Raw genomic sequence first — 72,089 nt, 5'->3', positions numbered from 1 at the left:
ACAAAAATTGTATGGCAATAATTCAATCTGTTAAAAACACATACAAAACATAAGCTTAAAATAAATTGAATTAAAATAAATGCATATTAAACATTTAAAATTGCATTCGATATTAAAATCAGGCCATCCAGAAATCGTAGTTTAAGGCCGTTCCGTAGTCATTGCACATATTCCAAATCTATTATTGCACTGTGCTACTAAAGGAGTGCAATGCAGCTGAAATCCTATTAGTAATTCGTTTTGAAGATTTGGATGGCCCTTGCATCATTTCCTAAAGATTCAAAGGGATTCCAATTAGTAAGCTGAATCTCTGAAGCTTAGTAATTGTTTTGTTAAGATTTCTTCTATTAGCAGCAATGGGGAATTTTTTGAGGCTTGTTTCTCCACCATTTTATGGCTGTCAGGATAAAACCTGGCACACTTGTAGGCAACATTTATGACTTTAAGCCTGCCAAGTTTCAGAATGTTTAGGTCATCCACTGATTTTAAAGATTTTTTTTTTACAAATAATTAAAAAAAATTACAAGAGGTATTCCTTTGAATTTCAGCACAATGAGACAACATGAGCAGGGCAGCAAGCCTGCTGAGTTTCAGAACAATTAGTCTATCCACTGATATATATATATATATATTTAAAAAAATCAATTTAAGCACATGTGATTAACCTAACCCCCTTATCACACTGGGGCGTTAACACGGGCAGCCCCATTTTTCTGGCATGAGCAGAATTCTGGTTAATTTCATTTATGGTGGGGTCTTTTGAATCCTCTGCTACAGAGGTTTTCACATTCCCAAACAACATTTCTCAGAATTTTGCTTACGCCATAAGAACGGGGTTGCCCACATTATGGCCCCAGTGTAAATCACTTTCATTGTGATGCCTCATGGGCCTTGTAGTCCTGTTCCTAGTGCTATCGTGGCAGATGAAGATGAAAACATGGGGTTTTCGCCGGTTCAACAAGAACCGGAGTCCTTTCACCTGCCGGATGTTGATGTTTGTCCTCAAGAATTCAGTAAAACAGACCTTGGGCATTCCTCGCCTCCATTTCCCAGGAGGGAATCTTACTCTAGAGACAGAGGAGTCAGAGAAGCAAATCGCAGGAGTTTACGGATCGCTGCCAAACAACAGGCTGATTAGGCCTGCTTCCCTTGGGAAATTCTAAGGAGTCTTGCATCTGGACAGAGTTGGGTTTCGCTTCTCGTTCTCTAGGGGAAGAGATTGTTGGCGGGAAAACGAGACCCAATATAGGTGTTTGACGCGGGAGATTCTTTGCGGAGTCAACAGAGCTGCTTCAGGAGTGAGATCGTGTGTGGACTTCGTAACCCCAGTTCCTTGCTTCCCGGATCAAGAATTCAAGTACTGCCTTGCTTTGCTGTTATCCACGGACCTTGTTCCAAGATTCACTGTTTGCCTTGTTTCTAGTCACGGACCTTGTCAAAGAACCAAGTCTATTTCCAGCCTTGTTGTCAAGCTTCCTTGGACTTCTAAGACTCTGACATTTCCCCACACTATTGCTTGGCAATAGTGTGTGTTTCGGTATTGGATAAAGAACTTTGAACTCTAATATCATTTATTGGACAATACATTTTTGGACTATATTTGACCTCATTTGAAAGGTCTGCTTCTGAACTATATTCTTCACTTGATTTTATTGCTTTTATATATTTCCTTAATAAAGATATTAGATAGAGATTGGCCTCCGTGTATGGTTCTTGGTGCCCAGCTGCCAGGGGTCTGACATTCATATCAATGAGATTTATAAGCAATAAGCACATACAGTAAACTGATAAACAAGGATTTAAGAACTTAGGGAAACTAAGGGTTGTAAAGTTTGGGAAGGGAGTATGGGAATTTGGAAAATATAATTTTGGGGTTGGATAATTTCAACAGAGGAAGGTTATAGATTGGATATGAAATGACAGAAACTAACAGAATTATCAAAAAAGTTAAGTTTAAGTTAAGCAGCACATGACTTTCTCTCCCTACTACTACTCCACCAAGAATAAGAAACACAGATGCCAAGAGGAGGAGACCTCCAGTTTTGCAGAAAGCCTTGTGATTGGCTTTTTCCTTGGCTCGTCTTCTGATTGGTTGACAAGGAAAAAGAAATGCATACAGCTGCCATTGTCAGTCACATTACCCCTTCACCCTCTCCCACCCCAGACAATTTAAAAAATGCTCCAAAACAACAAATCTTTACTAATCTCTCCAAAATGTTTCAGAGACTTCTGTTTCAATTCTTAATGCTTCAGAGGGGTCCCTTTGCAATTAGTAATTCGGAGATTCATATCAACAAATTGTAAAAATCTCTGAATTATGAAACAGAGCTCCGAAACCTTGCCCTAATACTCACTACACTAATGGAGCACTGATGTTGTGTGTCTAATAAAAGTGACTAATGCCAAAGAATAGAAATATAGAAATATAATAGGGTGTCTGCCTCTTCGGGTACTAGCTGTACTTCATGTTGCTTTAGTTCAAATGAATAGCTTTTTCAAGGAAAAGGCAACTCCTTTAGACTGCAGCTCTCTAAATTCTCTAACCAGCATGGTTAGTATTCATGCCAGGGGCTGGAGTCTGGCATTTGTAGTCCTCAAAAATAGCTTTCTAAGCCCTAGCATAGCCCAAACTCTTACCACAGAAATGTTGCACATCATAGTCAAGTTTTAGCCGTAGTTTAAAGTTTCTTCTGAAGCAAACTCCTTTCCTTTTCTTGACACATCTTCTGTGACTTTCTTCTATACTTTCTTCTGAGGAAACATTGATTCTTAATCATTACACATAGGAGCGATTTAATGGGACATTCTGGGCAAGGATCCAAGGATACTGAAAATAATGGAATACTTCAGCCAACTCAATGAGGAGTTAAGGACCAGATACTTTTATAGCAACTAAGCAGTGGTCAGCATATTAAGAGAAATTTGTGATTTTGGTCATGGCCTCAATACGTATATAACCTTGGTAAGCTTTCCTTCTCTCCCCCTTCTATTTAATATACTTAGTCTTTCTAAAAACTGATGCTTTATTCATTTGTTCATTGCAACGACTAATAAATTTTAAACAATAATAAGATGAAGTGTTTTTTCTTCTTCTCTGACACAGGGTTACAATGCATAGCCATTGCAGTAGCCCATGCATACAGATTACATAAAAATGAAACAGAGTGGGTTTATTCACCCTGATACTTAAGAAACCAAATAGTATACTGCAGTTAACAAAACCTCCAACAAATAAATTTCTTTTTAAATGAAGTATCTGGGCAGTCAACAACACACACACACACACACCTCCAATTTGTGGGGGTTGGGGGCCCTGTAAAAGTGAAAATCTGTGAATAAAACTGCATGTTTAAACCTGAGAGAACATCCTCTAGGAATTTCTAGGTTTCCCAGCATGGCTATATGGTCACTAGGGCTGTGCGCGGATTTTGATTCTCCCATTTCATATCTTTCCTTCAGTACCTTTGGTACTTTGGGAACACGTAACATTAAGGGCCCTCCCAGTATGAAAACCCACCTGACATGAAAGCAAGTGGGAGCAAATCTCTCCCAATTTTGAATCTTTTTGATTTTCCTGATTCTTTTTATTTGGTGGGACTGACTGAGAGTTAGGGACCTGAAGGATCATGGGTCGAGGGCATGTGCCTGTGTTTGGGGGCTTTGAGATGGAGAATCACTCTTTTACCTTCTTTTTCTCATTTCCTTCCTCTCCTTTAGAAAATATTTCTAAAAGATAGTAATAATTAGTAATAATAATTATAGTAATCCCAGCAAACAAAAAAGAGAAGCCTACCTCTCCTCTAGAGTAGAAGTAGAAACAGCATTAAGGAAGCAAACCCAACAAACAGAAAAGACATTGCAGGCACTGAAAACAGGATTTTTAAGGTAGTCCAGGGAGCTCTATAGAGCTACAGGCCATAGCTCTTTCTTCCCTGAGCCTCCTTAAAATGCCTATTGGAAAGCTGCTTGGTGTGCTATTGAGAGAAAGTATGGGCACCTGTCTCTCCTGCAGCTGAGCGCCTTTTTCTAGAATAGAAACAAGCTGCTTAAATGCCTAAAGTGATGGGAAGGGGAGCCTGGGAATCCCTCCCATAATGGGCTGATAGAAAATTGATCTTTTGACACCCCCAGAATGAAAGCAGATATCTGCTCCCCTGTATTCGGGAGGTTCCCAAAAAATAGATCGGGGCTCCCACCGAAAGCCAGGACACAAAGCGGCTTACGGTTTACCCGGATTACACAACTCTAATGGTCACCTTCTACTGAAAGCTCACCATAGATTCACTTTGGTGGACCTAGAGATTCTTAGAGACATGTTTTCTCATAAAATTTCAAGGTAATCCTGCGTGACTGGAGCAACTTGACTATAGAATCACACTGAAAGATGTAGAGAGAAAACATGTTTCATCAAATCCATGAATGATCAAATCTGTAAAAGTCAAAATCTCAAATGTGAAGGCACGATCATATATCTATCCAGTTGTCTTTTCTCCTCTCTCTAGCTGCAAGGTGTGGGTCTTTTTAGGTGCAAGAAAGCTTTTAACTATTCTTTTATGTTGCTCTTTTATTTCTTTTCAAATAAGTGATGGTTCTTGTACTGCAGTGTACCTATGTATACCTTGGTTACTGGGAGGGGGACTGTTAGCTGGGCATGAGCACTTGGAATAGCTCCACTGTGTGCTGGGCTTTTTCAAAAAGCTTATAACCTGTAAGGCCCCATACAGTGTGGGTTCAAGGTGTTTGAATTTAAAGCTCCAAGGCACTGGTTTTGGTCTTCAACTCCCAGAAATCTTAACAGTTGGTAAACTGGCTGGGATTTCTGGGAGCTGTAGGTCAAAACACCTGGGGACCCATAGGTTGAGAACCACTGCTCTAAGGTATTTTAGAAGGATCCCTTCTTTTTGTCTCACCTTCTTCTTAGGCTCCTTTTGTGGGAGCTAAGGAGAGGGTCTTCTTGATGGCTTCTAGCATTTGGAATTTCTTCACTCAGAAGGCCAAGTAGTTCCTTCCTTCCTCTCCTTATGCTGGCTAGTCAAAAAAATTCTTTTTCCAGCAGGCTTTTAGAAATTGATTACGGGGACATCTGCACTGTGTTATGTAGTTTGGTGAGGCATCAATACTCTTTGGCAGAGAAGACTAAAGACCTTGTAAACTACAACACCTATGGTTCTATAACATTGAACCATGGCAGTTAAAATATTGTATAACTGCATTAATTCAACAGTGTAGATGCACTTTGCAATGATAGTGTCCGCGGGTTTATTTTTACATGGACTTTTAATATCTTTTAATGGGTTAAAATTGAATTTTTTCAACAAATTTGATATTTATACTTTTTACTGTTATTATTTTTATCCTTTTTTAATCTGCATTTTGTATTTAATCTCCATTTTAACATGTATTAAATTGTATGCTATCTTGACTCTCAATCTCTTTATCCACCACTGTTTTAATCATAAAAGAATTCAATTTGGTATGGAGCGGGGCTTCCAAGATCTTTGAATCTAATGTAAGTGTTTTTGGACATAGTGATGAGTCAAATAAAAAGCAACTCATTGCTATGAAAGAATGTGGCATGCAGACAATTCTATGTAGGCATATTCAGCTGAGTGCTTTTTAAGCCCAGAGAATACAATCTTCAAAATGCAAAGTTATTTGGAGGGTCGGGGGCTGGGGGAGCAGGCATTTCCCGGGGGAACAGTGAAAAAGTTATAGCACCATTAAGACTGCAATCTGGAATTAAGCTCCAATGTGTCCAGTACACTAAAGCTATTTTGTAATGAAGCTATAAACTCTGAGAGGAGGAACATTTCTAGTGCAAGTATATTACAGGAAGCCATTGGGTTATGTTCCTAGATTTGTAAAACCATCACATCGTTATCTCAGGCTGCATAGACACATACCTGCAGTCGGCTCAGTCCTACAGCTTAATTCAATTATCCAGTATTCAGGTGGTTGAGTTGGCTGGCTGAGCAGCTCGGAATATCAAAAGCACTCCATTCTTAATTTAGGAGAAGGAAGAAAGAGAGTCAGGGAGAGAAAAAGGGAGAGACGGTGGGGCTCAGGTCTGTTTAGAAGATGCCCCCCTCCCAGCACCACCGTAGTTTGCCCTTGGGTTACCCTTGAGATGCTTTTATCCTTCTGTTCCAGCACCTCATTATAATCGTAGACAACAAGAGTGTTTAAAGACATTGTAATATTACCAGGTTTTAAAAATATCAGCTATTTATGTCTTATTTTATTTGGTTTTCTTTACACATTTAACATTAGGCTATGCCTTACTTGGGGCCCCTGGTGGCACAGTGTGTTAAAGCGCTGAGCTGCTGAACTTGTGGACCAAAAGGTCCCAGGTTCAAACCTGGGGAGCGGATGAGCGCCCGCTGTTAACCCCAGCTCCTGCCAACCTAGCAATTCGAAAACATGCAAATGTGAGTAGATCAATAGGTACCACTCCGGCGGGAAGGTAATGGCGCTCCATGCAGTTATGCCAGCCACATGACCTTGGAGATGTCTATGGACAACGCCAGCTCTTCGGCTTAGAAATGGAGATGAGCACCAACCCCCAGAGTCGGTCACGACTGGACTTAACGTCAGGGGAAACATTTACCTTTTGCCTTACTTGTCCCCTCCTGCTCCTCCTCTGTCCTCTTTTTATTTCTCTAATTCTCCCCTCAGTCTCCATTTGTCTTTTGATGCCTCTGCCTTTATATTTTTAGGGGTTTCCCTTCTATTGTTTTATGTTTTTTAACTTTTTCTTCTATCTCCAAGTTTTATTATGGTGAGAATCATAAGCTCCACACAGTTTTTATGGGCAAGGGATACGCAGGCTCCTTCTACACTGCCATATAATCCATTTTATCAAAGCAGATAATCCATGTTATCTGCTTTGACTGGATTATATGAGTCTACACTGGCATATAATCCAGTTCAAAGAAGATAATCTGGATTTTATTTGGCAGAATAGAAAGGGCCTCAGAGGTGGTTTTCCCCTTTCCTTCCTCTTAAATATAGCATATAGCTCCTGATATTTATTAGGGTTTTCCCATCCAAGTACTAACCAGTTTGGGATTGTTCCACCTCAGACTGCAGAAATTAGTTCATGTGACTGAATATTTTTCATACAAACACACTTCAGATAGGTATAACTTGTATAAGAAAGAAAGAAACCAATACCTCCGGCCTTACATTATACAAAAGACACACTTTGTACACACTAATATTAAAACTACATTTTATTGGCAAGCCCTTTTTTATTTAAAGCAACTCAACTGAGAACTGCATATTTGAAATAGATTGTTGTGAATTGTAAGGGTGATGCAGATATTTGATCTTGTTCAGGTTCCTGACCCCTTGTTGTTAACAGCTTGTTTATTTTAACTTTGGTTGTAATGTGGGTTGTATGCTGTATGTGCTAAATGTGTTTGTCAAATGTTTTGATATGGCCAAAAGGTTGATCAATATAATGTATTACTAAATCAAACTTCTTCAGATAGAAAAGCATAATTCAGGAAGTTGTAGTCACCTAAAGCTGACATGTGAATGGTAGATTTTATATAGAAGGACTTCCTTTATTTGACAGATTACATCACCCCCCTTTCTGTAGATCAGTGGTTCCCAACCGGTATTTTGACCTGGAACCACTTGACTGGGAACCACTTTGACCAGGGATCACTCTCGAACATTAGTACCAAAGGGCTTACGAATCAGTTTTTGGTCAACTTTAGATTTGGTTTGGTTATTTGAGGTGCTGATTTGGAAAATTACTTTGGATAGACCACATCAGCTCTAGTTTCAGGTACAGAAATATGCCATCCAGTAGTCGCCATCTACTTGCCCACAGAAAACCATATTTAATAATCTAGAGCTGATATGGTTTATCCAATGAATGATCAGCTCTGTGGAAAGAAGCAGAAATAAAATTAATAAAATAAAAAGTAAATAAAGAGGAAGGAGTTTCACAGACCGAATTTTCGTTCTTGTGGTCCACTTCTGGTTGGGAACCACTGCAGTAGATGAATATTCATCTTCATGAATCTTCCTTCCAGACTCTGAATAGGCTCAACACAGACAAATATGTATTTTCTCCTTTTGAAATGTGTCCAAATTTCATTCAATTCACAGTCACAACTTCGAGCCCCATCTGACTTTTGATCAACTGTGAGGGAATGTTTTGAACAATTAAAATCCAAATAATTATTGTCAGATTGTATTTATTTATTTGCAGTATTTATATTCCGCCCTTCTCACCCCGAAGGGGATTCAGGGCAGATCACAATGTATGCATACATGGCAAACATTCAATGCCATATGAACATAGAGACAGAGACAGAGAATGTTTTGAAACTTTGTTTGGAGAACAAAGTTACTTGGCAAGAGCATTGACTTGAAAATAAAAATACAGAAAGCAATGCATTCCCATTTTATTAACCTTTCGGACATTTAACAACATTTAAGCATTAAAGAAGCCCCCCGAAGCATTTGGAAATCAATATCTTCTTCTTCTACTGGAATCTGTGCTAATTGACATTTTATAAATGGATGAAAAGCATATTAGTGGCTGTTCTGAAATCCCTCAAAGCCCGAGAGTCTCCTTCAAGTAGCATCACTGTTTAATATATTGATTGCAAAAGCAGTTAAAGAAATAATAGCTTATCTGGTTTTCCATGATCGGCTAGGCAAGGAGATATAGATCTATTGACTCAATTACAATTCAGTAGATGCCCTTTTGGCAATCAGTTTTCATTGGCGTAATAGCACCATCACTACCCATTCCAGCTTTAAAAAGCGCTGGATGGATTTAGTGTTCTTATTTCTTTCTACTTATTTATTTAAATATATAATCCAGCCTAGGGCAGGTAATGACATTTTGCAAGAAAATGAAAATATAAACTAAAAGTGGTGAACTGTCAGATTGCATGAAAAGGTATGCATCTGAAGTAACAGAGAGGATGGTGGAGGCAGCGGGGGGAGATGTTTAATTTCCAAGCATTTGAGGAGTCATATTGGTGTTTGGAAAATAGTAAACATGTTCTCTCTTAAGTTTATTTTCTCCTTCAGGGAATGGGTGAACTCAAGGTCAGCACATGGAAAACCAATCGCCAAGACTGTAGACCCTGAAATGCCTGGGTTAAGGTCATAACTGGGATGAGAACTACAAAAAGTAGTTCGAGATACGACACAGTCAACTCTTCAATGAATCCCGATTTATATTATTTAAGAGCTCCAATCTTGTCCCACTCCCTAGTAAGAATGGAAAATGTATTTCCTGTGTCCATGGCCCAACAATTGTAAGTCTAGTCTGCTCTATGTTCTGTATTTTTTAATGGATACTGGAAGCCCAAATTATTATTTTGGGGCTATTGTATCATGGACACTTCATGAGGCTCCTCAAAGTGGAAGACAGTAGGAAAAAAGGAAGACTATATCACAGATGAATTGGCTCTGTGAAGGTAACCACAATCCAATGTTTGCAAGACCTGATCAGTATTGTAGGTGACTATCACTCATGGAGAATCATAGACCTCAAGGATCATCCAGTCCTGTCATTCATAATGTCATTACAATTCAAAGCTCACTTGATAGAAAACAAGAACAAAGTGAAAGGAGGAGAACGTGACAAATCCTCGTTTGGATCACTCCCCAAAAGCACAGTTTTACATTTTACAATGAACTAGCATACTTCTGAATGCAATTCTGTTATGAAATTCTGCAGTTGAATAGCCTGCCTTGTCCCAAGATGTGTAGTGAATTCTTACAGATACATCCCCTTTTCTGTTGCAAATCTAAAGATTTCTGGCAGGGCATCCCTTGAGAACCAGATGTTTTGCCTTCCTCTTGTTCTGACTATCTTTTCTATTTCTGATTTCCCATCTGCAGCTTTTGGTTTTGACTTCTGGCTTATCCCTTGTCTCTACTTTGTTCCTCACAGTTCACCTCTGATGTTAAGCCCAGTCTTAAGTCATGCCACTCCATTTGTCAGACCTCCTTATCATTTCCATCACCTTTGACTTTGTGCTTATTGTATAAGCACTGTATTCACTATCTGTTCATTGTATAAGCATTGTATTCACAATCCATATTTGTTGTCCCTTTGTGAAACATGCACCCACAACATTTTGGCAACTTCACTATATTTCCGTATAGTTTTACTGGGCATAGTAGCCCGGGCTGTGGCGCAGGCGGGAGAGCAAGCCAGTGCAATTAACTGCAATGAATCACTCTGACCAGGAGGTCATGAGTTCGAGCCCCGCTCGGAGCCTATGTTTGTCTTGTCTTTGTTCTATGTTAAAAGGCATTGAATGTTTGCCTATATGTGTAATGTGATCCACCCTGAGTCCCCTTCGGGGTGAGAAGGGCGGAATATAAGTGCTGTAAATAAATAAATAAATAGTCACCAAACAATGAGAATAGGGCAGGGCACTAAGGCAGTTTTCTTCTATAGCACAATAAATATAATTGAAGGGCAATAATCTTTTTCATTATTCAGCACATCACTTTCTACTTGCATAGTTGTAAGATGATGGAGGCAACACTGAAAATGCGAAAGAGAATTTGTGCAAGCCGTAATTCATGGGCCTGCTAGAGTTAATGCTCTAACTATGAATCACCCCAGTTTACAGGGCTATAGCACATTGAGTAGCACACAATTCAGCTCTACATACATAAATGAAGCATATAAATGTACACATTTATCCTTATTAGGTTGTGAAATGTTCTGACTTCTAAAGGTGACAAAATGCACATTTCACAGTTAATGGTGCCCATTTATTCTTTTCTGTAAGTCCCTATGGAATCCAGGCACCAATAGATATAGCATACATCAGTTGTGAAATTGGGTAAAATGGCTCTTATAATATATCAGTAGCTTTATAAATAAGGATTTGTCCTAACTGATTTTGAGTTCCCTGGTAGAGGACAAACAGTATTGCCATGAGAAATTAATGGCCACTATGAATACTGACCACCACAGGCTGGTCACATTGTATCAGATCCAATTTGGGGGCACAGTTGGCCAACATGAAAGCTATAGCAGCAGCCTTGAGTGTATTTGCCATGTTACAGCCACAAAGTAATAAAAAGACAATGTTCTACATCCTATGGTTAGATCCACCTAGAATAGATCCTTTGAATCAATGGGGTTCACCCAAATGTTCACTAATTGGTTTAACCAATATAATTTAGAAGAATCAATAGGATTTAGGACTAGTCAATTTTTTCCCTTTTTCCACATAGTAGCCAGCCAAATGCTAGCCACCAGCCAGAAGCCAGCAAATAGGCAAAGAAGGTGATATCTGAAAACTCATTTATTCCCATATGACTTCCTCTAATATGACCCCCTTGAATATCCCAGTATATTCTATTATCAGCCTATTTCCGACTATGGAATATACTGGGGATTGTATAATTGTCTGCCAAGAAAGTTTCCTTACTAGAAAATTCCCTGAATGTGGAATAGTAGTAACAACAACAACAACAACAACAACAGCAACAGCAACAACAACAACAACAACAACAACAACAACAACAGTATTTCTTACTCACCTCTCCTTGTGGCTTTAGGCAAGTTACAGCATAGCTAAAACACATAATCATAAGGATTATATAAAACACATTATATAAAAATGGTAGATAACTCCCTCAATATCAATGGTACTGATCTCAACAAAGTGACCAGCTTTAGATACCTCGGCTCAAATATCATTTCAGTCAGCAACGTACTGTCGGATGTTCATGGGTGTGCAAATGCCGCATGGATGAAGTTGACAGCAACAACAGGCGTAATGTGTGATAAGAAAATCCAATCCAATACCTCACAACCTCTGAGGATGCCTGCCATAGAAGTGGGTGAAACGTCAGGAGATAATGCTTCTGGAACATGGCCATACAGCCCAGAAAATGCATAACAACCCAGTGATTCCAGCCATGAAAGCCTTCGACAACAGATCCCAATCTGTCTAAAATCGAAAATCTACAGGACAGTGGTGAAACTGGTCTCTCTATATGCCACTGAGTGCTGGCCGACTGCTAAGGTTGTCGAACAAACTCTGCGCATTATGCAAATGTGGGTGCTCAGGTGGTCAATAGATGTTACACTGAAGGACAAACAATACTGTGTGCTCCATGTTTAGAGTTGCTCTAATCGCTGAGAAGATGAAGGAATCCCATCTGAGATAGTTTGGACATGTGCAATGAAGTGATGAGGGTTCCATGACTAAAACTGCACTGAATATAGAAGTTGCAGGTGCGAGGCCATGTGGCAGTCCTAAAATGTGCTGGCTTGACCGTTTGAAACGTGACATGACTGAAGCAAGACTCACAATGAGAGACACAACAGATAAGAACAAATAGAGAACAAGAAGCAGACAAGTGGACCCTGTGAATTTTTGGGAATTCTTCCATCTTCTCTGAAATCTTGATGGACAGGTAAAACCATTCCTAGTGTGGTCCTTCAAACTGCTCCTCTATTTTAATTGATGGGTTTTAAATTTATTAAGGAGCATTTTAGTTCAAAGCAATCTGTGCACTGCTTCAAATATTTTTATCTATTATTCATCACCTTGGGAAATCTGAGAGTTAATATATAAATGCTTTAAATAACTATCCCAATGTTCCCATCAGCTAGTATTCAGTTGAGTGGTTGTACTACCAAGTTTTTTTCACTGAAGAAAAAACTTTTGAGCTGAGCATAGCTCTCCATATTTCAAGATGCATTGTTTAGGTAATATGTCTTTCATGCAGTGCTCATGTAGTTGTTAGTTCCAGTTTTACCATCACCATGAAGCTGGTGGAGCTAAATTCCAGATTTATCTGTTAGTTGGAGTGAATACATGAAATCTATAGAAGCAAAGAAGGATGAAGGATGGGAAGGAGGATGGGGGGGAGATAACATGAAGGAAGGAAGAAACAAAAATCCTCCCAAAGAGCTCTGCCCCAAATAAATCGACCTATTCTCACTTACGAATGTGGCTTAGAATTTAAGTGGGCTGTTCTATCTTTGTTTGAGAGGACACAGGAGCACCTGGTTGCTTAGTGCTGAAACAGAAAGCTCAATTAAACAATGTTTGAATTTATTCAGCATGAACTGCTTTGTGTTTGTAATTTGTTCATGGTTGGTAATATCACCACAGAGATGGTTGGAGAAACCTGATAGAGCTTGCTGCCCCACTTTCTAAATGTACAGTACTTTCTAGGCTTGTGAACGAATTCAGAGTGGTTGGTTCCCTTCAGCCAATCCAGCTTGTTCAGCTTGACTGGATGGCCATAATGGTAATGGCTCAGCCATCATGTTTTTTCATCCATTACAAGACCATGTGGCAGCTGATCATGGCTCCACCTCTCCTATTTGGAGAGGCTGCTGCGTGCTGCTCACACGGGTTTTCCCTGTGAGTCCTACTTGTTGGGTCAATCAGAATAGAGCACCGTGACATGTCTTACACATGCCGTGTCTAAGGAAAGGGTCCCAGGAAGGATGCTTCCTTAAATCTGTTCTTCAAACCCAGACTCCCTTGAAAGGAAGATAGGAAAGGATCCTAGGAAAGATGCTTCCTTAACCCTGTTGATCAAACCCAGGCTCCCTTGAAAGACATAAAGAAAATTATCCCAGGAATGGAAAGGGGAGCCTCATAAATTCCTCATTCCTGTCAATGAGTCAGATCTTTCTGGATCTTTTGACTGCGGACCATCTCCCATAGAGACTTGGGGCAGTTTACAAATAGCATAAAAAGATGCCATACACAAAATAAATAATATATAAAATAAAATACATTAACATGAAAACAATAAATATTACGTAAACCAGGTATATAAATTGGATAACAAAACCTCTATTAAAATAAAATCAGTTAAAAGATCCACATAATCCACATAAGAAGTCACGAGTGGAGTGCCGCAGGGTTCCGTCCTAGGCCCGGTTCTGTTCAACATCTTTATTAACGACTTGGATGAAGGGTCAGAAGGCACGATCATCAAGATTTCAGATGACACCAAACTGGGAGGGATAGCTAACACTCCAGAAGACAGGAGCAGAATTCAAAACGATCTTCACAGACTAGAGAGATGGGCCGAAACTAACAAAATGAAGTTCAACAGGGACAAATTCAAGAGACTTCACTTCGGCAGAAAAAATGGAATGCAAAGATACAGAATGGGGGATGATGCCTGGCTCGACATCAGTACGTGTGAAAAAGATCTTGGAGACCTTGTGGACAACAAGTTAAACATGAGCCAACAATGTGATGTGGCTGCTAAAAAAGTCAACGGGATTTTGGCCTGCATCAATCGGGGTATAGCATCTAGATCCAGGGAAGTCATGCTCCCCCTCTATTCTGCCTTAGTCAGGCCACACCTGGAATACTGTGTCCAATTCTGGACACCGCAATTGAAGGGAGATGCTGACAAGCTGGAATGTGTCCAGAGGAGGGTGACTAAAATGACAGGGTCTAGAGAACAAGCCCTATGAGGAGCGGCTTAAAGAGCTGGGCATGTTTAGCCTGCAGAAGAGAAGGCTGAGAGGCGACATGATAGTCATGTACAAATATGTGAGGGGAAGTCATAGGGAGGAGGGAGCAAGCTTGTTTTCTGCTGCCCTGCAGACTAGGCAGCAGAAAACACTGCCCAGGTTTCTGTTTGGACATGTGCACTGGGCCCTTCCACACAGCCATATAACATAGGATATCAAGGAAGATAGTCTACAATATCTACTTTGAACTGGGTTATCTGAGTCCACACTGCCATATAATCCAGTTCAATGTGGATTTTATATGGCTGTGTGGAAAGGGCCACTGAAACCCATGCCAAAGTGGGTTATTTAAACTAACATCAGCATGAGAAGAGGAGAGAGATACTAGGATATTTCCAAAGCAGCTGACAGGGGATTAATCTGGACTGTTGTGACAGTTAATGGGTATGGGATTTGCCAGCTAACCACCACATTGCCAAGTGGTCAAAGTGCCTTAGATATTTGACTGTGGCATGTACAGGGAAGATTCAGGAATCTCAAATAAGCATGCCTTCCTGAATTCAGTTATCATAGGATTCTGGGTGTCTGAGTCCAAAAAAGTTCTGCACAAAGAAAGAGGAAGCAAAGGAAAGAATTGAAAGAAAATCCTGAACCCTCTGAGTCAGTGGGTAGGGAACTACTGTTCAACTCATTGGATTAATAACAAAAAATGTCCACAGTAACCTCCAGCAATTCAAGCATGGATATGTTGATGTCATAGTTTAGAACAGGGATTTCAGTGTGCAATCCTCTATGTGCTGCTAAACTATAGCTCCCTTCAGCCCTAGCATTGCAAATGTACCTGTGGTGAGGAATGCTGGGAGTTGCCATCCAGTGACATTTGTGGGTCCACATGGTTCCCAAACTTGCCTTAATATCTAAAGTTCATGATTCACTTGCTGGGAAGGTTGATCGTCTGCTCATGATTATATGGTTATGACTTAATGCCAGGGTAGGAAGGAGATGTATTAGTTCCTGGGTATCCAACTAAGAAAACCTGGCTGTGAATGGTAATCTTTTTTCAAAGGGGGAGCATATTGTGTGATGTGTGAAGAAACCTAATGGCCCTTTACTGGAGGAAGGTGTGAATTATAAGGTCATCTTATCAACTACCACCCCCAGAAATAGAAGCTATATGAAGATGTCTAATTGAAATGAGTTCATCCGGCATGCCTGGTTTTTGCAGCAGTGTGTCTAGTTAAAGAATGTTTACTAAAGGTCAGAGTATCCTCAAACATTAAGCCAAAGGATAAATGTAAGTTACGGAAGTGACAAATTAAACCCTGGCCATGAGGGATGGCTAATTCACTAGTAGAGCCATAAATGTTTAGTGCTTTGGGATGGCCTCCTTGATGGAAATTTCTAGACAAATGCTTTAGTCTTCACCCATAAAATTAGAAAGATTGACTCCAGGGAAAACCACCTACTACACCCAAGATGAATTGCTGAGCTCCAAAGCAGCCTTTAGTCACACTCTCGGATTTTATTGTTTTCTTATCTAGGCTACTAAAGCACCTTTCCCACAAGCTAAAAGTTCTTTTACATCAATTAAAGTGCAGTTCTTTGAGTGCCTTTTTTGTGTTTTTTTGCAGCTAACTGAGGAAGGAAGCAGAAAAAATCTATATCTGATCAACTGCAATTTAGGACTGAGATAAACTAGAACGGAGATAAGCACTAAAGCAAATACCCTCCGTTTGCAAAATCAAAACCTCAATAGCTTGTTAGCACCTGTATTTTTCTCACTTTTGGCTCTCCAAGTGCATGTCTGTAGCACAGTTTTTTTAATTATTATTTTTATGTCTTCTGATTGGGAAGTTCAGTATTCAGGGAAGTTTAGGTGTGAGTAAAACTCATTAAGTGAATTCTATTTAGAGTTGATTTCCAAATAGAGATAGAAGGGGGTACACATTGCCCATGTTTTACATTTTTTTTTGGTGTTGTGAGTCTCCTCTACTGTTTTCCTATGAGATAGGACACTGACTAACCTTTGCCATGTCTTCTTGGAATATCTTTTAGTTGTAATGTCTTTTAGGTTTTGTAGTCTTCAAACAACTATTTTGATAAACTTGTGTTTCATTTTAGGCCACACTGAACACCGAGAGCCAGTATGGTGTAGATAATATTATAACTAATGTGATGTGATGGTTTAAATGTTGGTCTAGTATCTCCACTTTGGGATTGAAACCCATCGGATGATGTTTGGCAAGTCATACACTTTCAGCATAAGAAGAAGAAAATGGCAAATCGCTTGTGAATACATCTTGTCAAGAGAACTCTAGAATAGGGTCATCATTATTCAGAATTGACTTGAAACCACTTAAGAACTACTCATGGAAGCTATATAATTAACATACAATCAGGAAACACATCTTGTGGAGGACCACAGTTTCTTAGATACCACTCAGTGGACCACCCTGGATCAATGCGCAGGGGATAGCCCTGACGGGGACAGTGCATCACCACAGTCACACTTATGTAATCATGCAAATGCTCCATCCCCAATCATAGACCAGGAGCAACAGGAACATCCTTGGGAGAGTAATGGGCTCTCGGATGTATCTCAATGGATTGTCATTGATGAATGCACTGGGGATGTTGAGGAGGAGGACAACACTTTACACCTACATGATTCACTTCAACAGGAACACTCTTCAGGGGACATACACACAGTCTTGCACAAAAGGGACCCTGTCAATCGTCAAAGGAAACAGGTCTTGGTAGTAGGTGACTCCCTCCTTAGAGGAACGGAAGCCATCATTTCCAGACCGGATGGGATGGCTCGAGAAACATGCTGCCTCCCGGGGGCAAAAATACACCATATCACTCAGAGGCTCAGCAGGCTCCTAAAGCCCCATCACCCTCCCCACCTTATGTTGATTCATGTAGGTACCAATGACACCGCTAGGCATACTTTTCAAAAGATCACAAATGATTTTCGAGCTCTGGGAACAAAGCTAAAACTGTATAATGTACATGTGATCTTTTCATCCCTCCTCCCTGTTGTAGGACACGGCTCTACAAGGGCCGGAAAAATAGTACAGGTCAATAACTGGCTCAGAAAATGGTGTCAAGAGGAGCATTTTGGCTTCCTTGACCATGGTCTACTCTTCCAAGAGGATGGACTACTGGCAAGCGATGGGGTGCATCTCACACAAGTAGGAAAACATCTTTTTGCACACAGACTCACAAACCTCATCAGGCGCACTTTAAACTAGATCCACTGGGGGAGGGGAACAACAGCCTGGCGAACACTATATTACCCACGACCACAGGGAACCGCCGAAAGGCTAAACAGAGGGCTGCACAAACACAGCAAGGACCAAGTACAGAGAGCACAATAATCCCAAATAAACAGTTCGAGGGGAGGTCACAGGGGCTTACATGTCTTTACACTAATGCTCAGAGCATGGGAAATAAGCAAGACGAACTCCAACTCCTAGCACAGCACCACACATACGATGTCATAGGCATCACTGAAACCTGGTGGGATGACTCCCATCACTGGAATTTAACCATTGAGGGCTATAACCTCTTTCACAGAAATAGAACAAAGGGGAGAGGAGGGGGAGTAGCTTTATATGTCAAAAACAGTTACGTTGCAGAAGAAATGCAAGACTGTAATCCGGGAAACCAGCTTGAAAGCATCTGGATAAGAATCAAGGGAACCGGGACTCAAAAAGATCTTGTCGTGGGTGTCTACTACAGACCTCCGAGTCAGGATGAAGGACTTGATGAAGCCTTCTGTCAACAGCTGACCAAACAGGCACAAAGAAGAGATATAGTAGTCATGGGCGATTTCAATTATCCCGATATCTGCTGGAAAACAAACTCAGCCAAGAGTACAAAGTCCAACAAATTCCTCACTTGCCTTGCAGATAATTTTATGGTCCAGAAGGTAGAAGAGGCAACAAGGGGATCAGCAACTCTTGATCTAATGTGACAAGTGGAGTGCCGCAGGGCTCCGTCCTGGGCCCGGTTCTGTTCAACATCTTTATTAACGACTTAGACGAAGGGTTAGAAGGCACGATCATCAAGTTTGCAGACGACACAAAACTGGGAGGGATAGCTAACACTCCAGAAGACAGGAGCAGAATTCAAAACGATCTTGACAGACTAGAGAGATGGGCCAAAACTAACAAAATGAAGTTCAACAGGAACAAATGCAAGATACTTCACTTCGGCAGAAAAAATGGAATTCAAAGATACAGAATGGGGGACGCCTGGCTTGACAGCAGTGTGTGCGAAAAAGACCTTGGAGTCCTCGTGGACAACAAGTTAAACATGAGCCAACAATGTGATGCGGCTGCTAAAAAAGCCAATGGGATTCTGGCCTGCATCAATAGGGGAATAGCGTCTAGATCCAGGGAAGTTATGCTCCCCCTCTATTCTGCCTTGGTCAGACCACACCTGGAATACTGTGTCCAATTTTGGGCACCACAGTTGAAGGGAGATGTTGACAAGCTGGAAAGCGTCCAGAGGAGGGCGACTAAAATGATTAAGGGTCTGGAGAACAAGCCCTATGAGGAGCGGCTTAAAGAGCTGGGCATGTTTAGCCTGCAGAAGAGAAGGCTGAGAGGAGACATGATAGCCATGTACAAATACGTGAAGGGAAGTCATAGGGAGGAGGGAGCAAGATTGTTTTCTGCTGCCCTGCAGACTAGGACACGGAACAATGGCTTCAAACTACAGGAAAGGAGATTCCACCTGAACATCAGGAAGAACTTCCTCACTGTGAGAGCTGTTCGACAGTGGAACTCTCTCCCCAGGGCTGTGGTGGAGGCTCCTTCCTTGGAGGCTTTTAAGCAGAGGCTGGATGGCCATCTGTCGGGGGTGCTTTGAATGCGATTTCCTGCTTCTTAGCAGGGGGTTGGACTAGATGGCCCATGTGGTCTCTTCCAACTCTACTATTCTATGATTCTATGATTCTATAATTATCCATCCATCATTATTCAGGGATAAGTAAAATAAGGTCTTATGGTGGCCCCTAAACCTACTTCTTTAGCAAATGGAGCTCCCTGATAGACCTCTAACGCCTTTAAAATCTCCAAGTTAGGGGTGGTTTTCAGGCATTTCATTCTGAAGCTCCCCCAACTCCTAACTAATTCCCTAAATAAGTGCTGGCTAGATTGCCAGTTAAATCTTACTTCAACTCAGCATCATCCTGTCTTGAGGAGAGGAGATAGTGTTGCCAGATTTAATTCGGTAGGAAACATCTATAACATTAATACCGAATAGATCTTCAAGTCGGATGAGATACTATGACCCTTTCACCGAGACATTACTTCTTAGCACTTTAATCCCTTCCTACCTTACCTTATCCCATATTATCCCATTTGACTCTCTGACACTTGTTTATGCACTTTATTAAAGCTTTGGATATTGTGTTTTATATGTCCGACCCCTTTTATCTCCAGTGGTTGATACTGTATTATTACTCATTTGTTCTGATTTTATGTGTTTTATTGTATTTTTAAATGTTTAAATTGTTTATTTTATTTTATTTATGTTATTACTGTTTTGTTTTGATATTCATTGTAATTGCTTTATTCTGTTTTGTTTTGGGCATCGCCCCATGTTAGCCGCCCCGAGTCCCTTCAGGGAGATGGTGGCGAGATAGAAAAATAAAGTATTATTATTATTATTACTATTGGGATATATCCTTCATCTTTCAAATCCCAACTTTCAGTGGCATGATGGAGAGTAAGGGGCGAAACCTATTGCTGGCTCTGTTCTTGCCAACACAGTGGTGATGCAACAGCTGTTTAGGAAGAGGACAGAGGCAATTGAACATTGGAATTTGGAAGCGAAGGTGGGTCAGATTTCTTCATCCCAACAAACAAATATTCTCTCCAAGTTCCAAAATTTGTTCAGGCTTATAGTTACAGGAGGCCCATCCAAAATCTACTTTGGTAATCCTAAGAGTAGATTATGTACAAATAATTTTAGCCATCATGCATAGCTGAGCCAAAACCAGAGGCCAAGGAATGGCTCCTAGCTATGCCATTAAGTATTGTGCATAAGTACCAACCACAGTAGCTCACAGATTTATCATTCACATAGACACTCAGAACATATTTTTCTGTCTGTAAATTAAGACAAAAAAATTAACTAAATGGACTGTTCCCAAACCAAAGTGAAATGAAGGGATTTTATTTTCCTTTTCACATTGTCAGAGTGATCCTTGCTTAGCCAAGATCATATTGCAAGTGAAGGAGGTTAATAAACATGACAATAACCAGGAGCCATTATCCTCTTTCTTTAACGTCTTTCGTTTGCCCTAAAAAGTGTTTTTACCCATAGGACAAAATCAGATGGATCACCTCAGTCTATGCATCATCACATTCACTACATGATTGCTGATTTATTGGGATCACTCTAGAATATGTTTAAAATTCTTTATTAAGAAACTTACCATTCCATCCCAGTGATAAGATTGGTATATATGTTGCAACAGTGCCAAAAATGTTAGAGACTATTTTGAATTGATCTCTTGTAGGTTTAATGAAAGCTACTGAGAGATATTTTAGCACAGAGAATCAATTTCATGTATCAAACCACCCCATCCAAAAAAGAAGAAAATAAAGCAGGTTAAAGCAGTGATCACCTCTTTATTCTTGATGTGCTCCTGTACCGCCAAAACCCCAATTTGGAGAGAGGAACAGTTTTTATCATAATTTCCTTCTGATCAGTTATACAACCCACCTATGACTCCTGTTAGTAGAGACTGCATTTGTGGGCAGAAACTTAGACTGTCATTAAACTAGATGGCTGGCACATTTACCCTCGACAGTGAGTTACATATTATAACAAAGGCTGAATAAATTGGAATTTATCTCATTAGAGGAATTTAACACCATCAAAATAATGGCACTGATTTTTCTTTGGGGACCCCTGTTGCCTTTCAGTGTTGCTTCACTAAAAGATGCTATCAGGTTGGCAGTAAATTCTGCACCGTGCAACTTAGAAAACTGTAAGGGCTTTGTAGAGCCTAGGAGTTTGTGTGTTATCAACAAAAACACACTTGACAGAAAGTATAATGGGCAACTTGCAATTCAGGAAACTTTAAACACAGAAAACCGTTTAAGCTCAGCAGCAGAGAGTAGTTTTATTTGCATCAGACTTGCTTACTGTAGCTGAGGTTAACTATTGCAATTTACATTTCTGTAACACCATCAAGAGCAAGAATATGAGAGCTCCACAGGGGGAATTCCATTTGCAAGTCTTGTTTTCCCTGCTCTGAGCAGTAAATTACTCCTGCTTGAATTGCAGTCAGTTTTCTCAGGACTGGCATTTTTTTTTTTTTGAAAAACCAACACAACATCCAAAGTGGCAGTGGGTAGGAATACACAAGTCTTGCAGAAGTTTGGTTCTCTTATAGGAAGATAAGGCAAAGTGTGTCTCAGTTATTGAATGTGGTCCCTGAGTTCCACTGAAGTGATCCCTGAAGTCCCGCATCTTTTTTCTAAAGGTGCAATTTGGGGACAGTTTTTGTACCAAACTTCTTTAGAACTAACTCTTTCCCACCAAATGGAAAACAAGTTAAAGTACCCCCATCAAACATGCATCCAGAACCCCTAAATAGTATACATCTTTTCCTCTGGAAAATGGAAAATGATATGATGCCACTGCCTTTTTGTCCTTCGTGTCCCTCTATAGAGGCAAACCAGAGGAATTTGGATTTACAATCCCATGAGAGTCTTGTGAAGGACAATTGGTCCATGGCTTCAGTGCGAAGCCGGTCCTTGTGGGGCAGGTGCATGAAAAACAAAGGACTGTACTGTATAAAAATGTAAGATTTATTCTTGCAAAACATGCCAGTTTCTTTGAGCGGCTTACCGCTGTCTGTCATCATTTCTGGCCAGATCGACTAAAGTAAATCAGTGGTTTCTGCTTCAACTGGTGAGACTTCTTTGATTGGGAACTTTGGGTTTTAGCTTTAAGCCTTGCCAGGCATGGACTCCGTTTCCCCATTCCGGATTTCACTATCTGCGAACCACCCTAAATTGCTCGATAACACCTGAAGTTTCTTTCTCAAACTTCTTTCTGAGAAGGGAAAATATAGATATTTGGGATAGATGTGAAAAAACAAAAAGCAAAATGTTTTGGTTGCATTTGCAATGCTCGAAATTGCTTAGATTTTCAGCATTTTCCCTTTTGTTCCCTAGAAGCTAGATAGGTGCAATTCCTTTTCCAGACATAATTAGTGAGGTTATTTCACACTGATTTGCATTTCCACTTTCTTTTTGAGTATCCCTTGCTAAACCGAGATGTTTTGCTTCCTTTTTCTTAATAGTTCTCTCCGTCTTCCTTGAGCGAGCAGCATTAATGTCTGCAGCTACAAGAGATTTTGCTTTGTTACAAATGATGCCCAGTCTATTAGCAACTAGTCATTTGTGCAGCTAACAGCTACTGTGACATATAATCACCAGCCAGCTGTTTCCCACCAAGGAAACAACATCCTTTCAGCTTTACTATTAGGGAGGGAAATGGTGCACAGCTATAATATTGTTTCTTCCGAGCCATTTTTTCCACGGTCTAGGACATGTGCTTTCTTTCTCCATATTGTGCAAGAGAGGAGAAAGAAAGAACACAATAATAATAATTCCACATTTATCTTTAACAAACATATTGCTGATAAGCAGGGGTACAGCTATGGGGGACTTCAGAATGAAAGTATTGTCCTTCCTCCCCCTCTCAATAATAATTCTGCCCCAATGGTTTTTTCATTCTGTACTAATATTTCTAATGAAATGCCATTTAAACATTGGTTGAGCATTGAGAACTACAGTTTGTGCATTCAAAGAAAGGGGGCAGAAATGACTAAGGAAATATGAACACACTAAATATAACAACTCTAGATCTGAATGGTTTTCAGTTTTTAACTTTCTGCAGTTATAAATTTGTTAATTCTTTTGGAAGGGGGACATAATTCCTATTTGTGTGGCCAATGCTTTTATTTCTCCATTCCTGAAACTACATCTTTCCTAGTTGCTAAAAAACTACCACACTCTGCAGCAGAGATTTCCAAATTGTGTGTCGTAACGCTTTCCAAATTGTGTAACGTAACAAGAATTGACAAAACCCCCTGGAAATGCATATTATTATCTTACAAATAATATATTTTAAAATATATAAATGAAAGCTTTTCATGAGACATGTTGTGTCCCCATATGTTTCTTTATTACAATTTATGTATGTGTCTGTATCTTTTATATGGGGTTGCTTTAACCCCCATATAGTAGGGGGTGAAACACGCTTCTGGAATGAGCTTACTACATAAACACGATTCTGGAATGAGCTTACTACATAAACACGCTTCTGGAATGAGCTTACTACGTAAACACGCTTCTGGAATGAGCTTACTACGTAAACACGCTTCTGGAATGAGCTTACTACGTAAACACGCTTCTGGAATGAGCTTACTACGTAAACAAGCTTCTGGAATGAGCTTACTACGTAAACACGCTTCTGGAATGAGCTTACTACGTAAACACGCTTCTGGAATGAGCTTACTACGTAAACACGCTTCTGGAATGAGCTTACTACGTAAACACGCTTCTGGAATGAGCTTACTACGTAAACACGCTTCTGGAATGAGCTTACTACGTAAACACGCTTCTGGAATGAGCTTACTACGTAAACACGCTTCTGGAATGAGCTTACTACGTAAACACGCTTCTGGAATGAGCTTACTACGTAAACACGCTTCTGGAATGAGCTTACTACGTAAACACGCTTCTGGAATGAGCTTACTACGTAAACACGCTTCTGGAATGAGCTTACTACGTAAACACGCTTCTGGAATGAGCTTACTACGTAAACACGCTTCTGGAATGAGCTTACTACGTAAACACGCTTCTGGAATGAGCTTACTACGTAAACACGCTTCTGGAATGAGCTTACTACGTAAACACGCTTCTGGAATGAGCTTACTACGTAAACACGCTTCTGGAATGAGCTTACTACGTAAACACGCTTCTGGAATGAGCTTACTACGTAAACACGCTTCTGGAATGAGCTTACTACGTAAACACGCTTCTGGAATGAGCTTACTACGTAAACACGCTTCTGGAATGAACTTACTACGTAAACACGCTTCTGGAATGAGCTTACTACGTAAACACGCTTCTGGAATGAGCTTACTACGTAAACACGCTTCTGGAATGAGCTTACTACGTAAACACGCTTCTGGAATGAGCTTACTACGTAAACACGCTTCTGGAATGAGCTTTGTATATTCCAAGTAGACTGGAATGTACTTAGTCCTAATCTTTTTTTATACTGGTTTTAAACCACTTCATTGGATGTGTTGCAATAGCAGATTCCCAGATTAGTTTAGTCTTTACACCTTATTTTAATTTTTTTGGTTATTTAATATTTAATGTTTATTTTACTTAAGTGATATTTGTCTTTACTGTTCTAATGTAGCACAAATCCTATGTTAAAATCATACGCATTTTTGACATTAATATTGAAATCTAAAATATATACAGAAAGTCTTTACTTTGCTAGTAGAACCACTGCATTGCAAAATGATGTATGCTTCAAAGGTTTCTCACGAGCATGCTAACATGAAATCCATGTATGTTTCATATATATATATTACACACATAGAGTGAAAGTATTTTATACAAATCTGTAATAATGTGCATGAATCAAAGTCTGTGTCCACTGAATCAACAGAAAGCAAAGGTGTTAGTTTCTCAGCCACACATGAGGATAAATTTGTATTTGGCAGTATTTTCTGGAGAAGGGATGCTCGGCCTGAGTCTGTACCTTCAACGGATGATGGAGGGAGACAGTTGAATGTCTTCCTTGACATCTTATCTCCCTAGAAGGAAGGGAGTTAATCTTACCAGACCTCCCATTGTCCTGGAGAGTGACAGGGTAAAATTGTACTTGCTTTTAGCTCTGTATTCCTAAATCATACTAACAGTTGGATCAGAATGCTCTGTTTGGAAGGTAAGGGAAACTCTACCAGCTCCTTGTGCTATCTTTTTTTGCATTTCATCCTCTCTTCTCACCCCTCCCACCCCACCATCTCAAGGTAAGCACTGAGCAGAAACCTTTGCTAAGCATTTGTTATTTTATTTATCTTGTTCAAGTGAAACTAAACAGAATCCCTGGAAGACTAGAGCTTGAATTTTAACTGCTAAGGCACAGGATTTATGTTCAGGTGCCAAGAAAAAAAACACTCAGAAGGATAGTCCTGGTGGATGATTTACGAGGTCTCCTTCTCTGGAATCTACCAATGCAATTTGTATGGATGGGCAAGAATTATAGCAGTGTCCAGCCTTGGATTTAATTGGCCGGTGCTAAACACATTACCTTAATGAACAATCAGTGGGAGATAGAAAGTAGAGTGTGGAGGGATACTGAACACAGAAAGAAAATGACAAAAACTGGGAAAGGGCAGCACTGGGTCTATTATTTAATATGTTTAATAAACATATTAAAATTCAGTTGGCCCTCTGTATCCACAGATCTGTATCCACTCACCCAAAGTTTGGAGGTGTGTCCCTCCCTTGCAAAAAAATACAGAAAAGCAAATTTTGCCACTTTATATAATGGAAACTTTAGGGCTGGGCTTTAGCACAGCAGGTTAAACCACCAGCTGCAATAAATCTTGTCAGTCGAGAAGTTGACAGTTCAAAGCCCAGGTCGGGCTCCTGACTTTTAGCCCAGCTTCTGTCTACCTAGTGGTTTGAAAGCAAAATGTGAGTAGATAAATAGGGACTGCTTAAAAATGGGGAGGTATTAAGGTATCCATAAATAAATGCCTCCGATTCAATAAAAAAGCAGGAAGCTATGAACAAAGCTTTCAGCAGGGAGATGGAGCGACAGCTCCCCCCCCCCCCCCCCCCCCCCGTGGCTGGAACTGAGCACAAGCCTCCAAGAAGCCGAAGATGCGAAAAGCCTATATACCTCTATGTTCAATTGTCTGTCTTTAAAAAAGTAAAGGTAATAGTTTCCCCTGACATTAAGTCCAGTCATGTCTGACTATGAGGGTTGGTGCTCATTTCCATTTCTAGGCCGAAGAGCCGGCGTTGTCCGTAGACACCTCCAAGGTCATGTGGCCAGCATGACTGCATGGAGCACCGTTACCTTCCCGCCGGAGCGGTACCTATTGATCTACTCACATTGGCATGTTTCGAACTGCTAGGTTGGCAGGAGCTGGAGCAACAGCGGGCGCTCACTCCACTCCTGGGATTTGAACCTTTTGTTCTGCATGTTCAGCAGCTCAGTGCTTTAACACACTTCGTCACCTGGGCTCCTGTCTTATCTGTGTATAAAACTGGCATTGAATGTTTGCCGCATATGTATGTCCTGTGATCTGCCCTGAGTCCCCTTCGGGGTGAGAAGGGCAGAATATAAATATCGTAAATAATAATAAATACATTTTACTACTATGCTGCCTCTAATAGGATTTGAGCATCCAAAGATTTTGATATGAACAAGTGTCCTTGCACCAAACACCAGTGGATACCAAGGGCCCACTGTTATAAAGAAATGCAGACCATATCAATTAAACAAATTTGCATGGATCTTCTTTGTTTGATTTATTCTGCCACTAAACCAGGAAATTCCAATGAAATATAATGGTCAATATCAGGTTTTAGTTCTTTCCTCAATAAATATATCTCTGTTTGTAAATCAAAATAGCAGCCAACACATCTTCCAGCACAGGAGTCCATTGGTTAATTAAAGATAAAGGTAATGTTTTCCCCCTGACATTAAGTCCAGTCGTGTCTGACTCTGTGGGTTGGTGCTCATTTCCATTTCTAAGCCGAAGAGTCGGAGTTGTCCGTAGACACCTCCAAGGTCATGTGGCCGGCATGACTGCATGGAGCACTGTTAAGTTAATTACTTACTGCATATTTGTCTCCAGTCTTGAGAAATCTAGTAGATTTTTTTCCAGAAGAAGGCACAAGAAAAGAAAAAAAAACTTGGGGGAGGGGAAACGATCCCTCATCCAATGGGTATATTTAATTTCATCAAATTGAATTTTTATCTGCCTAATTCGGCAATATCTGCTCTGTATATGTTTGTGAATATGATTATTTTAATGGTACATTGTTTTGTTGTAAAATAATATTGTTGTCTCTTCAATTCAGTTACAAATTACAACCCTTCTGGGGGATTAGGCAAGAGCATTCTATATTAAGATTTCACCACACAGAGGAAGAAAGGAAGAAAGAAGATTTAGAAATCTAGGTCAGGAAGTGGGTACTAGATAGCGTTTCCATTTCTTCAATTTTTCCTTTGTCCATATTTCACACACATGCTTTCTCTTCCCAAGAGATGCCTTGGGTTTATCAGGAATGTGGCCATAACTATACACTGTAGAGGGGAAATAGGGAGATAAAGCGAAACCTCTTTATTAAATTGCTAGAGAAACAGTATCAGACAAAAGGCAAGGATTGAGAAGCTCAATGACAATTCATGGGCTGGATCACCTGTGTTCAAATGATAATTATAATTAAAACCAACAAATGTTTCTTTCCCTTTAACCTTTTCTTTTAACATTTTCCTTGAATATTTTTTTCCTCATGACAGCTTCAGATAGAAGAAAAACTTGTGTGAACACCTGGAAAATGCATTAGCAAAAGAGTATTGTGGAAGTTCTCCACATTTGAGGTGAGTGTGTTTGGCATTTGCCTACCTAGGATGCTGACCTGTTTATGATGGAGGGAACAACTGTTCTAGAAAGGCACAATTGCTCAGGGTGACTATGCTTAGAGAAAAGGTCATTTTTGTTTACTTATGTAAGTCCTTGGTCAGTGTTCACATGGTAAATAAAGAAATGCAAATAATACTGCCCTATGCCCTGCCAATTTAATCTTGAGCATGGGAACACCACTTGCAGCCAGACAGGAAGAAGGTGAGGCTGCTTTCAATGCCCTGTGCATCTTGGTAGCATCAGGTTAAAGCACATCTGAATAACATCAGGCTGTAGCATAAACTACATTAAACTTCCCTGCACCAGATCTCTTTTACAACAGCTGCATTTCCATATCCTCCAACTGTCCTGGTGTGGTAGGGACATTCCAAATGACTCCCCCTTTTCAGCTGTTTCTTAAATACCCCAGGTTTTTCTTTTCCTCCCACTTTTTTCTATCTATCCTGAGCTTAATTCAATTGCCACAAACTCTGTTCATCATGCAATAGTAATTTCTACTTCATAACTTAGCAGGATTGAGTCTTGCCCTTTCAATTAGGCTCAGAAAAAACCAAACAAACTACTGGAGCTTATCCTAGCTTGCACAAGTCATCCTCATTCAAAACCTATGCCATCTTGCACCTTTTGCTTGGTGACCTTTTGGAGGATAAGTCCAGAAGATGGAGATGTGATGGAGATGGAGATGGAGATGGAGATGGAGATGGAGATGGGGATGGGGATGGGGATGGGGATGGGGATGGGGATGGGGATGGGGATGGGGATGGGGATGGGGATGGGGATGAGGATGAGGATGAGGATGGGGATGGGGATGGGGATGGGGATGGGGATGGGGATGGGGATGGGGATGGGGATGGGGATGGGGATGGGGATGGGGATGAGGATGAGGATGAGGATGAGGATGAGGATGAGGATGAGGATGGGGATGGGGATGGGGATGGGGATGGGGATGGGGATGGGGATGGATGGGGATGGGGATGGGGATGGGGATGGGGATGGGGATGGGGATGGGGATGGGGATGGGGATGGGGATGGGGATGAGGATGAGGATGAGGATGAGGATGAGGATGAAGATGAAGATGAGGATGAGGATGAGGAGGAGGATGAGGATGAGGATGAGGATGAGGATGAGGATGAGGATGAGGATGAGGATGAGGATGAGGATGTGGATGGAGATGGAGATGGAGATGGGGATGGGGATGGGGATGGGGATGGGGATGGGGATGGGGATGGGGATGGAGATGGAGATGGAGATGGAGATGGGGATGGGGATGGGGATGGGGATGGGGATGGGAAGGGGAAGGGGAAGGGGAAGGGGAAGGGGAAGGGGAAGGGGAAGGGGAAGATTTCTTACTCATTTCTTCCTGTAGCTCAAGGTTAGAAGCAATACCAAATAACATAACACAAAATAATTATCAAAACACTATACAATACCAATACATATTTTTAGGGGTGTGCAAATCTTCATTTTTAAAATTTTAAGTGGCATGTAATTTGTAAGTTTTGTTTATACAAACAGATATTAAGAAACACATGGGGGCATGCAAAAACTTAAGGATCAAAACTAATCCAATACTTTTATTTGAATTCTGTAATGCTTGGAAGACAGTTTTCATTTTCAGCACAAGCAAGGCAAAGCCAAAAAGGCTGCCATTCTTCTTTAAATTAAGAAGAATGTGGCTGCATCATACCATGAGAGAAGGAAAGCAGAAGGTTAGGACATGCTGAGTGAGCTGGGAAAGAGACTGGGAGAGCACAGAATTCTGGAAAATGTAGTTTGGGAAGGTGTGGAGCCCTATGGCAAAGAGTTCAAAAGACCCTTCCCAAAATACATTTCCAGAAATTCTGCTCAGCATCAGAAAGTCCCAATGAGGATAGAGGAGAACTATTTTCCCTTCATACGTAGCAACAGCTGGCAAGCCAGCCAGTCTGCAAAGAGGAATAAATGATGCTTCAATACTAATAAGAAAATCTGTGCTGGATTGGGAAGAAATCCTTAAACTGAAGTTCTATTTGTTAAAGACATTCAATGAGATAGCAGTTGTGTACTTTAAAAAACGTTTTTGTCAAAAAAAAAATTAAAATTCCCCAAAATCAATAGATGTATGAATATTTCTGAAACTTGGCAAGAATTATCCCCTGTTATCTTATGCCATTGTATCGAAAATTCAAGGAGACAGCTCTTGTAGTTTCTTTTAAAAAGCATGTTGTTTGTAAAAACTTTGAAAATTCCCAAAAAAATCTATGACTGAGTGAAACATTCTGAAAATTGATGGTAAATGTGTTCTATAATTTTAACAAATTTCATGCCAATAGCTCTAACAATGAGGGAGTTAGCAGCCCCTGAAAATTCCCCATTGGCACAGTTATTTAACAAAAAGTAACAAAAAAGTAGTTAGCTCATTATAATTACAATACAGACCCCATCCAATTTAATTAACATTTTAGAAATTATTTTCCCCACCCTCTAATTTTTAATAAGTATTGAAACATTTTTTGCATTGATCACACATGCCAAATATTTCAACCTTCACTTCACAGATCTCTTCAGATTGGGGTTAATTGTTACTGAAGTCACTAGGGTTGAATAGATTATAATTACAGGGAGTACTATGGGATTCCACTGGGAAAGGCAGATGCTCACTACAACCATTATTTTTGTTGCATCCAGAAGAAGAAATAAAGAAACAAAAGTGAATTGAACAGGATTCATTTTACTATTTAAGGAATAAAATCTGTAAAACAGAAAAGACATGTAGGAGAACTATCCCATCTCCATCTTATGAGAAGAATTTGAAAGGGTAGGACATGTTCAGCTTGGTGAAGAGAGGATGAAGGGATGGCATAATTGCTCTTTTTCAATGAATTTTCCTCTTCATATCCACATATTCTGCATCCATGGATTCCGTCATCTTTGGTTTAAATATATTCCAAAAAGAAAATAAAAATAAAAAATTCCAAAAAGGAAACCTTGATTTTGCCATTCTATATGAGGATCGTCATTAAAATATGCCATTATATATAATGGGACCTGAGCATCAACAGATTTTGATATATCCACAGGGGGTCCTGGAACTAAACTCTAGTGAATACCAAGGACCCACTGTACCACAAGGACACATTAAAATGATGTTAGAAACTGGGGAGGAGGGCAATTTAGTAGGCTTGATCGATCCATGAAAAATTTGATTCTAAACTCGTTTCAAAACTAGAGGGGGCAGTTTTTCGTTTTTGTTGCTAATAACGAATTTGGCCCCCAAAATTTTTCGAAATTAACGAAAATTCGTTATTTTCGAAATTAATTCGTTAATGGCGGACGCGCATGCGCGGTCGCCCCAAAACAGCCCCGGGGGGGGGACTTAGGGGGCTCTCCCGCCCTCATTTTTTGAGTGATCTTCTTCAAACTTGGTACAGTGGTAGAACACATTTAACACTGATAGCTCACCAAAATGTGGAACGTTTCCCTTATCCTCTGATCTTTGGCAAATTTTCATAGCTTTTATAATAAACCATTTTTTAATAATTGCAGAAATCTGTTCCTGGTTTGAAAGTCTTATTTCCTGTTTCATTGGGTTGTCTTTACTGTGAAAGTCATTGTTCTACTTCAGAAACTTTGTTTTTGTGGCTGAAACTTTGTTAAATTGGTGGACCAAACCATAATATGTTCCATCCATGTCGCTTGCACAAAGTTCAGGCAGTGTCATAGATTTTGCCATGTTTCTATGACAGAACCAATTAGGAAATGACATTTATCACCCAGGAACAGAAATCGTAGTACACCATCAAATCATTCCTGACAGATGGCTATCAGCCTCTGAATAAGGAAATTAGTTCCTGGTTTGAAAGTGCTATTTCCTGTTCCATTGGCTTTTCTGGGCTGAGAGTGTGTGACTTGCCCAAGTGGGTGGCAGAGTGGGGAATCATGACACAATTGGAGTCCAAAATTCAAACCTCTTCCTCCCTCCTTCTCTCTAAACTTCTCATACCTTCCAAGAATTCACATACTGTATGAAAGTTTGGTCAAGATGGTCAGAGGAGGGCAACTAAAATGATCTAGGGTCTGGAGAACAAGCCCTATGAGGAGTGGCTTGAAGAACTGGGCATGTTTAGCCTGCAGAAAAGAAGGCTGAGAGGAGACATGATGTATAATATGTGAGGGGAAGTCATAGAGAGGAGGGAGCAAGCTTGTTTTCTGCTGCCCTGCAGACTAGGACACTGAACAATGGCTTTAAACTACAGGAAAGGAGATTTCACCTGAACATTAGGAAGAACTTCCTCACTGTGAGCTGTTCACCTGTGGAACTCTCTGCCCCGGACTGTGGTGGAGGCTCCTTCTTTGGAGGCTTTTAAGCAGAGGCTGGATGGCCATCTGTTGGGGGTGCTTTGAATGCGATTTCCTGCTTCTTGGCAGAATAGGGTTGGACTGGATGGCCCAAGAGGTCTCTTCCAACTCTACTGTTCAATGACTCTCTGATTCTAAGCGAGGACAAAAGGGGGTGGAGAATGTTAAGAGGAGAGAGGGCCTGGAACACCTGGGAATTGTAGTTTTAAAGCGGGCATAATACTATTGGAGAAACGTTTGCTTCAGCCCAATGCTTTTATAAATGGTCAATATTCAGAGGCTTCCTTCTCCTGCATTTTGAAAGCTATTATGATGAAATTTGCCAGAATGGAAGCAAAAATTAAGTACTCTTTGCCTATCAAGTTTCATAATGTTTGACCCATCCACTGATTTTTGGGGATTTCTGAAGCAACATTTTTTTAAAATGTTAGCAGATCGATAACCACGCCTCCCTGTCCTTCTTCCTTCCACTTTGATTGGCTTGCTAAGGCTTCTGGGAAATGGAGTTTTTCTCTCGTTATGGCGAATTGCTTCATTAATGGTCAATATTCAGAGGCTTCGTTCTCCTGCATTTTGAAAGCTATTATGATGAAATTTGCCAGAATGGAAGCAAAAATTAAGTACTCTTTGCCTATCAAGTTTCATAATGTTTGACCCATCCACTGATTTTTGGGGATTTCTGAAGCAACATTTTTTTAAAATGTTAGCAGATCGATAGCCACGCCTCCCTGTCCTTCTTCCTTCCACTTTGATTGGCTTGCTAAGGCTTCTGGGAAATGGAGTTTTTTCTCTCGTTATGGCGAATTGCTTCATTAATGGTCAATATTCAGAGGCTTCGTTCTCCTGCATTTTGAAAGCTATTATGATGAAATTTGCCAGAATGGAAGCAAAAATTAAGTACTCTTTGCCTATCAAGTTTCATAATGTTTGACCCATCCACTGATTTTTGGGGATTTCTGAAGCAACATTTTTTTAAAATGTTAGCAGATCGATAGCCACGCCTCCCTGTCCTTCTTCCTTCCACTTTGATTGGCTTGCTAAGGCTTCTGGGAAATGGAGTTTTTTCTCTCGTTATGGCGAATTGCTTCATTAATGGTCAATATTCAGAGGCTTCGTTCTCCTGCATTTTGAAAGCTATTATGATGAAATTTGCCAGAATGGAAGCAAAAATTAAGTACTCTTTGCCTATCAAGTTTCATAATGTTTGACCCATCCACTGATTTTTGGGGATTTTTGAAGCAACATTTTTTAAAAAATGCTAGCAGATCGATGTCCCATGCCTCTCCCTCCCTCCCTCTTCCGCTCTGATTGACTGAGAGGCATGCCAACATGGCTTCTCCTCTACAGCTTCATCCGAAGACATCAGAAACAAACGAAAAAAGGTACTTTTATTATTCAAATTCGTAATATTTGTAAGGGCAGTGAGCAAATGGTTCAATATTAATTCAAAATTGCTTACGAAACGAATTTTTAACGAATTTAACGAAATAACGAAAAATTTGCTCAAGCCTACAATTTAGTCTTCTATTGCCTCAGATATAGTATTAAATCTAATAGTTTCAAATTATAGGAGAGTCAATTTTGACTGAACATTAAAAGGAATTTGTTGACAGTGAGAACAATTCAGTGATGGAACCAACTGCCTAAAGAGGTGGTGGGGTTTCTTTCTCTTGGTGCTTTCAAAAAGAGTCTGGACAGCTACTTGCTTGGGGCGCTTTAGCAGCAGATCCTTCATTGCTCAGAGTGTTGGGCATGATAGCCCATCAAACCCCTTCCAACCTTACCCCCTCCTGACATGGAAGTCACTGGACACCCACATTGTCTTCCTATCCTATCCCCACTTTCCAGTGCTTGATATAAAGTGCTCTCTCCTGTGTGCACTTCTTGGTAATGCAATTTTTCATTGCACTTTGAAAAATACAGGGCTTACTTTTCTCCTATATTTTAATAAACTGTATGCTATTGTTTCTAATATGAATGGAGGAATTGTAAACAATATGTGAACAAGGAATTGTAAAGAATCCCTACATGTCTGAGTAACTGAATGGTATAGCATACATTGAAGAGAAACTCATTCCCAGCGCCTCCTTCAGATTCAATTTTCCTTTGGTAGGGTAGCTTTTGATCTGATTAGAAAGACATTAAAAGAATAGAAGAGAAATAATACCATCTGTAATAATACCTTAATCCCCTTGTGCTTTTATTTTTTAATGGAATGATATGCTACTTTTAACTTCATGTTGACACTCTCTGTCTTAGTAACTAAGATGATAAAGGAATCACCAACTTCATTTTCAGGGTAGCTGAAGGTAGCTAAGTGAATCTGACATTCATCCACTTTCTCCATTTCTTTACTTGTGCATACAGGGCAAGCATCCCAGGCCAAACTCCAAAAAATATACAGGTACAGAAGACGTTTTTGGGATGACAATGGCCATAACTTGGTTTATTGATAACAGCAAAAACAGGATCGGCAGCCAATTCTTGGGTCTTAGATCACAGAATCAGGAAGCCCAGGTGCTTGTCTGTTAGATATTCCTCTTCTTCAGAAGAGGAAGGGGAGCAGGAAAGTGGTCATGAATCTGAGGATGAGTTGGAGTCTGAGGAGGTGACTTTGCTAGTACCCTCATTCCAAGAGAGGCGAAAGAAAACAGAGCGGAGACGTAGTTTAGCTAGATTAGCTTCCAGAAATGCAGCTGAGTAATTAGGAACTGCCCTAGCAGCTGTGTGGGGACCCAGGGCTATAAACGCAGAAGCAGGTGTAGCCAGCTCTTGCTGGTAACAAACTGACTCTAATGCCTTCACTTTCTGTGTGCCTGCTCCAAGTTTGCATCTGGATTTATGCCTGTTTGTTTGTCTGAAGTAAGATTTCCTGGCTTTCTTTTGCATTATTTCACTGAGTGTACTGTACTTTATGTTTTGCTGAAGTAAAACACTTTTCATTTACTTACCACAGTGTCTTAAGGCTGTTCTTGAAAGACAAAACAGGACATTGTCCAACCATACCAAAGGAGGAGCCTGGACAGATCCATATGGTTCAGCCTGCTGGACCAGGCAACAGTTGAGAAGGAGCACCGTTCAAATTCCCATCCAACGCTATTCTGGGCTGCTGCACCAACACACACCTCACTGTCCACTTGGATGCCCTCAATGCCTGAGGAAGAACAAGTCAGTACCTGATCCAGGTCCCATGGCAACCACCTTCAGGTTGTGACAAAGGTTGAACGAACAGCAACAAAAAACATAGCAAACTGGGGTAAGAGGGTGGGGAGAGCTCCAAGGCAACCAAACCCCCCCCCCCCAAAAAAAACCCCGAAGCTGGCAGGGCAGATGTACTTAAATTTCTACTGAGTATATGGACCTGAGTGAAGTTCACCTAACCCAGCCAATCAGAGCAAGCTGATGATTGGCTGGATTCCCCCCCTTCCCCCCCCCCCACACACACAAGTGCACTAAAACCACCAGAGGAAGCTCAGCCAAAAAGGTGGGTGGAGAGGAGCATCCATCTCCACAACTACTCTGCTCAGTAAGTTAGGCAGGGGATTTAATCCAATCTCCTGGTTCTCAGGCTCATATTCTGATATCCTTTAGTGATCTATGTTCTTTTCTGAAAAAGAAGAGACTTTCATTTATCTGATCCCACATCTGCTAATGAGAAACTTCATGAGAAAGCACAGAATCTTACCCTTTCCCATAAACTCAGGCAAAAACAAGTTGTTGTAGCTTCTACAAACTTGTGTGATCGTTCTCATTGGCAACTTTTGTTATCGTAACCATATCGTGATGTTACTTGGCCACACATATCCCAGATAACATTGTGCATATGAAATATTTAAAACTTCAGTCAAAAGAGTAGTAGCTGTTGTCATGTGCCTTCTAATAATTTCTGACCTATTGTGGCCCTAAGGCAAATTTATTACAGGTTTGAGCAAGATTTGTTCAAAAAGCCATTGCCTTACCATGAGGCCAAGAGAGTGTCCCTTGCTCAAGGTTACCCAGTGGGTTTCATGACTGACCTGGGATATGAAATCTCACTCTCAGAATTGTCATCCAATGCTTGAATCACTAAACAATGCTACCTCCAAAAACTTAGTTTTCCTAAATATCAGTATTATCATATGCTCTAAAGCTGGAATTTGTACTTTCTTCCCATTTTTTTCAACTGCCAAATTAAACTCTCTCTTTCTTTCACAAATGAATTTCTCCTCAATCCCCTCTTTCTTTCTCCTTCTATTTATGTTTTGATTGAACTTTCTAACTACAGAATAGGAAGAAATTTCTCTCTGGTCTCATTTGCTGGGACATTAGAGAAGGATATGTTTTGATCCATGTGTTGTTTTTTTGTTTTTAAAAAATCCCTTGCTAAATGCTTTTATTCTGGGTTTTTCTAATATCCCTAAGCCAAAGCAAATGAATGAAATGATTAGTTATGAAAATTAATGCATCCGTCTGTGAGCGCTAATCTCAAAACTACAGGGACAGGGTAGAAATGTGTGTAATCGAGGGATTTCTGGGAACATATGTGGCTCTTTTTCCTCCTGTTTGACGCAAACCAAAGCACATATTTCTCCAAAGAGAGGAAGGCTGGCTGTATGCAAATTGCACAATTGTTGGGAGATATACTATTACTATGTGCCACTGCCTTCAAGTCAACTTTGTCTTATGACAACCCTGACCTGGGGTTCTCCTATTACTATTATTATCATTATTATTATAGAATCATAGAGTTGGAAGAGACCTCACGGGCCATCCAGTCCAACCCCTGCCAAGAAGCAGGAAAATCGCATTATTATTACAAAGGCTAGATGGCCATCTGTTGGGGGTGCGTTCGCTGTGCTTTTCCTGCATGGCAGCAGGGGGTTGGACTGGATGGACCCTGGGGTCTTCTGCTGAAATACTGTTAAGTATATATTGGTTAAAATTGTTCTTCATTTTAAATATTGTATTCTTCTTTCTTTCCTTTTTTTGCTCACTACAAACGAGATATGTGCGCAGGAATCTGTCCTTTTCAATGAACAAACTGAAAAAAAAATGAACAAATTCATATGCACACTGTGCACATATCTCATTTGTAGTGCAAAAAAATGAATGAATGAATGAATGAACAATACAATATTTAAAATGAAAAACATTTTTTTAACAAACATAAACTTCAGCAGAAGACTCCAGGGACCATCCAGCCTAACCCCCTTCTGCCAGGCAGAAAAAGCTCAATCAAAGAACTCCCAACAGATGATCACACAATCTTTGTAATAAGAATAATAATTGTAATAGGAGCAATCCCAGGGGCCACCCAGTTAAATTCCTTCCACCATTCAGGAAAATCACAATCAAAGCACCCCTGAGTGGTAGAAGGGAATTGGGGTTTTGGAAGCAAGGAAAGTGAGGAAAAAAGGATCTGAGCTCCCTGAAATGAGAAAGGGGCTTTGGGGGGGGGGGAGGGAGAGAGGGGGAGGAGCAGGAAAGAGAAGGGAAAGCTTAGAGGGGGAGGGGGGCCACGCGGTGGCACAGGCTGGTTAGCAGCCAGCTGCAATAAATCACTCTGACCAAGAGGTCATGAGTTTGAGGTCAGCTCGTGTCAGGGTGAGCACCCAATAATTAAAATAAAATATAGCCCCTGCTTGTTGTTGACCTAAGCAACCCGAAAGATAGTTGCATCTATCAAGTAGGTACCACTTATATGTGGGGAGGCTAATTTACGACACCATAAAAATCATCCAGCCACCGTTGGAATGAGGAAGTGCCATCGCAGTGGATGATGAAGCAGCTCCTCCTCCTGTGGCCAGAATCAAGCATACCCTCAGGAAGCTGGAAGCTGGAGAAGGTTTAAATTGCCTCTGTGTCTGTCTGTGTTCTATGTTATATGGCATTGAATGTTTGCCTTATATGTTCAATGTGATCTGCCCTGAGTCCCCTTTGGGGTGAGAAGGGCGGGATATGAATATTGTAAATAAATAAATAAATAAAGCCACGGAGCCCCTCAGTATGCTTTGCTGAGTGCCAAGGGCTCCACGGAGCACACTTGGAGAACCGCTGGTATAGACATAGCATGTGTTCTAGAACTGACTCGTCTTTTAAAAAAAAAAATCAAATAGCAGTTTGACGGTATCTCAGAGAAAAGATAGTAGTAGCCATTTAAACAGGTGAAGATATTGAGACCTTTCATGCTGTTTCCTTACCTTGTTTCTGGTAATCCTGAAGGAATTCAACTAGATAACTCAGGGATTCGTTTTATATTTTCTCCTCTTCAGTTTGGATACATGGGTGATTACTTTCTAATAAATGTACGCTTGACATCCACATGGTTCTCCTGTATTTATCATGGGAGGATACAAATCTATGTACTTAATCACACTTGGAGATTAGACTATGTGCTTCATATTGCTACTTCTTATAGCAGTTAAAATAGTGCCATTTGTTCATGACTTGGATGTATTGACTGCACCACTGTTCTTCTAGAACTGCGGTGCCTTCCCCCTGAAACTGCACATTTCATGTCTGGCTGCACATTTTAAAAGCTCTGAACCTTACTGGTCCAACTGGGACTTGTGAGGGCAATTGCTTCTCCACTTCCTCTAAATCCAAAGCTCATCTGGGAAGCAGGATGCTCTGGAAGAGCAATGGCTTGGCTCTAATGAGGATTTCCAAGCTGCTAGGAAAATACCTTTTGATGTTGCTGACCTCAGAATGCGGTTCAAGTCCCCATTTCTTTCTTTTCCTGTGGAATTTATTTCATTTCAGGGAGTTGGTTTTAGGCCTTCAGACTGTCCTGATGTTTTTTCTGTAATGCAAAACCTTTCTGCAAATCTCACATAGTTTATTATATGAATGTGATTGGATACATCTCTATATAAAAAAGGGTAATGAAATTTCAGCCTAGGACAAAACAACAAAACTACAAATCCCAGAAACACTAAACTTGGCAGCACAATCCCTCATCCATGCCTCTACGTTCATACAACAAAAAGAAAAGAAAAATAAAGTCCTAATTAGAGGGAGATGAATAATTGTTTTTTATCCAATTGCTGCCAGTTAGAAGGCTAATCTCCACCCACTTGGTCTCCTAGCAACCCACTCAGCCCAGGGGACAGGCAGAGTTAGGCCTCACTTAGGCCTCTTCCACACTGCCTATAAAGTACAGATTATCTGATTTTAACTGGATTATATGGCAGTGTAGACTCAAAGCCCTTCCACACAGCTATATAACCCATTTATAATGGACTTAATGTCAGGGGAAAACCTTTACCCTTTACCTTAACTACCACCAATTCCTCAATACTTTATTTCCCATACCACCATACTTTGCCACAGCAACGCGTGGCCGGGCACAGCTAGTTTTGAAATAAAATGAAAGAGATGGTTAAGTTACAGCCCTAGTGAGGTCAAAAGCTCCATGATCAGCAATCCCAAATGGAAAATATGTTATTCTTAGTGGCAGGGAAGAAGAATGAAAAGGTAGAGAAAGTGGTGACAGGAAGAAAAGACTGTAAGCTTCAAGTCACTCTTTCCTTCAAGATGAAGTGTGGGTCCCACAGAGACAAGTTGCCCTGGAAGGATGGATTGGAAAGGTGATAGACTGAACTGACTGCAGCCCTTTGGACCAACTAAGATTTCTGAGTACTTTCTAAAGGCAACCCCACATAAAGTACATTACAGTAATCTAAACGGAATGCAACCAATGCATGTTGTTGGGTTATCTAAGCAATCATGCATGCATTTTCAATATGGGATGGTTTAGGTATTTAGCTTGTTTTGTTGCTTAGTAACCTGAAGCCAAAGCTGCATTCAGAGTTGATGGCACCATTTTGGGATTTTGCATGTGATGTGGGAAATGGGAGTATACTTCCTGGAGACTTACAGGAAGTGACATATGCCTTTAGAATTTGGGGCATAAAAGGAGAGACTTTTTTTGTTCTTTCTCTTTGGCTCTCTTCGCTCTCTTTGGCCCCTTTTTGGCTCTTCATGCTCTTCCTGTTTCTTGATCCTGCCATGCCATGCTGATGTTACTCTTTGTTAAGAGAGATGTAGTATCCTGAACTGTATTCTTTTTGGAACTAAGATGTTTTTACCTGTATGACCATCATCATACAAGATTGTGAGTATGTCAGAGTAATTTGCAGTGCAGCAGTAGTTTGATGGAATCAGTGGAACGCAGAATGAAGAGACACCCAGAGACTTTGGTAAAACTATATATAAGTTTTACAGTAAGCAGTAATGGTAAAGACAAACAGACTTTAACAGACATTAAGAGAGTAAACATATTTTTACTATTTTAATTTTGATGTCTCTGATGCTTATTTTATGTGCATGACTCTTTAAAGGGAAAGGGAGGCTGGCTATTTTGCTTTTTCTCACATCTGCTCACATAAACCCCTAGTCTTCTGCGTTTTTGCTACTCTGCACCAATATCTAACCATATTGGTATTATAATCCTAACAGGTTATGAATATATTCCTAATACATGTGTTATTGCTGCCAGATTCAACTTCTCCAGGAACTGGTACAGTTGATGCTGTACTTTCACGACTGCCCGCATAGCGTCTGCAGCCAACAGGCCATCAGAGTTGTTCCGAGTTGTTGGGGAGCTCCTGCGGCCTCCCGAGACCCAGGGGCTTCCTGATGACTTCGCAACTCGGTGCAGCGATTTCGCACACCATTTTGCAGGCAAAGTTGCTCAGATACGCCGTGAGTTGGACTCCAGCTTAACTGTAGTTCCAGCGGAGGTAACCGAGGTACCTGTCTGTCCGATCTTGTGGGATTCTTTCCAGCTTGTTCTTCCTGATGACGTGGAGGGGATTCTTGGGTCTGTGAGGGCGACCACTTGTGCTCTGGGTCCTTGTCCTTCTTGGCTGGTTAAGCTGGCCAAAGATGGGTTGTTGGATTGGTTTGTGGCTATTATAAATGCCTCCTTGGGTCAGGGGTCAGTTCCATCCTACTTTAAGCAGGCGGTAGTAAAACCATTACTAAAAAAGACCTCTTTAGACCCATCTGTATGTAACAACTACAGACCAATTTCCAACCTCCCATTTTTGGGCAAGGTTCTGGAGCGGGTGGTTGCCGCGCAGCTCCAGGAGTTCCTCGATGACACTGATTTTCTGGACCGCTCGCAGTCTGGCTTCAGGCCTGGGCACAGTACTGTCAGGATCCAGGCTGCAGAGCACCAATAACCTTGCACAGAGGCCAGAAACTATCTAATATCTTTATTAAAGAAATATATAAAATCAATAAAAACAAGTGAAGAATAAAGTTCAGAAGTAGACCTTTAAGATAAGGTCAAATATAGTCCAGAAATTTATTGTCCAATATAAGATATTAGAGTTCAAAGTTTTAATCCACTTGACCGAAACACACACTTTGCCAAGCAATAGTGTGGGGAAATAACAGAGTCTTTAAAGTCCAATGAAGCTTGACAACAGGGCTGGAATTAAACTTAATTCTTGACTTGATCCAAGGCTTGAAACGAGGCAAACATGAAGCATGAACAAAGTCCGTGGCAAAACATGAGACAAGGCTAGACTTGAAACTTGATCCGGGAAGCAGGGAACGGGGATTACGAAGTCCACACACGATCTTTCTCCTCAAGCTGATCAATTGACTCCGCAAAGTTTCCCTTGCGACAAACACCTATATTGGGTCTCGTTTTCCCGCCAACAGAACTCTTTCCCTAGAGAACGAGAAACGAAACCCAACTCTGTCCAGATGCATGACTCCTTAGAATTTCCCAAGGGAAGCAGACCTAATCAGCCATTTGTTTGGCAGCGATTCTCAGGCTCCTGCGATTAGCCTCCCTCGCTCCTCTATCTCTATTATAATTGTCCCTCCGGGAAAACGGGGGGGAGTTCTGCCCAAGGCCTGTTTGGCTGAATTCTTGAGGGCAAACGTCAACATCCTGCAGGTGAGGAGACTCCGGCTCTGGCTGAACCGGCGAAAATCCCATGTTTTCTTCTTCATCTGCCACAATAGTACTAGGAACAGGACTACAAGGCCCATGAGTCATCACAAGTACTGAGACGGCTTTGGTCGCCTTGGTGGATGACCTCCGCAGGGAGCTGGACAGGGGGAGTGTGACCCTGCTGGTTCTCTTGGACATCTCAGCGGCTTTCGATACCATCGTCCATGGTATCCTTCTGGGGAGGCTCTCTGGGATGGGGCTCGGTGGCACGATTTTGCTGTGGCTCCGGTCCTTCCTGGAGGGTCGTTCCCAGATGGTGAAGCTGGGGGACACCTGCTCGGACCCCTGGCCATTGACCTGTGGGGTCCTGCAAGGGTCTATTCTATCCCCCATGCTATTCAACATCTACATGAAACCGCTGGGAGAGGTCATCCGGAGTTTTGGAGGGCGTTACCATCTCTACGCAGATGACACGCAAATCCACTACTCATTCCCATCTGACTCCAAGGAAGCCCCTCGGATGCTGAACCAGTGCCTGGCCGCTGTGGCGGACTGGATGAGGAGGAACAAGCTGAGGATCAATCCTGACAAGACAGAGGCCCTCCTGGTCAGTCGCGTGTCGGATCGGGGTATTGGGTGGCAACCTGTGCTTGATGGGGTCGCACTCCCCCTGAAATCACAGGTCCGCAGTTTGGGGGTCCTCCTGGACTCAGCGCTGACGCTTGAGGCGCAGGTGTCGGCGGTGGCCAGGAGGGCCTTCCCACAACTCAAGCTTGTGCGCCAACTGCGACCATACCTCGTGAAGTCTGACTTGACCATGGTGGTGCATGCCTTAGTTACCTCTAGACTGGACTACTGTAATGCGCTCTATGTGGGGCTTCCCTTGAAGACGGCCCGGAAACTAAAATTGGTCCAGCGCTCGGCTGCCAGGTTAATTACGGGGGCGAGTTACAGGGAGAGATCTACTCCCCTGTTCAAGGAGCTCCACTGGCTGCCTTTTATTTTCCGGTCCCAATTCAAGGTGTATACCATCACATATAAAGCCCTAAATGGTTTGGGACCCACCTACCTTCGTGACCGTATCTCCTATCACAAGCCTACACGATCCCTTCGTTCATCAGGGGAAGCTCTCCTGTCCCCACTCCCGATATCCCAGACCCGCCTTGTGGGAACAAGGGAGAGGGCCTTTTCTGCTGTGGCCCTCCGATTGTGGAATTCTCTGCCCGCGGAGATTAGGCAAGCCCCCACACTAGCAGCCTTCAAGAAAGACTTGAAAACATGGCTCTTTCGCTGTGCTTTTGGAGAGTAACCATTTTATATTTCTTTTCCGTTGCTCCCCCTAATATCTATCCTCCAGAATACCCCACTCCCTTATGACCCTGTTTGCTGTGGTTTTTATTTTTATGTCTTTCTCACCCCGAGTTTTAACTTAATGTTCATGTGGTCTGCCCTTGTTTTTATTGTCTCCTTGTTTTATTTTGTAATGGATATTATTTACTGTATTGCTTATTGTATTGTGTTGTGCTGTTCTTTTATATGCTGTTTACATTGTATTGTTTTGGGCATGGCCCCATGTAAGCCGCCCCAAGTCCCCGTTGGGGAGATGGTGGCGGGGTATAAATAAAGTTTTATTATTATTATTTTAACTGCACAAAGCACTTTTGGTCATTGCTGAAACCTGGGCCTGCAGGTGTAAGGCTGAACCCCAAATTCCAAGCTTGCATTTCAGGGAGAAATGTAATCACATCTAGCAACCTGGATTTTTTTTTTGTTATTATTACAATATACGACATAGTTTTTGTTCCTGGGTTATAAATGTCATTTCCTAATTCAATCTATCATACAGACATGGGAAACATTTATTAAACTGCAAAAAATTCATTTTTGTGGGACATTCTGCAGCACATTTTGCTATAATTTTTCAATGAATATCTGATAGAGTCTCAACTAATTCAACATAGTTTTGTGGCAGCCACAAAAACAAAGTTTCTTACTTTCTATACTTTCAAAGTAAATACCACATAGTTAAACAAAAAATAACACTTTCAAACCAGGAACAGATTTTTTTCTTAATTTTTTTTTACATAGTGCTATTACCTTACTTTGTTTATACCACACTTTAATCCCCGAGGAGACACAAGGCAGCTAACAGTCACACACTTTGATCAATTTAAAACAAAGCAAATACAAATTTTTTTAAAAAAATAAACAGTGTTGTGTCTGTGGAGTTAAAAGTACAGTTAAAATACAAGCAAATACAAAAATTAAAAACAATTGAACAGCATTGTGTGTATTACTGTATATACTTGAGTAGAAGCCTAGTTTTTCAGCCCTCTTTTTAAGACTGAAAAAGCCCCCCTCAGCTTATACTCGGGTGAGGGTCCTGGTTGGCTTATATTTGGGTCAGCTTATACTCGAGAATATATGGTACATTTATAATTATTCTCTATTATTATTGGTATTGTTACATTTATTATTTTTCTCTATTATTGTTGCTACTATTACATTTATTTTCCATTATTATTATTATTATTATTATTATTACATTTATTATTTCACTTTGATCTTTTATTATTATTATTATTATTATTATTATTGCATTTATTTTTTACTCTATTGATTATTACATGTATTATTTTCCTGTATTTATTATTATTATTATTACATGTATTATTTTACTCTATTATTATTAAAAGGATACACAAGCACATCTACATTGAAGAAGATGAGAATAATGATTTGATCAGAGTTGGACAGTCTTATCTTAAATTTGAGCTTTATGTAAATATTTAAAAACATTTAACCTACTGATGCCTCAATTAATGTAATTTTATTGATATCTATTTTTATTTCTGAAATTTCCCACCCTCGGCTTATGCTGGAGTCAATGTTTTCCCAGTTTTTTTGTGGTAAAATTAGGTGCCTCGGCTAATATTCGGGTCGGCTTATACTCGAGTATGTACGGTAAGTTAAAACTACAATTAAAACACAATAAATACAATTGAAATTCATTTTAAAACACCCAATCTCCCACCCAAAATCCCACCCAGAAACTCCCCAGCTACATGCCCCTTATCTTTCTCCAAATTTATTTATTTATTTATAGTATTTATATTCCGCCGTTCTCACCCCGAAGGGGACTCAGGGCAGATCACATTATACACACATAGGGCAAACATTCAACGCCCATAAACACATCAAACAGAGACCCAGACAGACAGACGCAGAGGCAATTTAACCTTCTCCTGAGGGGGATGTTCGATTCTGGCCACAGGGGGGAGCAGCTGCTTCATCATCCACTCTGACGGCACTTCCTCATTCCAGGTCATAAATTAGTTAACCTTGCCTCCCCACTTTTTTTTTAATAATTGGTACCTTATTTCCTACTTGATAGATGCAACTATCTTTTGGGTTGCTAGGTCAGCAACGAGCAGGGGCTATTTTTTATTTTTAATTGATGGGTGCTAACCCCGCCACAGGCTGGCCTTGAACTCATGACCTCATGGTCAGAGTGATTTATTGCAGCTGCTCAACAGCCTGCGCCACAGCCCGGCCCCAATGCCTGCCTGTAGAAAAAAAGTCTTGACTTGTTTGTGGAAGGCCAGCAGTAATGGCCTGATCTCTCTTGGGAAGGAGTTCCACAGCCTGGGAGCAGCCACCTATTCCGGGGCTGTGGCGCAGACGGGAGAGCAATGAGTCACTGACCAGGAGGTCATAAGTTCGAGGCCCGCTCGGAGCTATGTTTGTTTGTCTTTGTCCTGTGTTAAAAAGGCATTGAATGTTTGCCTAATATGTGTAATGTGATCCGCCCTGAGTCCCCTTCGGGGTGAGAAGGGCGGAATATAAATGATGTAAATAAATAAATAAATAAATAATTCCCACATCTGTCTTCTGTCTTGTCTGGATTAAACTTCAGTTTGTTTATCCCCATTCACACCGTTACATCTGCCAGGCACCAGTTTTGCAGAAAAATGTCTCCCTTGGAATGAGATGGAAAAGAATAGCAGAGCAGAAGTATCATTAGCATAATGACGACAACCTCTTCCAACACTTTCATGTATATGATAAATACTATAAGTGACAAAACAGAACTACGGTATAGCACTTCACATGCCAATGGCCAAGGAATTGAGCAGGAATTCCCTGTTGATACTTTCTATGATTGCTCCTCCAAGAAAGAATAGAGAACTGTAAGATAATACTTACAAGTCCCTTCCAGTGTGGCAGTACAAAAGAATATATTATTGTATCAAACCAGTGAAACGCACAGTAGAACAAACAGGGACACACTCCTTCAATTCAGTTCCTATTATAAACTTTCATCAAGGTGACCAAAACTGTCTCCTTCCATAATCAGACCTGTAAATAGACTGAGATAGAACTAAACAATCTGTCTCATCAAGGAATCAACCCTAGCATAAGCCTCTAGAGAGCTGGGGAAGGCAAGGAGTGCTTGATATAAATTGTTGTTGTTGTTGTTGTTGTTGTTGTTGTTGTTGTTGTTGTTGTTGTTAGTAGTAGTAGTAGTAGTAGTAGTAGTATTCAGTTGCATGAAGGCCTACAATAAATATAATTCTGTCACAATGAAATAACATTATTTTCTGCTTTGATGAAGTCATTTTCCAATAAACGTTTGGTTTTCCTCTTGATATTTGCCTGCTTGCAGAAACCTGAAGACAATAATCAATATTGCAATATACCTGAATGAATTTTGCTCTGAACTTCATCAATAGCCAGTTTCCCATTAGTGCCTCTAGTTTATCTCCCCTCCAGGTATTGGCAATAGAATCTAACACAGAAGAGTGCAGTTGTGGAGTTGCTTTTTCTTAACCCTCACCCCCAATTTTCAAGTTCTCAGTTGACTCCGATAAATCCCATAAATGGAAACACATATTTAGTCCTTCTCATTATTCTCTTCCAATGCCTTGAACTTTCACCAGACTTTCTACAAGAAAATGTAAAGAGGAAAAGATCCAATAACAGAAAACATTAATCATTCCATTGAAATCATCTCACTTTCATGTGAGAGAGAAAGAGAAAGGCACAGGGAGAAAAAAGAAAAGAAAAGAGGGGAGAGAGGAAGAGAATTTCTTAATTTGCAAGGAGTAGGAAAACTCTGAAGCCATACTAATGAGAATGTCTGAGGCAGGGATTTGGAAGAAATCTTTACGGTGAAAATACTCTTCTCAGATGGGATCAGAGGAAGCCAATCTAATGCATGTCTTCCAAAATCAGGCATGCAATTTAAATCAGATTTAAATCAGACTTTTTTTGGTTGTACCTCTGATAGATTGTGATTAGGTAAAGGTAAAGGTTTCCCCTGACGTTAAGTCCAGTCATGTCTGACTCTGGGGGTTGGTGCTCATCTCCATTTCTAAGCCGAATAGCCAGCATTGTCCGTAGACATGTCCGTAGACAAAGGTCATGTGGCCGGCATGACTGCATGGAGCGCCGTTACCTCCCCGCTGGAGCGGTACCTATTGATCTACTCACATTGGCATGTTTTCGAACTGCTAGGTTGGCAGGAGCTGGAGCTAACAGCGGCCGCTCCCGCCGCTCCCGGGGTTTGAACCTGGGACCTTTCGGTCTCCAGCTCAGTGCTTTAATGCACTTCGCCACCCGGGCTCCCAGATTGTGATTAGATTTATCCTTATCACAATCTATCAGAGGTACAACCCCAAAAAGTGTTGGTTAATAACTGCTCTATTGTGATATACGAGGTGACTCTGGAGTTATGTCTGAAAATTTGACAAAGTTTTTGAAACTTCTACATCTATTTTAGCTATAGAATTCAGCACTTTGGACAGCTCCTTTAAACAACTCAAATCTGGAAATATCACCACTCCATTGATATGGACCCGCTGGCCACCACTATACTGACTCCATCCCCAACCCAAGAACCTGCAGACCTTTACGTCTCCCTTCATTCCTTTTCCAAAAACTTGTATCTTAACCACCCATATACTTAGGTAAAAGGTAAAGGTTTCCCCTGACGTTAAGTCCAGTCTTGACTGACTCTGGGGGTTGGTGCTCATCTCCATTTCTAAGCCGAAGAGCCGGCGTTGTCCATAGACATCTCCAAGGTCATGTGGTCGGCATGACTGCATGGAGCGCCGTTACCTTCCCGCCAGAGCGGTATCTATTGTTCTACTCACATTTGCATGTTTTCGAACTGCTAGGTTGGCAGGAACTGGGGCTAGTAGCGGGTGCTTATTCCACTCCCGGGATTTGAACCTGGGACCTTTTGGTCCACAAGTTCAGCAGCTCAGTGCTTTAACACACTGCGCCACCAGGGGCCCCTTACCCATGTACTTAATGGCCTCCAAAAATCCATCTCCTTGCTCTACTCATTCTGATTGTGTTAATTTGAAAGTTTTCTGCCCTCAGGTTTACACTGTAAATACTAAAAGACATAGCCAAAATGATGGCAGTGAGGGATGGGATTAAGACTATCAGATTTTGGCCGCTATTCTCTTCCTCAAAGACCTCAGTGCTGGTATGTGGATGGCAGGGAAGGCATCTCACCAACTGCTGGGTCAATCCACAATGGAGTTGTTTCTGGCTGCTCTTTTCTCCTTCACAAACCAGAGCAATGTCCATTTGAATGGAGGGTAACTTCAGTTGATTTTCAGGATGGGTCACCTTTGTTTCAGTTCTCTTTTTTAAAAAAGAAGAAGTTAATAACGATTTCTGACGGGTTTACTTTTCAATAGTTGGACAGAGAGAGTTTTAAAAATAATTAAATGTGAGAGAAAGCAGAATAGATTTCCCCCGTTCCTAATTGATGTAGAGGCATTTGCACTTATTGGTGCCCCCTGATGCTCTTATGGGACAGAACAGCCATTCAGTTAGCAAATTCTTTGTGGTGATCCTTCCCTTGCTTTTGATTTTTAATCAGTTAATGAATTGTTCTGGCAAGATAAGTCAGGATGCTCTTTTGGAGTGAATCGATACAACACTGCTGAGATTAGACCTGTATGATTCAGCTGGAACTCCAACTACCTTTGGTGGGTTCTTTTGTTCTTTTTGTTACAAGTTTTCATATCATAAAAGGCATCCCACATTGCAAAGATTTTGTAGAGCCTTTTCTGTGCACAGATGACAGGAAAAGCTGCCTTCAGATCATAAGAGAAGACACAGATTACTTTTTTCCTTGGTCTACTTAAACATTCACTTTGGACTGAATCTCACATTTAGAAATAATAATTAGCAGCTGCCAATTCCACATGCAGGAAGCTACAAAGCCATTATACCCTTACATTTCCTCACTTGCATTAGCTTCTGTGCCAAACCCATATAGTACATGTAGTATATCTTGAAAATACCTTTAATCTGGAGGATTTAAAAGTATGAAAAAGACCCTCAAGGACACCCCAGGCCTTGATTTCATGAGACATCTTAAAACAAATGCAGCATCAGTAGGTACATCCTTCAAGGAAGGAAAAAAAGAGCTCATCAGACAACAGCAGGAGAAATATATTTTTCTCCTCTGGCAATTTGTCTTCATCAGCATTAAAGCTGTGCTTCCAAAGGACTCGATGGTTGCAGACGTTCACTGATAAAATAGGTGTGCTTTATGAGGCTTATCTTGTAAGTGGACTAAGGTGATGAGGTTGAGCTCTAACCATATGAAAGGCAACCTGTGCAAAACTTGATTTAAGCCTCTCCTTTGTTTTGAAGGGATGGAACAAATATGTCAAAATACTCAAAAAATGGTGGAGAAACAGGAGTGATGGCCTGTTAGGATGGTTCACTACAAAATGAATTTGGCACACTCATTTTATTTCTTTGAAGCCCTCATAGCCCACTCTGCAGTCAAAAAGACCTTTACTGCTCGCAATAAGCAAAAATGTAACTCATGTCCACTACAGGCTAGCTATCTAAAATGATACAACAAAATAGGAGGAAAACCCAATAACAGGAGGAAAGAGGGAAATGAAAGCCGAGTAGGCTGGATGGTTATGCTTCCTACCTAATGCCCATCTGTTACACTTTTCTGCAATGGTTGCTAGTGATGAAACCTGGTAGCATGAACAGGACGACCATCTGAACAAACCTTTTGGTAATGTGTCCGTCTTTTTTAAACTTCTGTCATAATTCATGTTAATAAAACTAACTTTGTGTGTCTTATAATCATTCAGTTGCAATAGGAACAACATTTGTCATCAACAGTTTGGAACAAGATCAGAGGGCCATACTGTTGGAGTTTACAAACTTTGCAATGCCCATACTCACTGGTAGTTAAATTGCATATCACTCTCTCGGAGTTTAGGCAATTTCTTGTTTGTGTGTTGCTTCTTGCCCACACTCTTTTTGCATTGCATAGCTTTCTTGGTTCTCTGAGGTGTCATTTGTTTTCACACTTCTCTCTCTCTATCCTCCATGAAGCATCTGTGATAAGAACTCATGCTGGGTGAGATGCTCCAACTCTCCTGATACCATGCAGTACACTTTCTTTTCTTACCTTGCTCAAGAAGGTGAAACTCTGTTGATCCATACAAAATTGAGTAAAACTGCTTTTATGAAGAAAGAGACCAAGTTTAATTTCTTTATCAGATAGAACATGTGTGGGGTGGAGTAGGCTAGTGAGACTTTCAGTGTCTGCCTTGTACATCAGATATTCTGTTTGAGAGATCCACTACAATCCCTCACATTTCTCATGTGGGGTTCTCGTGGACAAAAATAACACTTACACTGTTGTGATGGAGTCTTTGAGTAATGATACTACTAGGTGCACTAGAAGAGGAAAAAAGACTACTCATGAGCAAGACTCCGATGAGGAGCAACAAAGGAAGCGGATCCGGGAAATACTTACAGAGCCTACTGATGATGACTCATTTGAGGGCTTTGAGGGGGATGATGGGGTTGAGAATCAGGAGGATGGGATGACAAGTTCAGAGGATGAGGTAATGGACTGGACTAAGGTGTGAGAGATCCAGGACATCTTTAGAGAACCCACAAGTAGCGACATGTTTGAGGGTTGGCACAGTGGGGATCTAGCTGCGTCTTGGGAAATTATGGGTTTGGATAAAAGATGGACTGGGTGGAGGGATCGGCAAGGGGCTTCAGCTGAAAGGAAGTCTGGTAGGGCATTGTCTGATTCTAGCCTTGAGGAGGAATTGAGGCAACAGGTTGCAGCTGCTAGCAGGGTGTTGGCTGATTCTAGTTCTGAGGATGATTTGTGAATAAAAGTGGGTTTGGGAAATGGATCACCTTTGCAGTCGGCAAAGTGTTGTTGGGTGTTCGTGTGTTCGTGTGAGCTGTTTGGGAAGACGTATTTTGGGAAGACTTCTGTGAACGTAAATTTAATTTGGATTATCCAGGGCTGTGGGGGTTGGAACTGTGAAGGTTTTCTCTGGACTGCTTTGTGTTGATCTTATGCATTAGTTGCCGTGCTGCATTCTACACTTTGGCTCTGTGTATGACCTGGACTGGATTTTGTATTGCAGACTTCTCCTTCTCTGACCTGGACTGGATTTCGTATTGCTGGCTACTCCTTCTCTGACGTGGACTGGATTTCGTATTGCTGACACAGATTGGACTCAACAACGTTGACATTGTGTTTGGGTGACTTCGACAGACGTCTTTGGTCCCCTGCTGGTCATCAATTCCTGCCTGGTGACATCCTGCTGGGAATTGGAGTGCCTTCTTAGTTGTTTTACAAAGTTTGTTTTTAAACCGGATTATACTCCGGTTTAATCCGGGTTATTTTCCAGGGTCTGGGGTTTTGTGTTGTTTACTGGGAATTCTGTGTTTCACATTGAAGATTAAGTGTTCTGAACCTTTTGAGCTTGTTTTTGGGCTTCTTTTGGTTGTGAACTAATAAACTATATTTCTACTAACGTCTGGTCTGTCGCTTTAAGGAATCTGTGTTGCAACATCCACATTTCCTCATATTAGACACACTTCGTTGTTGTATGTCTTTCGGGCTGTGTGGCCATGTTCCAGAAGCATTCTCTCCTGACGTTTCGCCCACATCTATGGCAGGCATCCTCAGAGGTTGTGAGGTATGGATAAACTAAGTCAGGAAAGGAAAGAATATATATCTGTGTAGAGTCCAAGGTGTGGCAAGAGTTCTTTGTCACTGGGAGCCAGCATTAATGTTTCAGTTAATCACCCTAATTGGCACTGGAAATGTTTTGTCCCTTGCCTGGGGGCATCCTTTGTTCAGTCAAGTCCTCATTGTGTTGGTTCCCATCTACTGTTTTGATTTTGGAGTTTTGTAATACTGGTAGCCAGATTTTGTTCATTTTCATGGTTTCTTCCTTTCTGTTGAAGTTGTCCACATGCTTGTGGATTTCAATGGCTTCTCTGTGTAGTCTGACATGATAGTTGTTAGAATGGTCCAGCATTTTTGTGTTCTCAAATAGTATTCTGTGTCCAGGCTGGTTCATCAAATGCTCTGCTATGGCTGATTTCTCTGGTTGAATTAGTCTGCAGTGCCTTTCATGTTCTTTGACTCTTGTTTGGGCGCTGCGTTTGGTGGTCCCTATGTAGACTTGTCCACAGCTGCATGGTATCCGGTAGACTCCTGCAGAAGAGAGAGGATCCCTCTTGTCCTTCGCTGACCGTAGCATTTGTTGGATTTTCTTCGTGGGTCTGTAGATAGTTTGTAGGTTGTGCTTCTTCATCAGCTTCCCTATGCGGTCAGTAGTTCCCTTGATGTATGGTAAGAACACCTTTCCTCTGGGTGGATCTTTGTCTTGACTCTCATGGCTTGTTCTTGGCCTTGCAGCTCTTCTGATGTCTGTGGTGGAGTATCCATTGGCCTGTAGAGCCCAGTTTAGGTGGTTGAGTTCACCTTGGAGGAGGTGAGGTTCGCAGATTCTTTGTGCACGGTCTGTCAGGGCTTTGATTGTGCTCCTTTTTTGACTTGGGTGATGGTTGGAGTTTTTATGAAGGTATCTATCTGTATGTGTAGGTTTTCTGTAAACTGTGTGGCCCAATTGTTGATTGGGTTTGCGGATGACCAGAACATCTAGAAATGGCCTCTACACAGATATATATTCTTTCCTTTCCTGACTTAGTTTATCCATACCTCACAACCTCTGAGGATGCCTGCCATAGATGTGGGCGAAACGTCAGGAGAGAATGCTTCTGGAACATGGCCACACAGCCCGAAAGACATACAACAACCCTGTGATTCTGGCCATGAAAGCCTTCGACAACACATTAGACACACTTCTTTACATCTAACCAAGAAAGTGTCCAACTCCCCAAAAGATGTTTCACTTTTCAAGACTTCTGTGTGAAAAACTCATTTAACCAAAAATTGATTTCTCTTTCTTTCCTTTTCTCCTCCTCCTTTCCTCCTTCTCTTTCTCCCTTTTTACACAAAGCTTGGAGGTTATGCAGAAAAAATAATGGGATAAACCCTGATCTTAGAGACATTGAGTTAAAAGAATTTGATGAAGTGTTGAATCACCTTTCAGTAATTCATTTTGTTGGGGTTAATCAATAAGATTTCAGCTAACACTATTGTTTTCCACAAAATATGAGGTTTAATTTTATGAAGTCCAATGTTTTTACGCAGAAAAAACATTTACGACAAGTTTTCTGTTTGCACACAAATTAACTTAATGTGAAAATGTATTTATTTTTGGGCAAAAAATAGGTCTGGAAATGAAACAAATAATTAAAAAGCACAACAGCTCTTGCAAACTCATCCAGTGGGAAGAAAACAATTTTTGAGATTATTCATTCTTGCTAGTGAGAATAAAACAAGTAACAATTTATGACCCTATTTAGATGCGAAAATAGTCTTTGCTGGCCTTGAAAGTGAAGACCTCTAACAAAAAAAAAGGCATAAATGGTTACACATGTAAGAAAGAATGACAGAATCTCTGCAAGGACACAGTCATAAATCAAACACTCACAATGATAAATGAGGGTGTTCAATGAAAGGTTACATATATCGTGATGACTAATAATAATGTAAATTGCACAGAAGATAATAACAATTACCATGAACTGTGATCCATTTAGCAGGAGCATAGATTAAATTTTGGAGAAACAGGAAGCAAAGGAAGAGGACAGAAAAAAATATTTCACCAATTTTAGCCATTGTTCTATCATCTCATTTTCCTTCATTTTTTGAGTTTTATAATTCAACTTCCTTTGTCTTATATGTGCCCTGTATGAAAGAACTGAGCTCTGAGGGAAGGCAATGTGCTTCATACCTCTCTTGTGGCAATGACAATGTCAAGGCTTGCTGAGGACCAATGGATGGTGACACTTTGAAGATACATCAACAGGTGACAACAAATTCCAAAATCACCCATGACATAGCCGGATTGAGAAGAATGGAGTTATTAACAGAGTAAGGTGGGGGATAATTTAAGAGCTTGGAAAGAACAGATAAGGTAACATGGGAGAAAGAGAGAGAGAGAGAGAGAGAGAAAAGTGGGGAAAAGATAGGAGAAATAACAGATTCAGAAGAGTAAAGGCAGCATCACACAAACAGGAAGGTAGAGATTGGAAGATACATGTCCCGGCCAACCTGGGAAGAATGAATGGGGAGCCTGGGCAGACAAGGCAAGTGAAGGTGATAAAGGCAGAGATGAAGGTGAAAGGAGAATGAAGGAGGCCACATGCCAAAGGGTGAAGTGAGGGTTTCAGAGTTGAAAGTAAATGGACCTCCCTTTGAAGAATGTCAATGTCAACAATTGAGGTGTGGGAGGTGAAAGGCTGACCATCTCCATTCCAATTTGCTTCATCTCAGGGGGCTGGGAGACAAGATGGTTGCCAAGAAAATAAAAGGGGGAAGTACATACTTCTTTTTCCAGGTGACAGCACTTTGCAGTACTCCAAAAGTATCTGGGCTGCAACTCCCATCAGCCGTAATCAGCATAGCCAATGCTGCGATTGAAGATGAAGTTCAATACCTGGGAGTGGGCAGATGTTGCCCAGGGGATTCCTATTTCATAGGTGTTATTGGGCTGATCTTGGGAAATATATAGCTCCTAATAATTAATTCAAATACTGCCCTTTTACTATCTTAAGATAAGAAAATTGGCTTGTAGATGGTCTATTACTGGATCTCAATCTGCTTTTAGAGGAGAAATAGCATCAGTGATGGGAAAATAACAGATTTTAGGACCCTGGTTTTCCCACTCTATCTTACCTACCAGGATTCACCAGCTGGTAATTACCCCTCCCTGATGACTTCAATATATTTTGCACCTTGGCCCAGATCCTTGAATTCAATTCATGATTTTAACATTTTATTTTGTATGTTGACCTTTTATGGCTGTTTTTATCTATGTTGATGTTTTATTGTTGATTGATTTGTTTTATTGTTTTGTTTCTGCTTTTATTGTTGTGTCCGGGCATGGCCCCATGTAAGCCGCCTCGAGTCCCTTTGGGGAGATGGGGCGGGGTATAAGAATAAAGTTATTATTATTATTATTATTATTATTATTATTATTATTATTATTATTATTCATCCAGTCCATAATACCATCACAATCTTGTAAAACTGTGTGTGTGTGTGTGTGTGTGTGTGTGTGTGACCCTATATGTTGAGAATGCAATATTATGGAGTCAGCAGCTCAAAGGTTAAGAAGCCGGCACAATGACTTTCAACATGAGAAATAGGCTTGGGGCAGAAAGAGACAGAAAACGTTTGGAAGCACGAAAGAGCTGATCCAAAGGAAAAGAGCCGGCAGTGAACAGACTGCTAATAAAATGGGCAGTGAAACAAGCTCATTGTGCCTGAGGGTTCTTTCCAGCTCTTTGAGCATTTGGAAGAGATTCCCCCCTGGCAATTTGGCCATTTCAAAACGGACGAATTACTGAACATGACATAAAAAGGCACCCAATGAGCTGCCCACTATGAATGTCTCTAAGTCAGGACTTGCACAATCCACTTCATGTGCTTGTCAATTTGTAACTGATGAGCTTTCTCATAAAGACCTTAAAAATAGCATTGTCAGTTCAGGCCAAGGTCTGATGGCAGTCAGCAAATGATTTCTGGGTGATCTTACAAGCTTTGCCCTCTTGCCTTTGTTTGTACCTAGAAGATGCAGACCTTGGTAACATTGCCTTTTCTGAAATTTTATCTGCCAGAGTTGCCCAATGAATATTTCCAAACATGGGGTATATCAAGATCAACAACTCTAGAGGGCAATCTTTACTAACCAAGGTATTGATGGGCTTGCTGAGTTGATATTAGGCCAGAGGGAGCTGGGTTGAACCTAATCCCTTCTTGCTTAAGAATGTTGGAAATTATTTAGGACTATCATTTATGGAGGCAAATCTTTACTTATTTCATATGTGTAAGTAAGGAATATATATTTGTATGTAAACCACTCTTCCCATGTTTGTATATTTCATAGTCTTCTAAGTAATTACACCAAATACAGTTGGTACAGTAGAGTCTCACTTATCCAAGCTAAACAGGCCAGTAGAAGCTTGGATAAGCGAATGTCTTGGATAATAAGGAGGGATTAAGGAAAAGCCTATTAAACATCAAATTAGGTTATGATTTTACAAATTAAGCACCAAAACATCATGTTATGCAACAAATTTGACAGAAAAAGTAGTTCAATACGCAGTAATGTTATGTTGTAATTACTGTATTTACAAATTTAGCACCAAAATATCACGATAAATTGAAAACATTGACTACAAAAATTGCTTGGATAATCCAGAACCTTGGATAAGCGAGGCTTGAATAAGTGAGACTCTACTGTATTTGTCCGCTGGGATTTGGTTCTAGGTTAATCTCTGAACAAAATTTGTGAATGACCAAGTCCAATTATATACAATGGTGAAGTAAATTGGCATCCCTTATATAAAATGGCAAAATCAAGGTTTGCTTTTTGAATTCGTGTTTTGCAGGGAGAATATTTTCAATGTGTGGATGTATGAATTCATGGATGAAGAATCCATGGTTATGGAAGTCCAATTGTACATTGGTATAAGTGGCAGTTGTGGTGGTTTGGCTGTATGAAAAAGGCAATGTGCACAGAGAGAGCAGAGGAAAGCAAACAAATGTGTCACTGGAATATAAGAAATCATAGAATCATAGACTTGAAAGAGATCACAAGGACCAGCAATCCAGCTCCTTTTGTTATGCAGGAATCACAGTCAAGCATTCCCAACAAATGGTAATCTAGCTCTGCTTTAAAAAACACCAGAAAAGGAGGAAGAATATCCATTGCTTAGTAGCTCTGGCCATCAGGAAGTTCTTCCTGAAATCTCCTTTCCTCTAGTTTAAATCCATTGTTCCATATCTTAATTTCTGGAGCAACAGATAACAAGCTTTCTCCAACTTCAATAAGACATTGTTTTAAATATTTAAACATGGCTATCATGCAACCTTATCACCTTCTCTTCTCCATGCTAAACATAAGATTGCTCTCCATGCCACTCTTCATAGGGATTTCTGGTTTCCAGGCCCTTTAACATTTTGGTTGCCCTCCTCTACACATGACAGCTTATGAATATCTGTCTTGAACTGTGGTACCCAGAACTGGACACAATATTCCATATGAGGCCTGGCCAAAGCAGAATAATAATAGTACTATTACTTCTCTCAGTTTAGACACTTTACTCCTGTTGTATTGATGCAGCTCAGAATTGCATTGGCTTTTTTAAAATTGGAGGCTATTTCTCCAATGCCTGCCTTCTATTAGCGTGAGCTCCACAAAGACTAGGGACAAAAATTTAGAGCAATAAGATTCTACTTTAACTACATATGGAGTTTGTTGAGTTTTTGTCTCTTCTTAAACTGCTAGCTCTAGAATGTCACAGAGGATGAAATTGAATACTAATGGAATAAGGAATGAGAAAGTGGAATACAATACTGTAGTGTGAATGGGTCCTAGATGCTTTGGAAAAACTGGCTTGATCCATCAGTTGTGTAACAGGACTGGAAATTCCATAAACCAGACTTCCTAGAAACCTATTTCTCAAGATGAATCTCTCCTACACCAAAGTCAGACCTTGGAGAAATAGCCTAACCCTTCCATGAAGACATTCACAATATTTCTTTTCCATTGCATAATCCTGGAAAAAGTGAACACACTGTCAAAAATAGGAACTGCGTGAGTCATGTGTCAGCTGTATCCTGGTCATCATATGAATTACAGCGAGAGGTAAGAAAAACAGTATTTCACAATATTTTATTCACTGGGGTGCCTTGTCTTATCCATGTGTCAAATTGTAGATTTCTATCTGCTATAAAAGTTCTGAATTATGCTGATGCTATTGTCAGTGCAGCAGAAGGATGGATGCATATGTACATACACATACACAAATACTGAATTCCATAAACCTACAAAGCAACTACAGTCAGCCCTCAACATTTGCTGTAGTTACTCTGCCATAACTCTATGGTCAATAGAGGATTATAGCAATCTCTAGGTTCTCCAGTGTGATTTTATGGTTAACTTCTGATTGATGTTGACCATAGAATTGCACTGTGTGACCTAGAGATTCCTAGAAATAACACTTTAATGAAGACCATGAATAATCAAATCCTCAAGAGTCTAATCCCCAAATGTGGAGGGATGGCTGTACTTACTAGAAGGCAATATTTATAGTATGTTTCACAAACATATGTTATCTCTTTTAGGAAAGAACTTGATTGGCCTTAAAGAGACCTGCATCACTTTCACTTCTGTCAAGGTAAACAAATTTCACAGAGCAATATTGAATTCAGGCACATTAAGTTGTGGCAAATAGAAAGCTAAAGGAGGCACAGATCCTATCTGAATATTTATTAATGGAAAGCAATATTAAAATTGGAATTACAAATTGGAAATGCCTTATTCATTTCAGTTGCAATCTTTTTTTTTTAGAGATGGCCCTTGTTGATGCAGAGTGACATGACTCAAAACGTTACCCTGCTCTTGCCTAATTCACTGCAGTTGGAAGGAAGCATTCAGAAAGTCTTTAGCAGATGTACCATCTTGGTACTTCTCAAAGGAAAAAAAAATCTTTAAGCAGAAAGGAAAACATTAACACTTTTTAGATTTTTGGAATATTCCCTTCTGTCTGGGAGTTGTGGAAATTGTATTATTTATGATGAATTGCCTCACTGGAATTAAATACAATCATTAATGATCAACCATGAAATAACCAGCCAGAGTGGTGTCAAAACAAGGGCTACTTCATTTGATCTAGAATCTGCTCAATTGAGTAAAAAGGTAAAGGTAAAGGTTTTCCCTGATGTTAAGTCCAGTCGTGACCGACTCTGCGGATTGGTGCTCATCTCCATTTCTAAGCTGAAGAGCCAGCATTGTCCCTAGACACCTCCAAAGTCATGTGGCTGGCATGACTGCATGGAGCTCTGTTACCTTCCCGCCGGAGCGGTACCTATTGATCTACTCACATTTGCATGTTTTCAAACTGCTAGGTTGGCAGAAGCTGGAGCTAACAGTGGCCGCTCACTCCGCTCTCCAGATTTGAACCTGGGACCTTTCGGTCTGCAAGTTCAGCAGCTCAGTGCTTTAACACATTTCTCCACCGGGGCTCCAAAACATCAAATTAGGTTATGATTTTACAAATTAAGCTCCAAAACATCATGTTTAACAACAAATTTGACAGAAAAAGTAGTTCAATACGCAGTAATGCTACGTAGTAATTACTGTATTTATGAATTTAGTACCAAAACATCACAATGTATTGAAAACACTGACTACAAAAACATTGACTACTAAAAGGCAGACTGCGTTGGATAATCCAGAACATTGCATAAGTGAATGTTGGATAAGTAAGACTCAACTGTAATAGCAATAATAATATTAATAAAAATTCTCAATATATTTATCTTTTTATCTTATTTTTCTCTTCTCTTTTTATATAAGTTGGATGATTTCACAGAAACACCATAAAAAACAAACTCTCAACATATAAATATATAGCATTTAATTTTGTTGTACAATGTATAATGACAATAGTTATTCTATTCTATATGCACATACCAAATTCCTGAATTCTATTAAGAAAGTTGTTCGGCTGTTTTTCTTAGAACATGGTTCACAGATCTCTGACCATTTGGAAAACACATTGTTTTTTACCTGTTGAATCACATTATTGTCTCATGTTCAGCTTGTGGTCAAGTAAGACTTCTAGATTGAGGGTTGTTGTTGTTAATGTGAGATTTGTGTCTTGGTAGTGTTTAAATGCAATTTGTGTCTTGGTTTGTATTGCATACTGATTGCATCATCCAGAGTGTACTATAGTCTGGAAAGAGTTAATTACTAAGAAGCTGTAATGACCTTGATGTGTGGCTGGAACCAGGGAGTGTCCAGACACAAGTGTTTGTGCATTGCTGATTGCGTTCTGTTCTGAGTTGAGTCGAGTGTTGTCTGCCTAGAGTGAGAGTCAAGTCCTGTGTTCGTCTATTGTCTGCAAGCTTGTTTGTCCTGATTATTACTGAATACAGTAAAACTTTGTATATAGTTTTACTAACGTCTCTGAGTGTCACTTTGTTCTGCGTTCTACTGACTCCATCCAACTACTGCTGCACTGCACAATACTCTGACAGTTGTGAGATTTCTGAGCTGTATGGCCATGTTCCAGAACTTTTGGAACATGGCCATACAACCCAGAAAACTCATAGCAACCCTGTGATTCTGGCCATGAAAGCCTTCAACAACACTTCTAGATTTCTTTCACGTGGACTGTTTTCAAGCCAGGTGTCACTTATCCTATATCTGTGCATTTCATTCTTTTCTGCCTACATGTAGCACCTTGTTTTTCTCTGTTGAAATCCATTTTGTTAATTCTTTTGAAATACATGTGTCAATGCCAATTAGTGAAGCACCGGGACACTTCATCCCTGTTCGCACTTGTCCCACATTTTTCTGAAATTTTTACTTTAATCCCACTTAACAGATTGCTATAATAAAGGCTGTAATGGAGGATGAGGTGGGTGGCTTAGCTGTCTTTAATGCTTTAACAAAAAGATGAAGTATAGACTTCTATAAGTTTCTTAGACATGTGTGAGCAGTTAGTAGAGTTGCTCTGGGCTGGAGTCAGGATTTAAAATTCTCCAACTGTTTGAGGTATTGTTTGTTTTTTTAGTAGTGATAATGGGCTAAATAAGGGTCCACTCCAGGAAAGATAGAAAATCTGTGTGCAGATCTCTAGTTGGAAGACCTTTGATTATATCAGCATTTTCTCCCTTTTTTTCTACTCTTGAGTAGGAAAGAAAGATGACCAAATGTAATCAGTTGCCACCACCTACTAATATTGGAATCCCAAGATTCCCACACTTCAGGGTTTAACGTGCCCTTTCCCTGACTTTTGTTTCCTTTCCCAAGAGTAAAATCATGTAAGAGAGAGCTGTGAAATAAGGGAGAACTTTCAAAAGAAAGCTGTTCTAAGCAATCATATCATGCATTATTAAAGGATATCTTGTATGTTAAAGAACCTTCCTCCAGGCATTACTTAGGACTAGCTATAAAGTCATAAAATCAGTCTCAGATCATATTTAATCAAGGTTAAAAAGATGTATAAGCCCCAATGCAATCAGCAAGATACTCTTAATCTACTCATGGTATATCCGGTATTCTGGAAAATTGAAAATACATGGTGATATGGGAATTTGGACCATTTTGCCCAGACTATGGCCAGGCTTCCCTAGGGATGGTGAGATAGGCAGCATAATATTTCCCTTCTTGCAGGGTGTTGGACTAGATGGTCCATCAAGTTCCTTCTAACTCTATGGTTCCTTAATACTCTATTCTCTGTTTTCTATAGCTGACTTGAAACAATATCTGTGAAAGGGATCTAGCAATCTTAGCAGACCACAAGCTAATCATAAGTCAACAATGTGATGCAGCAGCAAAAAGGTCAATGTGAGTCTAGGCTGCACCAGTAGTGGCAGCCTAACAGTAGCACTCTTTTCTGCTTTGGTCACACTTTATTTGGATGACTCTGTCAAATTCTGGGCACAACAAATCCAGAAGGATATAGAAAAAATGGAAAGTGTCCAGAGAAGGATGACCAAAGTGGTCAAAGATATAGAAAACATGTTCAGGGAGATGGGTCTGTTAAGCTTGTAGAAAAGAAGGGGGAGAGAGGACATTATAGCCATGCTGTACATAGCCAAGTGTGCATCTGTTTGCACAATTGGCTTCCATCCAGTTGTGTAATATTGTCATTCAATATAAGGGTCACAAAGACCATCAGTGCATAATCACACATAAGAAATTTTATGCTTTGCAAGCCCAAAGTACTATCTCCTCCTAAGCATTTTAAGATTTGATTAAAAACAGGCAGCTTGAACAAACACATCTTCTCATTGTTGGCTTGTTGGGAAATGCATCTGCCAAAAAGACAGAATGAGAAATCATGTCTGAGTTCTATTGTCTTCCAACTCCTGAGCTTCAGGGATTATAAAGAAGTCTCTGTTAATGAGATTTGCAAAATAAACTCCGGATACCTTGGAAGGACCTTTGACAATTGCCTATGGCACCGTTGGCTTAGCTTTACAAAACCATATGCAAGCAAATGGTGAGATGGATTGTTGTTTGTTATCCATTAAGCTCATACAAACGCTTGAGTGCTACTGATGGCAGGAGGAAAGGTCAACAATTCCCATAAAATTAACTGTTTGTATGGAGAGTCATATAAAACATGCTATACATTAAAAATTGTAAATGCTCCAAATCAAACAGTTTATATCCATGCTCTTCAATTGTACATTTAACTGGTATAACACTGACCTTTTAAATGCCTGTTCCAGATACTTGTTATCTCATTAGTGGCCATATTGTGCAGAAACACTTGGATTGTAAGATAAATCAGGCTACAGATGCTCACAGAAGTAGAGTACAGGCTGCAATCCTCCCTGAACATTTCATTAGAGTTGGAGCCTGTTGGTAATATACTCAATAATAAAGAGCGCTATGCATAAGGAGTACTTTTTGACAATGTGGATTGGATACTTCCAGATCCTGATGGCTGGAGAAGGTTCTGCATGCACAATCCCTACAGATGTGCAAGTATGCACCTAGAGTAGCAGGCCAATGCTGATTACACATTGCATACTACTTTGAGTATTGCACAAGGTGGAATGAGGTTACAATTTTTCATATGGTGCACTCTGTTATACAGATTGAACATCCCTTACCTGAAATTCCAAAATTCATAATACTGTAAAATCAAAAATTATTCACATGGGTGCCTGAGATATTGAGACCTTTGCTTTCTGATAGTTCAATGTACTAATTTTACCCAGAATTGGACATGACTAGACTTAATGTCAGGGAAAAATCTTTACCTAAAACTGATTTAAAATAGTGTCTTATTGTAAGGTGTATATGAAACATAAATGAATTTGGTGTTTCGACTTGGGTCCTATTGCCAAGCTATCTCATTGTGTATGTATGTGCAAATACAGGGATGCTAATGTCCCGGTGGCGAAGTGTGTTAAAGCGCTGAGCTGCTGAACTTGCAGACTGAAAGGTCCCAGGTTCAAATCCTGGGAGCGGCTTGAGCACCCGCTGTTAGCTCCAGCTCCTGCCAACCTAGCAGTTCGAAAACATGCAAATGTGAGTAGATCAATAGGTACCTCTCCGGCGGGAAGGTAACGGCGCTCCATGCAGTCATGCTGGCCACATGACCTTGGAGGTGTCTATGGACAATGCTGGGTCTTCGGCTTAGAAATGGAGATGAGCACCAACCCTCAGAGTCAGACATGACTGGACTTAACGTCAGGGGAAACCTTTACCTTTACCTTAATGTCTGGCAAAAAAAATATCTGAAATCCCAAGCATTTCTGTTTCCGGGCATTTTGGATAAATGCTACTCAACATATTTTCAGTATAGGAATTATGTAGTGTTAGGAGAAAATATGTGGCAAGAGTGGTATAGTGGTTTGAGTAGAAGGCTATAGTTCTCAAGACCAAGGTTGTAGGTTTCCTCAGCCAAGAAAACCTACTAGGCAAGTCACATTTTGTCAGCCTCAGAGAAAGGTAACCCCACGCTGAAGAAACTTTGCCAAGAAAACCCCATGGTAGGATCACCTTGGGGTCACTGTAAATTGGATCCATGAAGGCATGTGGCAACAACAATAAAATAGAATAAATCTGCTAATGGACTGTCAGGTTATTCCGAGATGGTGTAAGATCTTGGCCGTGGTTTTTAAGAGAAGGATGTTGTAGGGAAACTGCTTGTGGTCAATAGGCTCGCCAATATTATTTTCAGTGTGGCTGCCAATATGCTTTCCGCCTGAATTCAAGGTTATTGTGATAATATTTAAAGCCCAAAAAGGATCGTGAACTTGTTAACTGCAGAACCTCTCACTGTATGTGCCTGCCTAAAACCTATCTGATATAGGCATTTCTCAAAGACTTCCTTGGAACTGGAAATAAATTCTTGAGATTACTTGCGGCTTTCTTCAGAAATGATCCTAAAGAAAAATTACATCCTTAATTAAAAAGTAGGAATTATCTCATTGCAACTTTCTTAAAAGAAAGGAATACCCCCTCCCTAAAACACACACACACACACAAATAATTTCATGCAAGAATTGTATTTTAGGGGTATGGCTTGTATTAACCTTGAAATGGGGAGAGGGAGAAAAGACAGAACAAGTATTAGATAATCAATGATGGAGAAGTTCTACATACATGTAGAAAACATTTGCATTTGTTCCCAGAAAATGGAAATTTGCTTCCTTTTGTTATGTATTACATCATTATAAGCCTTCATATAAAGCACTTCTTTAGGTCTTTTCAAATTTCTGAGATAATTATACCTTTGTGTGTGTGTGTGTGTAAATTATTTTTAGAAAAGAGAGATTTGCCTAAGCAACTTATTCTTCTGTCTCCATGTCGACCAATGGAGGATGACATTAATCTTTCAGTATGATATCTCTATATTCTCTTTATTGCCCAATTGCAGGCAAAATTGCAGCAAGGGGAATTTGCAAGCATTGCCGTTTTCTTTTGAAAGCTCTTCCAGCATTATAGATTTCCCCTCTTTTCCTGACTTCATCAAAAGAGGAAGGAAAATAAAAGTGAAAAGAAAAACACAATCACAACTTGCTATGAGTTGAAGTGTAGACTTTATTTCTCCTCCTTTAAATGACTCAAAGGTCAACAATGCATATTTGTTTCATGAAGCCTAAAACAACTGAGATTCTGTCATATATATATATATATATATATATATATATATATATATATATTGCTGTCAAAAGATGAGATCCTCTCTTTTCTATTTTGTTCAGTTGTATCCTGATAAACAATGTTATTTTTATCTAGAGAGGGAGCAAAGAAAATGCACCAAGAGCCCAGAGAGAAGATCGAAACCCTGAGAGTGCTCAGAGATCTTCACAGCATGTGATATGCACAATTTGGGAAGAATGTCAGGAAAAATAACCTGTGGATATGATTTAGCATTTCTGTGACATCTAAAGCTTTGTGGAGATAAGGCAACATTGTAAATGCAGAGATGACACAAACATCAGATTCTAGTTTAATTCCTATGTTGACTAAGAAGTTCTGAAGAAAGGCTTTTTGAAGAAAGGCTACCTACTGTAGTTGCAAGATAGCTAAACTCATTTAATCAAGTGTTCAGCAATGGTCAATTTGTGAACAAATGCCATTCATTCAATAGGACTACTCTACTCAAATCAGCAACACTATGCAAATATGGTAACTGCAAATTCAGGAGTTCTGGTTTTAGGGACTGATGGTAAACACATTCAGGTAGATATGGTTTCAGAGAATAAGACCAATTCCACTGGCTGCCAGACTGTTTCTGAGAGCAATTAAAAGTGCTTGTTTTGAGCTATCCAACCTTTATGGTATAGTTAGGCATCCTATATGCTAGGTGTCCCTATAGCTCCTTTTCTTTACCCAGAGATCCTAAGGAAAATCCCTTCACTGGCATCGCTGTTGGGGATGCTAGAAGTAGCTTTCTAGTGGCTCTGGAACTCCCTCCCATGGAGGTCAGAATGCCTCTGTACAAGAGCACTCTGAGAACCACACAGAAACCAGGTGTTCAAGCAATACAGTTTATTGAAGGTTATATATATGTATATATACAAGTAAATAGCAGTAAGAGTAGTAAGAGTCAGTAGTCCATAATATAATGTTCACAAAAGTTCACAAGATGATTCTTCAAAGTCTTCCAAAGTTATAATCCACAAACAGAACACAAAGAGTTCCAGCAAAGAGTCAAAGTCAGCAAACAGCCAGTAGTTGCAGCAAACAGGGACAAGACGCAACAAAAATGCCAACTGTAATCCACATGGAAGGTATCCCTTGGAGAGCAGGGAAAACAGGAGTAACAAGGAGAGTGTACTCGAGAGTCACAAGGCACGAACTGCAACTGGATATCCTGGAAACAGCATGGGAACAAGGCAAGGAGCAGGAGACAGGAACGGAGATGCTTCTCCCAAGAAAGGCAACGTTGACACTGCAAAGAAAACAAGGTGCAAGGAAACCTCAGGGGTAGCGTTCATGAGATCCAGGACAATCACAACTTCCCATAGGAAAGTTTATTAACTGAAGCATTTGAGAGTCAAACGTTTACTTCTTCTCAGCACTTCCCTCTGACTCCTATCCTGTGAGATAGATTGCCTGTGATCAAAAGTCTCATCCTCCCCTACAATAACTATCTGGTGAATTTAGCCTTGAGTTAACATCAGAATGTTCTCCAATTAGCTGTTCCTCTGTAACTACAACTTCAGGCACCTGCAAAGCCATTGGGCTCTGATCCAAATCCCGGAGAGGCTCAAAATCTAAATCAGCCTCTGAGTCCCACTCTAACTCCTGTGGAGGGCCAGATCCTGATGTCTGAGCTATAACAGTCTCTCTCTTTGCTGTCTTTCAATCAGCAGGTAACGAGGAAATACTACTAGTATCTACTACCTTCTCATGCTTGTTTGGTAGGCTGACTGCTCCCAGAATTTGGAATTTCCTCCCTAAAGAGGCCTGCATGGCTCCCTCATTGCTCTCCTTTCATCAGTGGGAGGAAGTGGAAGAAAAGAAGATGATTTTATCTACATTGCACTTCTTTCAAATTGTAAGCCAGACTGAGTCCCAAGTTGATGAAACTCTGGAGAAGAAATAAACAGGAGGAGGAAGTTGGAGCATTAAAAAAATGAATAGAACTCCTTCGCAGGGGGAACAATGTCTCTAAGACTAGGTATAAGGCACTTGTATATACAAATGAAATACACTTTAATTTAATAATTTAAGTCTCAGTGGTACAGATTAACTGGGCTATGTGAATGACAACATTGTGCAACTGAACCAAGAATTCAACTACATGCACAATCAAATGTGTAGTGCACATTCAGGTCAGTGCATAACCATGTTCCAAATTTACCCAGATAAAATGTAAATTACACTCCATGCTCAATTCTGCTTTCACAACCTCAAACTGAATGTGGATTTCTGCTTCAGACAAAACTGTCCAACATCTTCTGTAGATGAGATTATGGGTCTATAAGAAACAATATTCTGGCAAATATAACTATATGACAATGATCATGTAATACTGAGGATTTTGATTACAGTTTCAATGAGATAAGAATTGGTTAGTAGATCCATACCTAACTTTCTTCTCTTGCCAAATTTCATGCAAAATGGACCAAACATTTTGAAAAGGCAAAGCTTAAAGTTTGCTTATAAGTCATGAACTCACAAAAAGGTAAGTGACATGACAACTATGGGTCTACTCCATTTGGGTTCAATAATAGATTCAGCCACAAATTTGGGGATCTTCTGATCAATGAAAGTAGACAATAAATCTGAATTATAGTATATGATTCCAAGGTAAAAATTGTCCTAAAATCTAGCTTTCTCCTTTTATCTGGACAACAGAACAAGGTGTGTTTTGTTGCTACTCACCTTGATCCCATTCCAAATTGTCTAGACAATTGAATTCAGTGACCCCATTCCAAAGGCCATGCACTTGACAGATATCAATATGTCTTCCACATTTAAACCTCTGGTCAATCTTTTCCCTCTGGGGAGAAAGAAAAAACTAGCTCTTGGTTGGCATGATTTGCACAACTAGGGCCAAGGATGAATTACCTGTATTTGTTGCTTGGAAATGCAGTCGCTGCACTATGGTGGCCACTGAGAATGATGTAGGACATGACAGGAGCCAAAGGCACAGATACTCAGCCTTTGCCATGTTGAAAGATGAATAGCAGCAGACACCCGAGAATGAGAACAGCTTGTTGACAGAAGGCAGTTCAGAGGTCTTAGGTGCAAGGGTTGAAAGAGATGAAAAAGCAGAAAGGAGTAGCAATTGAACTTCAAAGGGAATCTGAATCAGGAATGCTGCTTTTTCTTAGAAACAGGCTAAATCCTTCAGGTGTCCAACTCTATATGTCAATGTGGTGAGGAGCAAGTCCCATGATTTCATCTGGAAACATTTACTGGTAAGCAATTCTCTGCTTCACATTTAATTGGGTTCAGATTTGTTCCCTCTTCCCCAGGATATCATTCTGCTTTTGACGTACTGGACATTTTGAGCAGATTGCTAGCCTCCTCACTGGAATGCAATATTTATGCTATCATGGGTAAAACTATGGCTGAAATCCTGTTGATGTGTCTCAACTAATATAGAATCAATTATTTCTTATGGAACCAACATATGGATAAATCCAATGGATTCAAAGGCTCAACTCTAGTAGGATTGATACCTACTGCAGAATTAAACTGGTATAAAATGTGATCTGAATTTTAAGGTGGCATCCTATCAGGCAGTTATGATGTCTTATTATTTTGTGTTCATATTTACAGCAGTGGGTCCAGTATCATAACAGTAAATGGCCCTAAAAGCACTTTCAGAGCCAGACAGCTATTTATTTATTTACTATATTTTTATCCCACTCTTCTCACCCCAAAGGGGACTCAGAGTGGCTTACAGTTTGGCCACTTCAGTGCCACATTGCAAATACACAGTGTATATAATACAATACAATACAAATCAAAGCACATTTAACAAAACTACAAGACAAAAACCACACAAAGCATAATAATGTTCAGAAAGAAGAGATAAATAAATATTAAGCATTAAAAACCAGTTACAATTATTGTGGAGATTCATCAATTAAAAAGTATATTTCACTAAGTTAAGTCATCAGTAATAAACGTGAACCAGTGAGAAAATTAAGAGAAGTCTGAACAAAATAAATAAATAAATAAAAAATAAAAAAATAAAAAAAATCTGAAAACAAAACCAAAGGTCCCCACTAAAGCCCAGAAGGAAGAGTCAAAAGTTGAGCATTGGCAGAGAAGTCAGCGGCTCCAATCAAAGCCAAGTCTTGTTTCATTACTAGGTTGATGGTCAAAGGGGGCTGGATGGTAAAATTTCCCAGTACTGTCATCCTATAAGGTATCAGTGACTTGAAGTAACTTAGGGTTATAGCTAGCTAAGTTGCAAGGTTACGGCAGCTATACCAAATGAAGAAATTATGTGACCATGGCAAGCAGGTTCCTAAAAAAGATATGTCCAGCCTCATCCCACCAGTGAAGCATAGTGTGATGAGAAATTGCAATAGGCCTTCACTTGGATAGCTTCATCTTCTCATCATACAGGAAATGGGTGGCCACATCATTCTTCAACGCCTTGCTCACCTGCAGAACTCTCATTACTGCTGCCTGACTTTTAAGGTGGGTTTTATAGGGTCAGAATAGGAGATGTAAAATAACTACAACATAAGAGCTGTGTGTTGTATGGAATCTCAGCCATAATGTAATGAAACATATAAATATGCAGAACTTGGTTGCAGTTACTTGAGCAGGGTATTGTTGTGATTCAGTCTGATGGTGAAGGGGGATTTGGTTTATGCAGGCAGACCAAAGCAATGCTGACCAAAGTGATGCTGAAGAGAGAAATCTCAAAGGCTCTGATGCTGGAAATGTTGACTTGGAGCCACAGGCTAGCGAGGAAACAGAAACAAATGATAAGAGTAACCTTTCCCAGGAGTTCGAACATCAACAAGTTCCAGGTGTTTCTGGCAGCAACTCAGAGGAGTCTTCCTTAGATAGAGGTTAAGGTTAAAGGTTCATCGTCCCAGACATTCCTTAGAATCACTAAGAAATGTATGGGAACGCAGGGACAGAGAAATGCTTTTCTGGCTTGTAAACTTGGGTAAATACTGGAAAGATTTCAGATGAAGCAACGTTGGTTTTTGGAAGCACATCTCCTGCCTTGTCTAAGGATTCTCATTTATGTTCATGCCTGGAATCTGTTTTTTGGAATTTACACTGAAGTTCATGTTGTCTTGTTTCCAGGATTAATTTCCTATATCAGAGACTTGGGACTATATTCTGCAAATTGCTTTTACCTCTGGATTAGAGCCTTTTTGTCTGACTGTCTTTGCATTTGAATGTTTGCCTTCTTTACTGCTTTTCATTCAGACTTTGCTATATTTTATCAATAAACTGTTTAAACCTAGCCTGCTATGGTGAAGTGTGTATTAAGAGCAAGGTGAGCCAGTGCCGAGGTGCAACAGGTATGCAATGTTATCATCTAAAACATTCCAAGGCCAAGGGGAAGGGCCTTTGCTATTTCACGTGTATTAGATCTAAAGAAAAGGCATGTTAGAAAGAAGCTGGACAGAATTGTTCTCCTTTCTGTGGAGATATATGTACAATTGCAGCTGTTGTCTTTCATGTCACCAGGCTGATGAGTCAGATCTAGGTCTTAGTCCAAAATTTAAAGTATTCTGCAAAGACACACAGCACCTTGGATGGCCCTTTTTTTAAATTCAGATTAAAACCCAGAGTGAATTCCTTGAGGTAGGAGTACCAACTATAACAATAAACATGGAAATCTGTTCAATGTAGCAGAAAAGTTTATACAACTGACCTTGATTTTGCTAATGATATACCAAAAGACTGTCAAAGGCAGCAAAGAGAATTGTAATACTAATTTCTCCTTCTATGCATTTATGTACGTAGCAAGTGAACAAAATATGGGCCTAGCTGGCACCTGGAGACAAGTTGATTCAAGAGCAGATTGCATGGGGAAATGAGGGGACAAAGGTCGGCACTCAGCAATTTGGGGTTCACCCAGCCAAGCTGCCAAAGAAAAAGCTATTTATTTAGCCATGAATGGTTCATTGCTTTTTTAAAAGGTTAGAATTGGGAAAATTGATGTGTTTAACTCAATAGAAGCAGATTTTGGATTGTAAACATAGTGAGGCCACATTCCTGGTAGCCAGAGTGACAACAAATAGCAATATTTGAAGTGGGCACTTCTGCAAAGCCTATTTCCATGAAAATCACCCCTTTCTCACATTCAAATCCTTTCCATATTTCTGTGAGTTACATTAATGAAAATGTGAATGGATGCGGACACCTGAGAACTGAAGTGTGTTTTATATATTTTAAAAATGTAGAGAAGAGGAGGAGATGGAGAATATGAAGGCAGTAGGATTATCTTTTGCCCATCTTTCTCTGAACATGTCATCAATGCAGAAACATACAGCACTAAATTGTGTCTGTTTGATGTACAGTCCAGAAGGTATAGATCAGGTAAACACATTTTTAAAAAGCCATTAAGGAAGAGAATTTTTTCATACAACCTTTCTCAAAATTAAAACGCTTTCCATGACCCTTTCAAGCCCATGAGAGTAAACTATTATGGGTCTGATGCTCCGGGGGAAGAAGAGACAGTGGTGTTATTAATCACCTAACTACTAGCCAGCCACTCCGATTCATTGAATATATATGGGCATCTGTTTTGT

The 72,089-nt window shown here is 40.3% G+C and overlaps 1 long non-coding RNA gene across 1 annotated transcript; it reads left to right on the top strand.

Annotated features, from left to right (window-relative positions):
- The first annotated feature begins 25,230 nt into the window (after positions 1–25,230).
- Positions 25,231–52,108, top strand: LOC134299505 (uncharacterized). The gene is made up of 3 exons (XR_010006722.1): positions 25,231–25,459; positions 28,055–28,135; positions 51,859–52,108. It is a non-coding gene; the product is annotated as an uncharacterized LOC134299505 (long non-coding RNA).
- Positions 52,109–72,089: the final 19,981 nt, after the last annotated feature.

Source organism: Anolis carolinensis, chromosome 5 (genome assembly GCF_035594765.1).
Source record: "Anolis carolinensis isolate JA03-04 chromosome 5, rAnoCar3.1.pri, whole genome shotgun sequence".
Taxonomy (NCBI): domain Eukaryota; kingdom Metazoa; phylum Chordata; class Lepidosauria; order Squamata; family Dactyloidae; genus Anolis; species Anolis carolinensis.
The sequence above is the reverse complement of the archived record's forward strand: the minus strand, read 5'-3'. Positions and strand labels throughout refer to the sequence as shown.